The sequence below is a fragment of the Rattus norvegicus genome, chromosome 15 (genome assembly GCF_021556685.1).
Source record: "Rattus norvegicus strain SHRSP/BbbUtx chromosome 15, alternate assembly SHRSP_T2T, whole genome shotgun sequence".
Lineage (NCBI taxonomy): Eukaryota > Metazoa > Chordata > Mammalia > Rodentia > Muridae > Rattus > Rattus norvegicus.
This window is the reverse complement of record NC_141548.1, coordinates 30771634-30843722: the sequence shown is the minus strand read 5'-3', so window position 1 is coordinate 30843722 and position 72089 is coordinate 30771634. Positions and strand designations below refer to the sequence as shown.

The 72089-nt window shown below is 41.7% G+C and overlaps 2 long non-coding RNA genes and 1 pseudogene across 2 annotated transcripts; 2 read left to right on the top strand and 1 right to left on the bottom strand.

Annotated features, from left to right (window-relative positions):
* The first annotated feature begins 25832 nt into the window (after window positions 1–25832).
* LOC103693549 (uncharacterized) lies at window positions 25833–61710 on the top strand. The gene is made up of 5 exons (XR_015638770.1): window positions 25833–25985; window positions 32236–32399; window positions 46534–47385; window positions 47775–48332; window positions 58686–61710. It is a non-coding gene; the product is annotated as an uncharacterized LOC103693549 (long non-coding RNA).
* LOC120096971 (developmental pluripotency-associated protein 3-like) lies at window positions 39154–39695 on the top strand (annotated as a pseudogene).
* On the bottom strand, window positions 44636–48404 carry LOC148000942 (uncharacterized). Its single transcript, XR_015638780.1, has 3 exons — window positions 48251–48404; window positions 47818–48068; window positions 44636–45781 (listed from the first exon to the last, which is right to left on the bottom strand). It is a non-coding gene; the product is annotated as an uncharacterized LOC148000942 (long non-coding RNA).
* Window positions 61711–72089: the final 10379 nt, after the last annotated feature.

Genomic DNA, 72089 nt, shown 5'->3' with positions numbered 1-72089 from the left:
ATTTAAAACAAAAACGAAACCAGTAACATGACTTGGTATGTCAGCCACTGCAGAAACGCTCAGTGTCACATTAGCAAGATCTTAGGAACAAGCGTTGATTTATTGTTTTTGCTATATTAATTTTGGGTCAGTTAAGTCCTGCTTCCTGAGACTCTGCTCCTGGCCTATAGATCGGCTGCCCACAACAGGCTAAAATCTAAATGAATATTAACTGGTATGTGCAGGACCAAATCATGTGACTATATTTATTTTCTGCTTCGGTGGATACTCCCCAGTTACTCATAGCATTGCTCAAAGTTAGTACTGTGGCCAAGTAGAGGGACAGGGAAGAAAAAGAAAGTGTATTTGGACTGAAGTGTGGCTGTTAACAAATGATGTCTCAGCTGTTACTCTACTTGGTGCTGTGCTTAAAGTGGCTTTATTGAGGCGAGTGGCTACATTAAGATGCTTCTAAAATATGTGAGAAGAGCCATGATAGAGGTCAGGAAAAAAATCAAGGATATTTTGTCTTCTCTCTTTGCTCTCTCTTTCTTTTTGTACATAGGGCATGTCCTCAATAAACTAGCTATCTACACCAACAATACCCTTTAAACAATGCCCTATTTTATCAGAGTGGATGGCTGTGTTCTAGTGGTGGTGGACACATGTCTCTTTAATATTCTGCTCCATACCAGAAAGCTTTGAAAACAAGGCACATAAGATTTTCCCTAATGGGTTTCTGTTTTGCATTGTTATCACCTCTATGTGACTTCAGAATAAACAGAACTAAGTGGATCTAACCCATGGTTTATATGTTAGGTTACATGACATAACAGTTAAAATTCAGAAGTGAAATTTTCCAGAATAGCAAAAACTAGGAACCTTCTATTGTTGTTTAGCAGATACAGAATCTTGCTGTGCAGTCACTGTACTCAGGATTTGACATTATCCCACAGGCATTATAACAAGCCCAAACAAGATGGATTTGGCATGGCTTGGGTTGTATCAGGATGACTGAGTTGTCTGAGTTGTACTGACTGCATCACCATTTCCTTAGGAGAGACCACATTCCTGTGTCAGCTCCCAATACATGGAAACACATTCTATTAGGAATCCCCAATGACCACACCTATGAGGATACCAGAAGAATTACCTACCAGATAATACAGGGTCACCACGGTCTCCTAAAGATCAGAGGAAACAGAAACCAAGGAACAAAACCCCCACTCAACAAAGACCACAACAAATATTAGTACCTAGAATTACATTCTTACCAAATTCAGAGGAGCCTGTCATGGGTACCGGAAATTGAACTTTGTCCTTCAGAAAGAACAGCTAATGCTTTTACCAGTGAGCCATCACCTCTTCAGCTCCTTGTACATTATGTTTGTCATCTCTTCTGCAATGTTCCCTGAGCCTTGGAGAGGGTGATATTGATGTCCATCTATGACTAATGGTTGAGCCACTATGACTTAGCAACAGTTGCCTGTTCTCAGGAAAGTCAGCTACAGTTGGACTCTAAGATAAACTATCCTTTGCAAAACATCTGTTTCCATTTCTGACTAAAGCTGATAGCAACACCGGTCTATGGGCATAAGCACAAATGTTTAGAAGGCAGTTCGATAGGCTTAGCAAAATTCAACGAAACGAAAACCAGTGGCTTGCCTACTGAGGACTTTGATTTCCCCAGGCACAGACTGTTGCTCTGGCTTATAGTGCCAGGCATGAATTTTGCCATGCAGTGCAGGCCTTAAATCTAACAGAAAAAGTGTTGGTTGCAGCTATAATAGTCATGCCACTATTGCACCAGTGGGAGTGCCTTGCATAGTATGTTGGCACTATAGCATATAGGGTCTGTAGCTGACCAGAAATGTTGGAGACAATTCTCCCCTGGCAGCTTGCATGATGCCTTCTGTCCCATGAAGCCTGCAGGGAGGAAGCTTCTAATTATATCTTAGCTTGGTTTTTTTTCCATGTTCCACAGCCAACATGAGTGGGATCTTTAGCAATAGAAACTTATCACTTAGTTTTGGCACACAACCAATAGCAGTGTTAAGAGGCTTTAGGGTTTGTAGAGCTTCAAGAGTATCCCTGGTTGATGACTCACAGGAAGGTAACATGGCCTTGTGCTGTGAACCAGGCTGATCCAAGGCTTTCTTAGAGGCCCTGAGGAAAATACAAAGACACTAGTTCTGTGTCTTTTCCCAGGAGCAGATTTGGAAAAGTCTGGTCTTAAATGGTGGTGGTTTGGGGAGGTTGGGGGAGGCAGAGCATCAAATGAATAAAAGTTTTTAACTTTTGAAGAGATTGAACTTACCAGCCCCACTGCTGCTGCGTTCTAGGTGACCTTGAGATGTTCTGTGTTACCCTCATATAAGAGAGTTCCATTAGCTTTATGCTGACTTCATCCTATGTCTCCACTAAGAATTGTATATAAGATGCTGTATTTCTTAAATTTACTCGATACGGCTTGTGAGAGACCCCCTGATCACAAAATTTTCTATTTTCTGATCTCCTGGTCCTCTCTCTCTCTTGGGACCCCATCACTGAAGAATTACATGCTGCTCCAGGTCAGCCCTGGTACTGCTATTTCCATCCACTAGCCTACTAGCTCCTGGGAACATCCTTTCTTACTTATGCAGGGTATTTTACTTTGTGCTCTTCAATCACTTTCTTTTCTGTCTTTCCAGATGCTTGTACAAATCAGAAGACAATTAAGGGTTAACAGCATGTAAACAAAACTTGTTTTACAGAAAGCGGATAGTATTGCCGAAGACCCATAATTATCTGCTGCAAGTAAGAGTTAGTTTGGAGTTGCTAAGTGTAGGAAAGAAGCAGCTTTGCTAAGCACTTTAGAAAGGTCAGATGCAATATGAAAGATCTTGTCATCTCTATTAATTGTTTAGTCAAAAGATCAATGCTGGCTATGGCAGCTGGATGAAGGATCACAACCCATCTGGCTCTCTATAATCCCGAGTCGCTTCCTCTGAGTCACTTGGCTTCAACATTTTAAGGTGTTGATTCTGTATTAAGACTACTATGTATGTCTTTACCACCAAAAACCGTGGGAAGACTGGCTTGTTCAGTTTAGCCTTGTTCAGGTCCAAGTAGAACCAAGGCCATACTCTTGCTTGCTGGCCAATTACAGTCCACTCCATGGTTCTGCCAAACTCTGGGTCAACACTATGGGCTGTACCTTTCCATCAGCCACAGACCTGAGGCTGGGAAAGCCATATTGCTTCCCAGTGTAGTCTACATTGCATACTGTAGGAAGATAACTGTCCCACTGCTAGGTCAAGCTTAATCAGATTCATTGGTACTGCTTGATTATGTCAATCTTTAAACTGCTGCTCAATCTTTAAAGCCTTCCAGATGCTCGTCCGCACATCATTTGAGTCCGTTGTTAGTTTTATCCCTAAGGATTTTAGTTTGATACAAATCTTCTCTTGTTTGCTTTTAAGTGGCCCAGGGCAACTCCTTTGTATGTCTCACAATTCTTTTATTCTCTTTTGATTGTGGTTATGTTTCATGAACTACAGTGCTACATTTTCTGAAAATACCCCGTGCATTCAAAGAGACCGAAGTTTTCCAGACTTTCCTACAAAGCTAAATGCTTTGCCTTCAGATTATTTAGGACTGTGTTTTTTTAACCTGCTGCCCTATTTTACCAGCCTGTTGAGGGTTTGGTTTTCTCATGCAGCTTACATTTATAAATAAACGAAAGCATCGCTTCAATCTTACGTTATGCACTCTCTGCCTTCTGTTTTCTCAGACTAAAAGTCATCCCCTGTAAGAGACAATTTCTAAAGCTAGTATATTAAAGAGATTCAAGCTAATTGTAAAGCGAACATGGGAGAGGTAATACTGTTAGTGAAAATGGCCGTCCAAGGTGGAGGAAGCAGATTAGAATAGGCCTTTGTAAGGATGGGGCTGGGAGGAGAGGAAAGAGGCAGGGCTGTGATCAGGATGTACAGTGAATAAATAAATTCATGAAAAACAGAGAAAGAGGCAGCCCTTTGTACATTGAACAAGAAAAAAGGGGTGGGGTCAAATATGGGCCCTGGGTCATTCCCCTATTTCTTGGATACTATATTAATCATCCCCCATTACACCAAATTCCTTGAAAATAGCAGCGGTCAGGGCGTTTGACTCCCATACACCAGTTGCTTTCCATTCTGAGTTGTGCCAGAGCTCTAGAGCTGGTAAAGGGTGAGGAGTGGTGTAAAAAGCTATCGTGCTGTGCAAGCCTCCCCTGAGCACTGCAAACCCATCTGCAGATGCCAGGTCTCATCAGAACAGACAAATTTTGAAGATAAAACATTTGAGATCTGAAAGTTTTCCGAAGTACTTCTAACAGTTAGAAGTTTTGATGAAGCAATGATAATGGCTGTCTTACTGATTTGTTGGTGCAGTCGAGAAAATTTAGACTGAAAATCTATGACTGACACTTGCCAGCCAGTTCAAATTAAATAACTCACTTATATAACGCTTTCATGTGCTGGGATCAAAGGCGCGCACCATGCCTGGCTTATCTTATAGTGTTTGAGATCACTACAGTGTAAAAAGCTAGAGCTCAGTTTTGGGAACATGAGTTTAAATTTCTTGGACATTAACAAGCACAAGAATTTAATTAGTTGGCCTATGGGCCTGGTAAATTTAATCAAACAACTCTCTTTGCTCTCTCTATAGGAATAGTTATGTATTTAATAGGACAAACATGAGAATAACATGGTATGAAATACATCTCAAAATACCTATATTTTGATTCATTTATATATGAGCCTTACCATAACTTGTATAATTCTTTATGAATCTTGACATGTCTATCTTAAAATATAACTTACAATAATTGTTGAATGTAAAAATGTAGTTCCATATGGTAAAAGAGAATGCCTATTGCAGCTAACAGAACATACGTGGACTGACCATTAGAGATTACTTTCCCTTTGCTTTAGACTCTCAAGAAACCATAGAGAGGTGGGAAAGGGAAATAGTGAGAAAGGACAAAAAATGAAATATGTGTCATGCTGATAATGGTTGTTTCTGCCCAGCAATTATTGAAGTCAATGGAGGCACTATCATTAATTGATAGTATAATATCTATGTAGTATAAATATTAAAAAGAGGGGTTGCTCATATGTACAGTCATACTCAAGAAATATAAAATTTATATCCAGCATCTTCCATACTAAGATTTATAGTTATTTTCTGAAATATACACTTATGTCTACTACATCCAAGTCCCACATGAACATAGCTAATACTTTAACTAAAAGGTAGGAATGGTTTAAAAGACATAAAAACATCAAAGAAAGAGAACAAGATTTATAAATCGCATCACAGTAACCCAAGAAAGATGAAAAATCAAGATGACGTAACTTCACAAGATGACGTAACTTCACAAGATGTCGTAACTTCACAAGATGACGTAACTTCACAAGATGACGTAACTTCTCATGAAAATCACTAATCCTACAGTACAGGCAGCCAGAGCCAGATGCGACCTCAGGCAGAACTCAGCAATAGTGTGCTGAAAGAAATCAAGGAAGAAACAAGCTGCTGGTAGAGAACACAAACACGTCAACGAAGTAAAGAAGGTGATGCAAGATTTGAAAGAGGAGTTCAATAAAGGGAAAGCAATACTGAAGAAAACCAATCTGAAACGCTAGGCAAAAAGAAACCAAACAAACCCACAGCTCTAAGTGTCAGCAGCAGAATGGATCAGGGAGAGGGGCTGTGCAGACTTGAAGACAAGGTGGAGGAACCAGAGCCGTCAACAAAGACAAAGAAAGGTACCAGTGGGAACTGCAAGATATACGTGACACTCTGAAAGGAGAGAATTTAGAGTTTGTAGGCTCTGAAGAAGAATATGGTTCCAAAGGCACAGTCGATGTTTTTAGAAGAATAAATGAAGTATCAGAGGTAGGAGAAGAGATTCCAGTCTAGATCCTAATTTAGGATTCCAAATAAGTAGAATCAGAAAAAATTTCCTCTTGTCATATTGTAACTAAAACACTATATACACAACACAAAGAAAGCTTGTCGAAAACAGCCAGAGAGAAACACCGAGTCCCATATAAATGCAGGACCATCAGGATGCCAGCAGTTCATTCAACTGAGACTTTAAAGGCCAGAAGGGTCTAGACAGATCTATTTAAAGCTCTGGGAGACAAAAGCTACAGACCCAAGCCACTCTACTCAGCAAAGCTGTATGTCAAAATTGAAGGCAAATAAAACTTCCCATGATAAAAATAGGCTAAAGGAATTCAGTAACACTAAGACAGCTTTACAAAAACAAAAACAAAATTGGACAGACAGAACATTTCTGATTAAATATAAAAACCCACTCAAAACTTTTAATAATAATTCCAAATATTAGTAGTCTTAATTCACTAATCAGTCAAACAAACAAACAAAAACAAAAACCACAGACTAGTAGATTGGATACAAAACCAAGAATCTTCCATTTTTTTGCCTCCAAGATATTCGCCCAACCACAAAAGACAGACACTGCCTTATACTGAAAGAATAAAAAAGGTATTCCAAGCAAATGGACCCAGGAAGCAAGCAGGTGCTGCTGTTCTAATATTTGATTAAACATACTTCAAAACCACTGAGCAAAGATAAAGATAGCCACTTCATATTGATTAAGGTAACAATCCATCAAGAGGACATGCCAATTATGAACATATGGTGCAAACACAGATGCACTCAATTTTATAAAGCAAAGTTGTTAGATTACAGCAGCTCACAGTTAAGACACTCTGGGCTTTCAAAGTGATGGAACTTTTAAGAATTTGTGGAACTTTGGAATTGAATTGTGTTTTATATTATGAAAAAATCAGAACTATGAGACACTTGGGATAAGTGGTGGAAGGTTATAATTTAAAAGTGACATGTCAGGTTAAGTAGGGCTGGTGTTGTGACAGCTCTAGCTGTTAATTTTATATAATACACAGTAACTCAGGAAAAGACCCCAAGAAAAAGGAACCACAGGAAAAGACTGTGTAGATCATGTAGACCTGTGTGCATGTGTGTGGGGGCCTTGTCTCCATTGCATATTGCTTGATGGTTGAAGTCTCAACTCGCGAGCAGCGTCATTCCCTGGTCTAGAGGCATAGAATAAAGAGAGGTGAGTACCAAACACCCATGTACGCAGTCTCTCTGCTCTTGACTGTGGATATGGCTACCTGTTCGAGACCCTTCCACTATGACTGCACTGATAGGATAGACTGACCTGAGACAGTAAGCCAAATAATTCTTTCTAAGATTTTTGCATTTTATTACCTTTCTAGAAAGAAATTATAACTATATAACTATATAACTATATAACTATATATAACTATAACTATATAACTATATATATATGTATATATATATATATACATATATATATATATATATGAAAATAGGTAGTCTGAACACAGGTACCATACATGGGTAGAAAATGCTTCCTCCAGAAGATACAGGTTATTAAATGAAAACTGCGACACCCGCGGATCCCGGCCCGAAGCAGCTCTCTGCTCCCAAACCCCGTGGGAGAGAGACCTCACCGCCTGATCAGGTGGGCACTCCTGAGGCTGCAGAGCGGAGGAGACCACCAACACTGCCCACCCCTGCCCACATCCCTGGCCCAAGAGGCAACTGTATAAGGCCTCTGGGTTCCCGTAGGGGAGGGCCCAGGAGCGGCAGGATCCCTGCGCCTGAGACACCGCCAGAACCTGAAGGAAACAGACCGGATAAACAGTTCTCTGCACCCAAATCCCGTGGGAGGGAGAGCTAAACCTTCAGAGAGGCGGACACGCCTGAGAAACCAGAAGAGACTGCACTCTGTGCACATCCAGACGCCAGAGGAAAACACCAAACGCCATCTGGAACCCTGGTGCACGGAGGCTCCCGGAAAGAGCAGCGCAGATCTTCCCGGTTGCTGCCGCCGCGGAGAGGACTTAGGCAGTACCCCACGAGCAAACTTGAGCCTTGGAACCACAGGTAGGACCAACTTTTCCCCTGCAAGAAACCTGCCTGGTGAACTCAAGACACAGGCCCACAGGAACAGCTGAAGACCTGTAGAGAGGAAAAACTACACGCCCGAAAGCAGAACACTCTGTCCCCATAACTGGCTGAAAGAAAACAGGAAAACAGGTCTACAGCACTCCTGACACACAGGCTTATAGGACAGTCTAGCCACGGTCAGAAATAGCAGAACAAAGTAACACTAGAGATAATCTGATGGCGAGAGGCAAGCGCAGGAACCCAAGCAACAGAAACCAAGACTACATGGCATCATCGGAGCCCAATTCTCCCACCAAAGCAAACACTGAATATCCAAACACACCAGAAAAGCAAGATCTAGTTTCAAAATCATATTTGATCATGATGCTGGAGGACTTCAAGAAAGACATAAAGAACTCCCTTAGAGAACAAGTAGAAGCCTACAGAGAGGAATCGCAAAAATCCCTGAAAGAATTCCAGGAAAACACAATCAAACAGTTGAAGGAATTAAAAATGGAAATAGAAGCAATCAAGAAAGAACACATGGAAATAACCCTGGACATAGAAAATCAAAAGAAAAGACAAGGAGCTGTAGATACAAGCTTCACCAACAGAATACAAGAGATGGAAGAGAGAATCTCGGGAGCAGAAGATTCCATAGAAATCATTGACTCAACTGTCAAAGATAATGTAAAGCGGAAAAAGCTACTGGTCCAAAACATACAGGAAATCCAGGACTCAATGAGAAGATCAAACCTAAGGATAATAGGTATAGAAGAGAGTGAAGACTCCCAGCTCAAAGGACCAGTAAATATCTTCAACAAAATCATAGAAGAAAACTTCCCTAACCTAAAAAAAGAGATACCCATAGGCATACAAGAAGCCTACAGAACTCCAAATAGATTGGACCAGAAAAGAAACACCTCCCGTCACATAATTGTCAAAACACCAAACGCACAAAATAAAGAAAGAATATTAAAAGCAGTAAGGGAAAAAGGTCAAGTAACATATAAAGGCAGACCTATCAGAATCACACCAGACTTTTCGCCAGAAACTATGAAGGCCAGAAGATCCTGGACAGATGTCATACAGACCCTAAGAGAACACAAATGCCAGCCCAGGTTACTGTATCCTGCAAAACTCTCAATTAACATAGATGGAGAAACCAAGATATTCCATGACAAAACCAAATTTACACAATATCTTTCTACAAATCCAGCACTACAAAGGATAATAAAGGGTAAAGCCCAACATAAGGAGGCAAGCTATACCCTAGAAGAAGCAAGAAACTAATCGTCTTGGCAACAAAACAAGGAGAATGAAAGCACACAAACATAACCTCACATCCAAATATGAATATAACAGGAAGCAATAATCACTATTCCTTAATATCTCTCAATATCAATGGCCTCAACTCCCCAATAAAAAGACATAGATTAACAAACTGGATACGCAACGAGGACCCTGCATTCTGCTGCCTACAGGAAACACACCTCAGAGACAAAGACAGACACTACCTCAGAGTGAAAGGCTGGAAAACAACTTTCCAAGCAAATGGTCAGAAGAAGCAAGCTGGAGTAGCCATTCTAATATCAAATAAAATCAATTTTCAATTAAAAGTCATCAAAAAAGATAAGGAAGGACACTTCATATTCATCAAAGGAAAAATCCACCAAGATGAACTCTCAATCCTCATCTTCGGTTGGTTTATATACAAGTGTGCAATTTCTAGGCTTGAAAGTAAAATGATGCTATCTGGTGCTGGATAGAGGAGCCTTATTTTTTATTATGGCAGCTTGCTATTTTTGTAATATGGTGATTTGGTTGAACACATTAAAGTACAGTAGTAACTGATCTCCCCCTCTTCCTGGATGAGTGAGGAGATGATTAAATGTTGATGTCAGCATCCATGAGCATATTCAGATGAGCTTCTGCTTCTGTTGAAAAGGATGCTGTGTTTGATTGTGGTCCGAAGCTTTGAAGCACTACTTGGCATCTCCTTCCTTGGAGGTCTCACTGTTTAAACATAACAGATTTGATAGCTTGTTGGTAAGGTGAGGTCCAGCTTGTCTCCACTAGGTCATCTTCATGTGAATCCGGTGGTTATACGGTTTTGTTCTAGGGATATTTCATTTTTTTAATAACGGTTTTAGCTGACATTCATGGAGAGAATGAATCCTTAGAAGTGTGCCACTAGTGAAAGGAAATCCTGTCTAGAGTATGTTTCTTTACAAAGCTGTGTCACACCATCCTTTGGGCCCTCTGCTGGAAAAGTAGAATCAAGTCTCAAATAATGCCTTTTAAATTGTATCCTCTAGTATTATAGATGTAGGACAGTACTGTATCATACCTCTGTGGATGTAAAATAGCTTGTACCTGCTTTATGATACGTAGTAGTGACCGTGCTTTATCAGAGCTGTTTTTAATGATGTTGCTCAGAATGTTTTCTTTCCAGATGATGATTGAGAAGCTAATTTTAAAAAAAATGGTGCCAGGTACCACAAGAGTAACAGAACTGTGCTGTTTTCTCGGGTTTTGTTTTTTTACTTTTTTTTTTTTAATGGAGTGTGCTGGATGTCTCTACAGTTTTGTTCAGATGACTGCAGAACCTGGAAAAGCTGTTGCTGCTGTTGATGCATAACACACTGCTATTATTGGTCTTTTTATATAAATATAAATATATATATACAGATATATAATTTGAATTTTTTGAAACTTTACCTGTGCTGTCAACTTTGGAAAAAAGTATCCCCGTTTACTGTGTTGAGTTGGCACTGTACAGAAATTAACAGCCATATTGGTCTAGAAATGTTGAACTTAAGTTTTTTCCATTTGTACAGGGGTAACACACTGTATTAAATATGTAAGGTCTTATATACGTGGGTTTGATTACAAAAACTAATAAAGTATTCTCTAAATAAAAAAAAATGAAAAAGAAAAAAAAAAGAAAAAAAAATGAAAACTGCAGAGGTAAGGTAGGATACTTCCCTATTGGTCAGGGAAGGCATCCTCCCAGAACATGGGCTGTAGCATTTGCTCTTGCTTTTCTACCAGAATTAGTTCTAACACACTTTCATAGTGCCAAAGGCGCTATGCAGACTACTTGTGAAAACCACTGTCAATGGCATTACCCTATGATGAAGCCTGAATGCTACAATACCAAACTGCCAGGGTAGACATATTTACCGGTACAGTAGTGGCATGGTTGTTACAGGGTTGTCAACTGCCTTCTGATTGAACTTGAGGTCTGCACCACATGAAAGAAGTCATACTTTGTACTGTAAACTTGGTCAAAATCCAGTGGCAAAGGTGGTCCATAGGCTGCATGGTGGCGGTGTGGGTAGTGGCCATTGTGGTGATGTTACTATTGTTTTGCTAAATGGATGTTTCAAATTAACTTCTATATGTATATGTTTTTGCCTATAGTTTTGTACCTTAGCAAGAAAACTCTCCTTTTACAATGGGGTACAGTTAATATAGTAACTCCTAATTGGTCAAAGTGCTGAGAAAAAGTGACCGTGATTCTTTATCTGTAGATGCAACACCTGTGTCAACATGCCTAAGCCTCAGTTGAAAAGGTAGAAGGACAAATATAGGAGCCAAGGCATGGAGAGGAAGGCCGTGAAATGCTGTCTTTGGACATGGTGTGCCTATGAAGTCACTGCAACTAGGGTGACCTGCATAAGAGCTCCATGATGTCATGTCAATAAGATTTAGATATTCCCTCACGTAGCATTAATTCTACTCAAGGGTTACAAAGAACAAGGAACAACAGAGTGAGAGAGAGAGAGAGAGAGAGAGAGAGAGAGAGAGAGAGAGAGAGGTCTTAGTGACATTTTAATTACTGTGATAAGGTACCATGACCTAAGCAACTTACAAAAGACTTTATTTGGAGCTTACAGTTTCAGACTGTTAGTTAGAGTCCAAGACCATCATGGCAGGGAGCATGGCAGCAGGTGGGCCAGCATGGTGTTGGAGAAGTCGCTGAAGAGCCACAGCTTGACCCACAAGTGTGAGGCAGAGAGGACTAACTGAGAATGGCTTGGGCTTCAAAGTCTGCCCCGAATGATGCTCCTTTTCCAACAAGGCACCATCTCCTAATCCTTCCTAAACAGTTCCACTAATTAGGGACCACGTACTCAAACGCTGAGCCTAGAGAGAGATTCTCATTCAAACCAACACAGAAGAATGTGTTTTAGGAGGATATTTGGGGTGACAGGGAAGGATTTGGAAGTAAATATGATCAAGATACATTGTATGCCTGTGTGAAATTGTCAATAAATAAATAAAATATACTAAAAAAGTCCTTTAGAAGCTATACCTTGCTTAATAAAAGTCCAGTGCCAGGAATAAAATCAAGTTGCCAGAGATTTTCCAAACAATATAGGATCTTGGTTGCCTACTAGAATTTGATGGTAAGACCCTATTATAGAAGAGATCACAGAGCTTAGTCAGATGACATGAAAGCTAGAAAGCTTTCTCCCCACTGGTTAGCTCTCATGGTACTGGAAAGGACTATGCAGGTTACTAGTAGAGAAAAGTCATTGAACTTAGTACTATTATCTTAACAAACTGGATAGAATATCGAACTGCCTTCTAAACACTTATTCCAATACCTATGCATTCTCAGTCCTCCTCACAAAACTTTTTTCTTTTTGGTATAAGAAATAGTGATTAACGCAGAAACTCACAACTAGTCTAAATGCTATAAATGAGATACACATATCATCCTTCCTACCCCAACTCAGGGGACATCACAGAAGTGGGGGACAGAAAGACTGTACGAGCCATAGTTTGGGGAAGACCAGAGTGAGACAGTGTTTTTTGCACAGGACAGGACCAGGAACTCAGAGCAGCTGAATTGATTGCACAAGATCGAGTCAGAGGGCATTCCACCATGGAGGCCAGAAGGGCTACAAGCCTCTACTTTTACCTGAGGATTTATTGAAAATTGATGGCTCCTAAGGAGGGGAAAGTCAGTTTGCTTTAAGGGTGTGGCTCCAAGCCTGATATAGCTGTCTCCTGAGAGGCTCTGCCAGAGTCTGACAAATACAGAGACGGATGCTGGCAGCCAACCATTGGACTAAGAACGGGGTCCCCAATAGACCAGCTAGAGAAAGGACTAAAGGAACTGAAGGGATTTGCAACCCCATAGGAAGAACAATATCAACCAACCAGACATCCCAGAGGTCCCAGGGACTAAACCAACAACCAAAGAGTACACATGGAGAGACCCATGGCTCCAGCCACATATGTAGCAAAGGATGGCCTTGTCTGGCATCAATACGAAGAAAGACCCTTGGTCCTGTGAAGGCTGGATGCCCCAGTTTAGGGGAATGCCAGGACAGGGAGGTGGGAGGGAGTGGGTGGCTGGGTGGGAGAGCACCCTCATAGAATCAGTGGGAGGGAGGATGGAATAGGGGATTTCTGGAGAAGAAACCAGGAAAGGAGATAACATTTGAAATGTAAATGAAGAAAATATCCAATAAAAAGGGTGTTGTTCCTAATAGGTTGACCATGCTCCTGTTGATGGCCTCAATTTATAAGTATGTGAGAATCACAAACTAGAGTGGGTAATGAAAGAAAAGAAGACATTAATTTAGGAGAGGACCTAGGGGAGTGGATCCTAGATGAGATAGAAAGAGGAATGGGGGATGAATATAATTCAAATACATCAGATGCATAATTCTCATATAATTAATAAGATATATTTAAAAATTAAAAAATTAGTATTCACTGGTAGTACTTATTCAGACTTAAGTCTAAGTGTGTATGAATGTACAGAACGCTCAGATGTTCAATAGCCTGTCCTATGCTCTTGTATACAAGTCAATAAATTGTCGTTACGGTTTCTTCTTAGAGGGAATTCATTTATGCCTAAACCATCCAGTTGACAGTGTTGTGCTTATGATTCTTAGCACTCTGGCTTTGAGAAGATACTCTTGTATATTCTTTCGCTGTCTTCCCAGCTCTCCATCCATTTTTATCATGAGGGCATTACAGAGAGACAGCCTCATTCATCACTCTGTGCCTCCCAGAGCACAGTCATACATGGCTGCATCTCTCTCTGGCTCACCTGAGGCAGGCTCTGCTTCTTGGACTTTGTGCCTGGAATAACTGAAAAGCTGTACATATAATTTGTCCCAGGACTCTTGTCTCCTTGACTTGGAAAATCTCATCTCTTAAAATTCTTTATGTATTTTGACAAGCTCATACTTATATTCAACATATTGTAATCGGACTCACCTGCTTGTATCATTTATCCCCTCTCATTCCTACTGATCCCCACGCCTTCCCAAATAGCTCCCCTCCTACCTCTCTCTATATATCTTCTCTGATCCATTGATTTTTATCTTAGTTGTTTGCATGAGTGTGTAAGGATGTTATTTATTATAGTATGGACAACTTACTAGTGGCTAAGCCACTTAAGAAAATGGCACCTTCCCCTCCCCAGGCAACTGTCATCTACCAATAGTTTCTAGGGAAAGGATAGGACCTCATGCATTCCTTCCAGATCCATGATGGAGTGTTGAAAAGCCCAATCTCTTTCTTAAAGGTTTGCACAAGTAGCCGCAGCTGTGTAGGTAATTTCAGGGAAGGACCATGCAAAGAACAGAGTGTGGATGTGCAGACCCAGGGGAGGAGCACAGTAGGCCTGCCTGCATTGGAGCGTTGACACGTGTCCTCTATGGAAATATGATCTTTGGTGATATATAGCCTAAACTCTGACATGTTAAGGGAAGGATAAAGTGAGAAGGGACATCTGCACTCAAGACAGACGTGTTCCAGGGAGTCACTTTTGCATAAAGGGACATCTGAAAGAAGCAAGTTCCCATTGTCTCCAGCACCCCATACATGTCTTTGCACACTTCACATTATACCCTGCAGTCATAGAGCTTTGCCTAGAAACAGGGCATTTCCAAGCCAATCTAGTTTCTGTTACCCTTTCTTGACTGCTATCATCCCCTAAGTGAGCTCAAATTCCATTCTGAATTTCTATTCTCTCACCGAGTTTTCTTTAAAAATTCTTTTTTGCCTGGCCCTATAAATATGTCTTTGATAACATGTGGCATACACCCCTTGTTTTCTATTTCTGACATTACAATTCACTCAGAGATGAGCCTGCTGCTATAGAAAGTGACCATTGGTGAGATAAGTCCCCAGAAACTGTTCAGGCAGAGGTTTGAATGAATGAAAACTCAAGAGTACAGGAATAAACTGCCAGTGTCTCCTTTCGTTTATATAGAGGCTCGCCTGGTGAATAATGGGCACGTTTAGTAACTACCCTCCTCTCCTCTCATACCAGTTGGCTTGAATGCTTTCTTAAGAATAAAGAGGAAATCACACCAAGATTGTACAGAAGCGAAGATGTGACTGCCGTTTAAGATGAGAGATGTGTCAGGACAGAAGAAAAATGATTTCCTCTTTCATCAGCCTGAGGAGCAACAGCTATAAAGCACATGACTTTTACAACCTTGCGGATCGAAGTGGACTAGGTCTGAGGAACAAATCAATCAAAGGTTAGAAAGTACTGTTCCAGGCTCCCCTCTATCAGATTTGCAGCTCAGCCTCCACAGATGTCAGGAAATGTATCTAGCCAAGTAATTGAACACCTGAGATAATATGTGTTCTGTAGCTTTACAATGCTCCCCAGGTTCTTCTTTCCATGAGCCAGTCTTCCATTTTGCCCATCCTTCACTCCCAGCAGGTGTGTGAAAGACAAACATCTCAGTGACATAATAAATAGAAAACACTGGGATTAAACTGTTTGCCCATGATGAGAAAACTCTGCTCTTTCCTCATAAGGTGCTGGGTGTGTGACCGCATGGGATTCTGCTTCTTTTTTAAAAAATTAAGTTATTTATTCTAATATATTACATCCTGAGTACAGTTTTTCCTTTTAGGCCCTACCCTATCCCCAGATTCACTCCTCCTCCATTTTCCTTCAGAAAAGAGCAGTCTTCTCTGAATTTATTAGATGTTTACATTAATCTAGATCAGAAAATAGGCACTCTGATCATAATTCCATGCTAGATCATTGAAACAACTCTTACCGAGTAGAGTCATAACAAATGGTCTCCAGTACAAGAATGAAATTCCAAGATTTAAAATATTCTCTGACTTCTACTGTAATTCAATTTACAGGACTGAGAGTTGGACATACTGTGTATCCAGTATATAAACATGTTCTCGTAGGTGAATTATAGCACTTTATTTATGAGGAGTTCCTTCTCCTTTCCATGGAATAACTACATAATATTGCACATGTGAAAAGTATTTCATAATACATGATTCACAGTATATGCATGGCAAGAACATAGTATACACAAAAAGTGAGAGAGTTCAGGAAAGCAAGAAACTATGAGAGATGGTTGAAGTAAATAATTTTTAGTTCAGATGCACTCCCTCCCTATGCAAACACAATTGATGTTTACACCCAAATCAAACAAAATACAAAGAAGCTGAGCACCTTGCTGTCACACCATTAATGTTTCTGGAAGTTAACAAAGATGTCAGCATGTCGATATAGTGTCACATTGGAGTACTATAAGGTTAAGAGAAAGATGGGAACATCAAGATGGGAAGGGCTACATCCCCCTCACACGCTTTCCTTTTGCTTCTTCAGACTCATCCACAGTCTGGCTCCTATTGTGGCTCACTCAAACTTGCCATTTGTTCTTAGGCTTGACCCATGGCGTAGTTGAGTAGTCCTGAGCTTACTCATTCGGTAGCCTTGAAAATGTAGTGGAATAGCTCCAGTCACAATTAGTAAGGCTACACCTTATGTGAGAACATTTGGATGTACTGTGACGTACTTTTCGTTGTCCTCAGCCTAGTCTAAATCAGCACGTATATAAAAGCATGAGATTGCAGCAGATTGTTGACATAATTGATAGTTTAAAACAGAATAGGCTTATTGGGGCACCAGTGGAAGGGAAAGCCCTTGGTCTTGCCAAGGTTGGACCCCTCAGTTCAGGGGAATATGGGGCAGGGCAATAAGGGGGATATATAGGGAGAATACCCATATGGGGGAGGGGGAGGGGAAGGAATGGGGGCTTATGGACAGGAAACCGGAAAGGGGAATAACCTTTGAAATGTAAGTAAAGAAATATATAATACAAAATTTAAAAAATGAAACAATCCTAACACACACACACACACACACACACACACACACACACACACAATTGAAACAGAAGACAAAGCAAAGTGCTGCCATATTCTTTCAGAGTTCACTACAGTATAACAGAGCCCACGGACTGCTCTAGAATTGTAGACTTACTGAACTTGTTAATGTTATTGATTTGCATCTATAATTTTATTACCCCCTTTCTGTTTTTAAGCTATCATTTTAGTTCCTAGTACTGCATTAACATTCATACACTTACTTTTTTCTCTTTACTTATTATTCATCCACCTCCTCCTTCCCATCCTCCAGACATACAATAGCATAGGATATGGCATTCCCATTCCTAAAGAGAAGAATGAGAGCACAGAGAAGACTGGACCAAAGCAAGACAGAAAACCAACAGGGAAAGCCCCTAGCCTGTAGCTCCATGTTTGACGTTAGAAGGCTCAGATAACTGCTTGTCCAGCTTGGCCTCCTCTTCAGCTCTTCTCCTCCTTATATGCAGTGCCCCTCGACAGATCTTGCCTGTTACTGGATGTGCAACATCTTGGGGTCTCCAAAGCAATGCATACTTCACTTTTACTCTTACCCTCTCAGGACCTTCATGCATGGATTGTCATACCATGCCTTGCCTGGCCTCAGTGGCTCCTCTTAACCATGTATTCCTTGCGACTCTAAAGCCAGCACCATGTATACGACATTTCCAAGACTGGCTATGAACTTGGGATAAACCATAACTCCTCTGAATTGCATTTGCAGCCTCTTTGACTTGTGGCTATTTAAGAGCAGAAAATTCCCTTGACCCTTTTCCTTTCACAAATTGGGAGCTGATCTGGGTAGAATCCTGCCCTGAGGGTACCACTTCCCTTATGGCAGTGTAGATCAGGCCTCTCCTTAAACTCCTTAATCTCTCTCAGCATCAGAATTCGATTTCCCTGTTCACTTTTTCCTCTTCAAACTGTACATTTGTATTTCCTTTTGCCCCACTTGCTCTTTTTCATTGTAGCTATACATGAGTTACTACCTAGTGACAGACAATATTCATCTGTCTTCAAACCTTCTCCTTCAAAGAAATAAGTGCATTACTTTTTAATGTAGCCTTAGGCAAGATCTCTTAAAATGAGAGTAGAAAGTATCCACATTCTAGAATATGACAGGCCAAAATATCACAAGAAAGGCCTCCAGCTTCTAATACTGCTCTCTTTAGAAACCTGTTGAGTTGGGCCCCTAACATCCGTGCTATTAGTGTTACTGTCTTCCAAGCTCCCACAGCTGTGCCCCATCACGCTCTGCTTAGAATGTTCAGCTGTTTTTCTAGTTCCAAGTCTCAAAGTCTTCCATGTTTCTCCACAAACAAGAATTTTTGTTTCAAGTGAAACAGGGATTTGCTTCCACTCTTCTATGTGTAGGTATCCACTATTCTCAGCCACTGAGAAACCGTTGAAGAAATTGCTGTTTCCCCAATATATGATTTTGGCACTTTCAAATACCAGATTGGTATCTATGTGGGTTTACATCTGGGTCACCTATTATAGTCTTTTATTTTTGCATCAATATGGGTGCGATTTACTATGTTGTTTTCATGTCTATGGCTTTGTAGTGCAATGTGACATCAATTACTGTGACACCTCCAGCCTTGTTTTGCTCAGGATTTTTTGTTTTCCAAAATGCACTTCAAGGCTTGTCTCTTTGTATTTATGTGAAGAATTTGACTGCGTGGACTCTGTGAGTCACTGTTGACCATATAAACATATTTACATATCAGTTCTGTTACCATGAGAATGGGAGAGCTTTCTCTCTTCTATTGTCTTCCCCAATTATTTCTTAGCTGTTTTAAATTTTTCACTGTGGTTATTCTTCTCTTTGCTGGTACATTTATTCCTATTTATTTATTTTTAAACCATTTCAAAAGGGACAGTTTTCTTGACTTCTTAGCATTTTCATTATTGGTGCATAGAAAAACACTGGTCTCTGTATGTCAATTTTGTATCCGCTTGCTTTGCTGAAATTATCAGTTATAAGAGTTTTCTGGTGGGGTTTTCAGGATCTCTTATGTATGCTATCATATTGTATGCAAATAAGGATACTTTGAGTCTCCTTTTCTTCTGGTGTGTAACTGTTCTTTCTCCTATTGCTCTAGCTGGCTTTTTTGTTTGTTTTGTTTGTCTTTGACCAAGAGCAGAGCAAGAAGGCATTTTTGCCTTGCTCTTGAGTTTAGTTCCAATGTTTCCAGTTTCACCACTCAGGGTGACACTGGATTTAGGTCTGTCACGTGTGGTTCTTATTATGTGAAGGAAGCTCCCATTCCTTGTTCTTTAGTCATGAAAGGATGTTTGGTTTGTTAAATGTCTTTGTATACGGAGATGGTTGTATGATTTCTATCCTTAATTAAAGTGACAGGTTATTGTATAGTCATGGTTATTTAGAGAAACAGTACAGCTAAAATAAATCTATATCTATTGAAAGATTTATCAGAGTGGTTTACAGGCTATGACGCAGTTACTCCAACAATGGCTGCCTCATGATAAAAATTCCAACAATCCAGTAGTTATTCATTCAGTCTGTGAGTCTGGATGTCTCAGCTTTTTTTCAGTATTCACCGGACTTCCAAAGAAGCAGGCTCTAATATCATTTAAGGGATGCCTTATAGGCAAGATGGATGAACTTTGCAGAGAAAACAAAGTTGAACAGGGAAAGGCAAAATACTTCCTTCTTCCATATTTTATATAGGCTGCCACCAGAGAATATGGGTCTTCTAACCTCAAAGGATCCAATCAAGAAAAATTCTTCACAGCTGATCATCTATTTGGGTTTTAGTTGATTTCAGATATAGTCAAGTTGATAACTAAGATTAGCTGTCACATTACATTTACTAACTTACCTACATTGAATCATACTTTAATTCCTGGAATAAAACTCACATTGTCAGGCTGAATGATCTTTTTGATAGGTAAGTGAATTTGGTTAGCAAATATATCTTCTACATTTATTTTATTTTATTTATTTTGAGTACTTCATGAGTTAGTACTATATTTACATAATTTCCAACATACTTTCTCCCTCCAGCTCTTCCCATGTCTCCTCTCTACTTCCTTTCAATTTCATGATGTCTTCACCTTTAATTTTTATTGTTTTACATGTAATATTTACAATATATTTAATATATAAATACACACACACAAAGAGAGAGAGAGAGAGAGAGAGAGAGAGAGAGAGAGAGAATATTCTGAGACCATTTAGTGTTGCTTGTCTGTGTCTCTTGTAATTCCCCTATCTGCAACTCAAAGGGGAGTGGTCTCAATCTTGGCAGTGAAGTTTTTGTTAGTCTATGTCACTTGTGAGGGAACATTGTCACCTCAAGTAGCTTAACTTCTTTTAAATTATATATATGCACATGTATATATATTATATATTTTAAGTACATATATTGTACATAATTTTAAGTAAAATAAAATAATATTTCCCTATGGCTTTTTCAACCATCCCTTAGTGTTCTTTATTCCCCCTGCCTTCCCCTATCTCTGTACTGTCCTCTCTTCTTCATCCTCAGATGAACTCCTTCCCATTTTCCTCTTTCCTTTTTCATAGTACGTGTGTCCTACTATACTGTCTAGGGTTCCTCTTACCCCTTCCGATGGCCCCTTTGTACTTTCCTGCTTTCTGCATTTACTTCATGCTAGAAATATTTCACTGAGAACTTTTACGTTTATATTTGTCAGGAGCCAGCCCTGGTGGCCTTCTTTCTTGTTCTGTTTTTTCTTGAGGTAGCAGAGGGGGAAGTGTCTGTGGGTCAGACTTGGTCTTATGGTTAAGTTTAGGGTTGTTGAATAATAAAGTGTTTTCCTGTCTCAATTCTAAGTCACTTTGCTTGAGTAGCTGACCTGCCTTCTGAGTTTCTCTGAGGTAAGAAACATTTGGCACTTCATCCTAAAACAGCAGGAGATTATGTAAAGTAGCTTTATTCTATCTCTGCATGAATTGTATGGCTCTAAGTTGTAAAAAGTTTTTATGAAAGCTCTCTAAGAAAAAGGGGGAAAGGACTTGTTAAAAAGGGGGGATAAGCAGAATCTAAGAAACCTGGTTAAGGAGAATGTTAAGAAAAGGGGGATAAGGAGAGAGAGAGTGCCCTCCTCTCTTTGTCCTTAACATTTATACATCTTTCAGAATACATGATCACATGGTAAAAGGTTTATTACAAGTTTACACATAAATTCAAGTTATAAATTGCATAAGTTTACAACAGAGAATGTTTACATGCATATCCTCTAGGAGTAATTATCTGGCTAAATGTTCATCATCTGTTGCAGTTCCACAGGTTCATGGAGAGTTAAATATTAGTGAACCTAAGTATTACTGAAGTTTTGTTTAGATAAACCCGGTCAATATTTTAACCTAGTTTAGCACCTAGAGTTAATCATTAGTTCCCTTTTTATGACCTTTGGTTAATGATTTTACCACCTCTAAGTTGTAAATGTGCTTTAAGTTGTAGTATGCCTTTTTACTATCTCAGAAGCAATTAACTAGTGACACTAAAGACTGGCTGATTTCTCATTGCTATTTTGACTATCAGAAAGGATTTAATAGCACTGTTATTAAAAGAGCTTTATAATTACTATAAATTTAGGGATTCTTATATAATCATCATTAAGGATTAAGAAATCATCTACTTGTCACTACAAGTAGCATCACTACAAGACAGTACATCTTCCTTGTTCTGCAAAGATCTGCTCAAAAAGGTGGGCTAATATTAATGGTTGTTATATATATTTTTACCAATACCAGGAAAAGTATATTTATAGCAGGAATCTTGTCTAAAATGAATTTCTTCTGAGCCATGCCTATTGGAGCTCTACAGTAGTGTTTTAAACCAAGGCAGAGTCATCTCAGGAAGATCACCTGCTCATTATTAGCTTGTCTTATGGTGGCTCCTGACACATATCCATCAAGAAACTGAGCTATACTTTTCTTGTGACCCTAAGTGATATAGGTATCAGGGTAAAATTAGTTTAATGCAGCTCATTCCCCCTCCAGCTTACAGAATAATTTTAGAAACACTGATGTTATTTTTTCATTAAAATTTGGTAGAATTCAGCAGTGAATCCACTGGGGCTTGGGCTTCTTTTTTGTTTGTTTGTTTGTTCGGAGACCTTTTGTTAGTGTTTGAGCCTCGTTGTGGTAGAATACAGTGTGATGATTCACACACGTACACAATAGTGATCAGAGGGTGATTGACATATCCATCACTCCAGGCATACATAACATTTTTTGCACTGGAAATATAAAAGCCCCCTTTCCTAACTGTTTTAATTGTGGTCAACCTGGTTGTCTCTTGTGCTTTAGAATATAAGAAGTTATTATTCATGTCCAACTTTACCTTATGCCTGTCATCCATACTTCTCTGCTCATACCTTCCTGGTGGTTTCTGGTTCTTAGTATTTTTTTTATTTGGAGCAAGGGGAGTTGCAGCAAACTTTATTGATGATATTCAAGAGAGTAGGGAGGGCTCCCTAGGTCTCTATTATTATGGGGGCCTGGGATGGAATTGTGAGGGAGATGCTCAGTGTGGGGGGCTGAGTTGGGACGGGGACCCCTCAGCAACTGAGGGCCTCTCTCTTGCTCCAGTGTCCTTACTGGGTTGGGGTGGTCCAGAGTTTCTTATTCTTTGGAGGCCATGTAGGCTATGAGGTCCTATCAGCTGGTTCTGGTTGGTCTTTGACTCATGAAGATTCAGCAGAGGCTTGGCTGTTTCTGCTGGATCATGCCACTGCTGCCGATTCATATTTGGTATCCTGACACTACTTAACTGGACTGCTGGTATCCTGACAAACAGATCCGAATAGCTCAAAAGAACTATTTCTAAACAGGTCCACATCCCTTTGTCCTATTTACTATCTTTTCTCCCCTACCTTTAGATGGTGGGCTAGAAGGGGGTGGTCGAATTTGAGAGCTTTTACTAAAGTAGGGTTTTAAAAATCTAAGCCTACAGCTCTATTTTTTACTTTTTGAGGAACACTCATGTTGTCTATAGCAACTACACCATGTTACATTCTCAACAACAGTGTGCAAGAGTTGAGGCTTTGCCACAGCCTTGCTGTTTGTGATGTGATATACCACTGTAATTTAGTCTTGTGTTTTCTTATTGCTTATCTGTACTGAACACCTCTTTGTACAACTGTTGCCTATTCACATGTTTTCTTTCTTTTTTTTTTAAAGGAGATTCTGCAATTCTTTTTTTTAAACTTTATTTACTTATTATATATAGATACACTGTTGCTGTCTTCAGACACACCAGAAGAGGGCATCAGATCCCATTACAGATGGTTGTGAGCCACCATGTGGTTGCTGGGAATTGAACTCAGGACCTCTGGAAGAGCAGTCAGTGCTCTTAACCACTGAGCCATCTCTCCAGCCCTCACATTTTTTTTTTTATGTGAGGCTTCTTTCTACAACCTTCAGCATTTAAAACCAGGCTGCCTTATAGTGCTTTGTTATAGAGCTCCTTGTATCTACTGGGCACCATTCTCTTGAAAGATAGGCAGCTTGCATATAATTTTCTTGTTGCATATGCTTTCTCGTCTGTGGTTTGGAGGCTATCTTAGTCAGGGTTTTATTGCTGTGAAGAGACACCATGACGAAGGTAACTCTTATAATGCAAACATTCAGTTAGGGCTGGGTTACAGTTTCAGAGGTGCAGTCCATTATCATCATCATGGTAGGAAGCATGGCAGCCTGCAGGCAGACATGGTGCTGGAGAAGGAGCTGAGAGCTCTATGACTTGATCTTGGTAGCCAGAAGGAGAGTGTCTTCTGCAGGCAGCCAGGAAAGGACTGTCATCCCTCACTGGGCAGAGCCTGAGCATAGGAGCCCTCAAAGCCCACTTACACAGTGACACACCCACTCCAACAAGGCCACACCCACACCCACACCAACAAGGCCACACCCACTCCAACAAGGCCACACCCACTCCAACAAGGCCACACCCACTCCAATAAGGCCACACCTCCAAATAGTGCCACTCACTATGGCCAAACACTCAAACACACGAATCTATGGGGGGCGAACCTATTCAAACCACCACAGAGGCGTTTACGTTTTACGCAATTGTACTCGGCCAACTTTGCTGTTCTTGCTTGTGCTTTTGACACAAAAGTCATTTCCAAAATCAACGCAATGAAGCTTTTCCTTCATATCTTCTTCAGTGGTTTTAGAGTTGTGGGTCTTAGGTTCAAGTCTAAATCATTTGAGCTTTCATTTTCAGAACACAATATCAGGTTCTGTGCTTCATTATCTAAAATATGGCCGAGAAATAGAAGCAATCTGAACAAGCTGAAAGTCCATTGACGAATGAACGAACAGAATGTGGCGCTGACACAATGGGGTGCTGTTTAGCCTTGAGAATGAAGGGCATTCTGGTATTTGTGATGAAGTGGATGAAAATAGATGGATGACATTATAGTAAATGAAATAAGTCAGTCACAGAAGGGCAAACACTCGCTGAATCCATCGACACGAGTATCTAAGAATAGTCAGCTTCACAGACACAAAATAGAATGGCATTTTCCAGGGAGAAGAAGAGAGGAGTTACCATCCAGTGATTGTAGCGTTTCAGTCATGCAAAAGTCAGCTTTAGAGACTGCGCAGCCAAAAGCAGAGTCAACAACATACCAATGTGAGCTGGAGACCAAGAGGACAGGCCGCGTGTGAGATATTTAGAAATAGCAATGATGTCAACAAAGGAATGTTCACAGGAGGAACTGTGACGGTGGGCTCAAGGGTGTCCAAACTTATCACATTGTGTATTAAATACGGGCAGCTTACATATATCGCTTTATCTTAATATGCCTACTTTAAAAAGAGAAGATTTGTTTCTTCTATTTGCTGTAGATGCACTGTTTCTGCCACTCTCCTTTCCTTTTTGAGGTCTCAATCTTCTTGGAGAGCCTCTCCCTCCAGTATGAGGAGATGCCCTCTTGATTTCCTTTTTTAAAATTATGGTATTAGTTTTTATTTTGTTTTGTTTATAGATAGGATAGAGGACAATGAATTACGCTATGTATACTATGGCATTTTCAAATACACACATCATTGTATTTTGTTCTCATTCCCACTCTTCCTCCATTGCCTTCTCCACTTGCCTTCTCTTGCTGGCCCCCTTCCTCACCCCTGATAATCATTATACTAAGAACAAGCCAAATTGAGAGAGATAAACACTCTGGGTTTTCCCTCATACGTAGAATAGATGTGTGTGCTTATGAATGTCTGTGTGTGTGTGTGTGTAAGAGACAAATGCATGCATGCACGTGTGTACACACACACACACACACACACACACACACACACACAGAGGGGGTGGTGGTGACCATGTCAGGGGAGGAAGAAATCATGGGGAAGAGGGAGGAAGAAAAAGACACAGTAGAGTGTTTGTGACATAAAAATGTTTTCTTTTTAGAAGTCTGAGGATGAATTCTCACAGTTGTTTTTATTTCAAGATATTCCTATCTTACTACAGTTTCTACAGGATATTTTCATTCATCTTTAGAAGTCAGGATTGACATTTTTTTTTAAAGGAGCCTTTAAAATACAGGGGCCATGGCGTTGTCTGTTGCAGGGACTACAGTAGGCTACCGTGAGGACCTTTGACTTTACTCTGGGTTAAATAGGACACTGGATCTGAGCAAGGATCTGAGCCAAGTAGGACACATCTTGTGTTAGGCACCTCATTGGTTGTTGTATTCAGAGCAGACGGGCATAGATCACGAAGCAAGGTGTTTGGAGGTCCATCCCAGCTTAGACAAGGAGGCAGCAGTAGCTAGAGGGAGATCAGTTTCTAAAGTGGAGTAAACTACTCTAGTAAACTGATTTCGTAATGAATTATGTGTGAGAGGTGAGTGCAAAATCTTTAACTACTCATGTTATAGCCAGAAACGCCATTGTTAGTGCTCCTGAAACACTGTTTGTCATCTAGGGAGCATTTGGGTGGCTGGGGGAGAATTGGGAGATCGCATTTGGTCATGGTATGCTATAGTCCTGAGTTCGGTGTCTCTAAAGCGTAGTGCCTCCTCTACCTGAGGATCTCACTTAAATTAATCCCGACATGATGCCATGGAAAAATGAGAAATATGCTAAATTTCTGTTTCTTTTTAGGAGCCAAACGTTCTCCATGTTCTTGCTCCTCTGCTTTGCTCACTTTCATGACTAGCGACCTTGCTATGAATCATTATCGGTGTGCCCTTGAGCACAGAAAATCTCAGGAGGTTTGCGCCGTGCTCCCCCTGCAGCCTCATGCACTGTGCCTCTCAGCGCGCAGTAGTACTTGGCTGAGTCTCTCCAATGGGCTGACGATTTCTTCAGGTTGAAGGAAGAGTTACTCTTCCTAAACTCAGCCTCAAAGCCGTTGGTGCTTTTGACAATGGTGTCTCCTGTGATGTATTTGAGGAGAAGCTGGAGGCTCTGGCCAGGATACTGGACGTACCAGAAGAGGGAAGGTGTTGCACTGTATGAATAACTGCATCTGAGCTCTAGTGAGGCTCCTTCAGAGACGGTGATGTGAGCATCAGGCTGGTCCACGGACTGGGCACTGTTTCCTCCTGTAATGCTAACGTAGCGTCAGTGAGACCAGCATAGACCTACCTGTAATGATACTATGTCCCCTGTGTAGATTCTGACTAGGAACATGTTCTGTCTGTGGAAACAAAAGCAAGGACTGAAATAATACTCACTCAATGAGAAGAACACGCTGAGCAGCAGAATGGTCACTGGGAACATGGCTAGGCAGTGATAAGGCCGAGAGATGTATTCAGGGAAATCTCCCTGTGGACAAGGCTTGGAGACTATTAACTGAGAGATGCTCCCTTGGCATTGACTGCTCTGCCGCCCTTTCTACTTAGAACTGCACTTCTGAGAGCTACGAGGTAAAAGGGCTCTCTGGAGTGACAGGATTTTCTGTACAGACATTCAGTCTATGCAACAGTGCCCCCTGGCGGTCACAGGTGGAAAATACGCGTTAAATGTTTTTTTGTTAGGTCTATTAAAAGCCATAAAACCTGGTGAGAGTGCGTCTTAAGCAGATGATTTAATTTTATGAATTAAGTAGTACCATTTAATCTTATGAGCCAGAAAAGGCTACCGTCCTCATTTTATAAACTAGGAAGTTGGAGAATGGAAGAGTGTGTGTGTGTGTGTGTGTGTGTGTGTGTGTGTGTGTGTGAGAGCAAGTGACAAGCCTGGAATTCCTCTCATTACCATGATCAGAAGGCCCATCAGCAATGACTAATGACTACGCACGTTTATTACAACAGCTTTTCACAGTGTCCGCTGTCTGTATATAATGAACGGGAAAGCAAGCCTTCCTTTATAGAGCTAACTAGGTTTCATAAGTACACAGGGGGCGTTCCTGCTTCCTTTCTACTGAAAGTTCAGTACTTTCCCCTCACCGTGCTATCAGGATGTTGCCGTAAATATTAAAACATGCGGGACCTTTTAACCCGCTCTAGTGCTGGCACCCTTAGGGCCACATGGCACTGCGGGGTACGCCTGTCTCAGCGGCCCCATGCTGCCCCCACGTACTCTCAGACCCAGGCGATCCGCGAGCCGTTCCAGCGTGGCCACCTAGAGTTAGTTCCAGCCTCCGTGGGGCCATATGGAACTAACCATGATTTATCTCTGGTTAATATCTCTCCTGGCGGCTCTCTACTAGCTGCGAACTCTCTGGTTCCAGCTACCCGGTAAAATCATGACTCAGTAAATTGTAACTCAATGATCAGATTTATATGTTAAATTCTCAATCCACAATACATCACACAATAAACTCACAACCAATTGATGAAGATATAAACTGCCCACCTAGATAAGGTAAATTGACCGATACAAATCCATCCCTTAAGAAATATTCATAACGACTTGTATTTATATAGAGATGCGGGGTGAGGATTGTTTACGTCTCCCTCCATGTTGCTTCTCCCTCCTTTCTGCTTCTCCCTCTCCTTCTAAAACCTCAGTTCCTGCCTCCCTTCCTTCTTGTCCAATGACAGGCCTCGTTTTACCTTGTGTCTGCCTTCACCTGCATAATGATATCAACCTACATCACGATACAGACCTCCCCCAACAAAACCATGCTCTGTTTCACAAGTGTGAGAGCTCAGAGCAAAGTGCAGGAGGCATCCATGTCTTTCTCAGCACTTGACATGGACAGATTTCAGGTTTCGGCCCTTCTTGTAGGGAAAGCTGCTTAAATGATTGAGATCTTGTCTGTCTTCCCTTTATAAATGGGAAATTCTATTCATTTTGTGAAATGACACTTTTATTTTTTTATTGTACATCTTATGAGTGAGGGGGGAAAGAAATGTCAACAGTGATGTCAGTCTTGTGGAGAGAGTGGGAGAATCGCTCTGCACAGGAGGGGCATGCTCATGGGGCCAACAAAGGAGATAGCACCATGGACGAATGTGTAAAGTCCTAAGTAAATTCTTAAACAGCAGTTGGACGGGGTGGTTCTGACACGTGTCTCCAAACAAAGATCTTTGGGAGGACAGAACCACTAGGACCAGCGTTACGGAGGGACACAGAAACACAAATACTGGAGTCAAGGCAAAACTGTCAGCCAAAGCTGTTTTCAGTAGACAGTGTCTCCTCAGGAGAAAATGATAGTCAGAGGATGAGAGGACATCATTGTCTTTAGTTAAAAGATACCCTGATGGTTGGCTAAGAAAATACTGAAGAAAGAACAGAATAACTGTTGAAAGACGATAAAACATCAGGCAAATTCGTTTAGATTTGAGGAGAAGATACTGATATTTTTTTCTCAAAAGTTTTCTTTTTTTCTTTTTTTCTTTTTTTCTTTTTTTGCAATTGTTTTGGGGAGTGGAATGATTTCCTTCCCTGGATATAGAAGCAATTCTTTGACCTACCAGTATTATTTGTAAAGCTGTTTAGAACTCAATGTGGCATAGCGATCCCCCATAATCCTGGAACCAACTTGTCTTAGTTACGATTTCTATTGCTGCAATGAAGTACTGAGGCCAAAATGCAAGCAGGGGAGGGGAGAGTTAATGTAGTCCAATCAAGGAAGGAAGCCAGAACTGGAAATCGAACAGGACAGGAACCTGGAGGCAGGAGCTAGTACAGAGGCCAAGGAGGGGTACTGCTTGTTGCCTTACGCTTCATGGCTTGATCTGTCTCCTTCTTACAGAATCCAGATCCACCATCCCAGGGATGGTACCCCCTACAATGGGCTGGACCCTTCCCCATCAATCACTAATGAAGAAAATGCCCTACAGGATTACTTCAGCCTAATCACATAGGGGGCACCTTTTAATTGATGTTCCCTCCTCTCAGAATTGTTCCATCCCTGTTAGGTGGGCTTAGGGAAGGCAGCTGCAGCTGAAAGAACAGAGAGGAGATGGCATCTGAGCCTTCTGGGGGCACTTCCCAGGATTCTTAGCCCTTGTTTACAAAGGGCATTGTACTGGCTGGTTTGTGTGTCAACTTGACACAGTTGGAGTTATCACAGAAAAGGAGCCTCAGTGGTGGAAATGCCTTCATGAGACCCAGCTGTAAGGCATTTTCTCAACTGGTAATCAAGGTGGGAGGACCCAGCCCATTGTGGGTAGTGCCATCCCTGGGCTGGTGGTCTTGGGTTCTATAAGAGAGCAAGCTGAGCAAGCCAAGGGAAGCAAGTCAGTAAGAAACATCCCTCCATGGCCTGTGCATCAGCTCCTGCTTCCTGACCTGCTTGAGTTCCAGTCCTGACTTCCTTTGGTGATGAAACAGTAATGCAGAAGTGCAAGCTGAATAAACCCTTTCCTCCTCAACTTGCTTCTTGGTCATGATGTTTGTGCAGGAATAGAAACCCTGACTAAGACAGACATCATTCTCTGTGACCTCTTTAGTGGTCACTAACTCATGGGTGATCATTTTATTGCTTGGTATCATCCTGCACTGATGGAGATTAGTTTTGCAGAAGTGGGTTTTTGTTTTTGTTTTTTACATTTTTTTGGGAAAGATTCTGATACACTTTTCAATTTTGAACACATTTTAAAACACCTAATTTTCAAATCTTTCATAGTGGCATTGGGCTAAGATCTTCACCCTCTAGAAAACCACGACCAGATAGGCTTTATTTCAAATAGGCGCATCTTAATCCCTCAAATGCATTGATTAGGGCTAATTGACATTCCTTGTATGACAGAAAAACTAGTGGCCAAGGTTTGGGGAACACAGCTGTTAAACTCTTCCACACCTTAGTGAGTCTGCATACATTTCCACCCCATGAAGGGCAGTCGCGCTGATTCTAGGCAGGGAGTGTGAGACTTCAGTTCTCTCTCCCTCACAGCTTTCACGGACAGAGAAAAGCTGCATCAGAAGCCTGAGGGCAAGGCTTGAGGACAGGAAACAAGTATTTGGCTCACAATATCATGCAGCAGAAACAGGTTCCATAACTAGAACTTAGGTAGCCCTCATGTGCACAGAGTTGACTTCCCTTGTTTCTCCAAATTGATTTGTCACGTAGTTCTGTTGCTCAATTTCATCAAGCCTGTCTGGTGGAAATGGCTTCCCTGGACCTCTGATTGCTTTACTAAGTTTTGAGAGTGCTTGAAGAATTGCAGCATGTAGGATGATGTCATTATGCAGGTGAAGGCAGGTACAGGAGAGAACAAGGCCGGGACGGGAAGGAAGGATGGGCGGGAGAAAAGTTTTAGAGAGGCAGAGGAGAAGGGAGCAGAGAGAACATGGCAGCAGATGTTAAGATTCCCCTCTGCACATATTACAGATTGTTATGACTATTCTTAAGGGATGGATGTGTACAGGATTTTGTGTTGTCTACATGAGCAAATTATGTCTTATTGATTGGATCAGAGGATATTGTGTGATGTGTTCTTTCAAGTGTAGAATTAATTGAGTTCAAGAGAGTGTATGGTGGCCGGATACACTGGGCTGCCATGGAATTGGGGTGTTTATGCCTGGCGTGGTAGAGACCAGCCAAGAGAGCCGTGAGTGAGGGTGGGGCAGCCTGACAGGGTGCCGTGTTGGAATGGCTTATGGACAGCAGGTCAGAAAGTAGATGGGGGCAGTGCAGAGCCTCTGAGACAAATTAGCACTAGTTCCAATGGTCTGCCGGAGCGAGCGAGAGCGAGAGCGAGAGCGAGAGCGAGAGCGAGAGAGAGAGCGAGAGCGAGAGAGAGAGAGAAGAGAGAGAAACTACCAGGGTATGCTGGGGAACTGGTTCCTCCTCCTGTTTATTTTTACCATTCAGCATCATGTCCTAGAATCCTAATATCACATGTCATATTGTTGTGGGGGACATGGTTCTAAGTTAATAGAAAATCTTTATTAGCTGACCAGTGACTAGAATGGGTATTCAGGATCAAGTGTAGCAGCGAGCCTTTCTTGAGTGAGCCTCTGAGCACAAATCCATATCCTGGGTTGACACACTTCAGTTAACAACAACAGTTAGTTAGCCAGAAGCAGAACTACAGAAGCCAAAGGCAAAGTTAGTCCATTTAGAGACCCCCATAACGCTGGGCCTTGATAGATTAGGTCTTTGTTTTCATTTCGGCAGGTGGTGCTGTCTACGTGCTGAGTTTTATGGACTGAATGGTACGTCCATCATGGCGTCAGTTGTGCTAAGGTCTAGGCGTGCCTGTTACAAAGCGTGTATTGTACAATGTTCCTTGCAGTTGCTTATCTTTGTCCATCAGTTACTCCTGCTCCCGTTTATCAGGATATTTTTAAATATAGAAAGGGAAGAGCAACAAAGAAGGGGGCGGGAGACAGGGAGGAAGGGAGTAATAGAAGACGGGAGGGGAAAAGGGAGAAAACAAGCTCAAACATTCTCTTTGCCTTGTGTAATCATGCCAAGACTTATCTACAATACATGTCATTACTTCCCACCCCCAGTAAGCCATGTAACAGGTCGTTATATTAGCAGCCAGCCAGTCCTTCCGAGCCCTCCCACCTTACAGCAGCAGGGGAAGGCTGCATTTCCCCCAAAGACAGCTGTGACACCAGGCTTCAAAACAGTTTAAGCTATGAACACTAGAGGGCAGCAAAGCCAGCGTAAAGTCACGAAAGATGTTAGTTGGCACATCAGGTTGATGGTCCTTCAGGAAAGAGCTAACTCACTTCATTTTCCCTAGGAAGGAGGAAAGCAGATAAAAATGTCACATCTGAGTAAAGTTACAGAGACAAGGAACACAAACCCTGATCGGGAGCTGCGCTCCTAACCTGCCCCTTGTCGTCTTTGTACTTCAGAGCACAGGGACGCAGGTGTGACACCGCAGACACTCAGCTCTGGTAACAGGTGAGCTCATTAACTTTTTGTTTTGCTTCAAATCTGTTGATAGTTGGACAGTTTGTACTTAGGTTTGGAATTGTCTTCTCCAAGTCCCTTTAAAAGCCATTTGAAACAGTTGTGGCACCGTCACGGAGGATCCCGTCGCACTGCTCCTTTACAGGAAGAAGTGATCATTTTCTCTCAGCTCTTACGTCATTTCCTCATGCTCAGGGTGCGGACAGCAGTAGAGAGGGAGCCAATCAGAAGTTTGTTCTTATTTGTCTAGTGAGTAATGGCACTAGGTGCCTCGAGTAACTGGATAGTCCTATGAAATAGCTGTGTTTTGATTATTTTCATTAATTTTATTGACTCGAGCAAGTTTTTTTCATACATTGTGTTTTTTGAGTCTTCTTTCAAAACTATGCATTGTAAATATCGTTTTCCAGATTATCCTTTGACTTTTTATCTTTTCCTTTTCAATTCCACCTCCTTTTTAAATATTAGGTTTTATTTGCTGAATGTATGTTCTTTTTAAAAAGATTTGTTTGTTTTATTTTATGTGTACAAAGCTGAGTGTTTGTCTGTATGTTTGTATGTGTGCCACGCGCATGCCTGGTGCCCACAGAGGCCCTAAGAGGGCATCGGATCTCCTGAGACTGGAGTTAGGGAAGATTGTTAGCCACCATGTGGGTGCTGCCAAACGAACGGGTCTTCTGCAAGAGTAACACATTCTTCTAACTGCCAAGTCACCTCTCCAGTCCCAACTTCCCCCTTCTTAGTTGCAATTTTTTTAAAAAATAAATACAACTAAAGATATGTTTATATACAACTTGCTTGAAAGTTTCCTTTATTCCCTTTAAGACCTATTAGAATGGTTTCTCTCAAATAACTTCTATTGCTTCATATAATAGGTCTTTTTTTTGTTGTTGTTCTTTTTTTTTTTTGGAGCTGGGGACCGAACCCAGGGCCTTGCGCTTCCTAGGCAAGCGCTCTACCACTGAGCTAAATCCCCAACCCTATAATAGGTCTTTCTTAAGGACATTTCCCAGACCACACAATGGCTTTCCCTGGCTATTAACAAGTATGCTTTGTGGGGAGGAAGGAGGGAGGGCGTTACTTGGAAGAACTACACCTGAACTAACACTGAAGACTGATTTTCCTTCATGTCTGTCACACTTTTTGATTAAATCACAGTGGCCAGCTTGAGGAACGCCTCATCAAATCTATGATCTCCTGATCAAGGGCACTCTTTTATTAAAGAATAAATCCAGTGCTATGGGGGTGACTATGGGTTCAGTTAAAAGAAGGGAAAGCTATGTGTAAAGTCCAGGTATAGACATTTGAGAATTCATAGGAACAAAGACCATGATCATTATGAAACTGCTTCTGATTTAAACTCAGTGCAAGTGAATTTATGGAAATACTAAGCTGTTTTCCTAACCGTCCACTAGTTTGCATGTCTTAACAGAAGATAATGCTACTGAAAGTTAACATTTGCATCTTACTAGAGTTCAGTAGTGGAGACATAGAGCATTAGCAGGAAACGGGAATTTGCCAGAAGACTAAGGATCCTCCACAGACATGAACGTCATGTCTCCTCTTCGAGGAGAGTCATGTCATAAACAGGAAGCCAAAGCTTCTATTTTCTTCATTTGAACTGTGTTGTTGAAGGAGGTGCATGACGGTGCCAAGTTCAGCAGTGGGCACTGTGGTGGATTTGCATTGTTTCTACCACCTGGCGATACTTCCCCGAAGTTGCCCCCTTGCACGTTAGGACTGGACAGGAGATAAATTGTGCAGGATAGAAGGTGGGTGTGGGACAGCAGCCATCTTGTATTGTCTCTGCAGGTTGGCCTGTGGTTCAGGTACCCCTGTATGTGCTTATCAACTTATCAGCTTCTCTTTTATTATCTGGTTGTTTGTTTGTTTGTTTATCTTTCTTTTCATCCCTCAGAGATGCAGACCACTCGAGGCCTTGTGCATGTTAAGAGAACACTAGCTCTCAGCTACATGCTTAGCCCACCAGCTCTCTTATTGCACCTCCCCCACTTCCCACAAGCCTCCTCCTTGAGCTTCTTTTGGTCTTAGCCCATGTACAGACGTACAGTGGTGCAGAGTCATGGCTTCCCAAGGTCACCCTCCAAACAGTATTGAAGGAAGTTCGTCCTCATTACGTCCCTGTGGGTCACAGTTCAGCCAAGTGTTTGTCGTCATCCAGCTTTCCTTCCCATGTGTTAGTCCAACATCTCTGTAAATTCAGGCAGGGGAAAACAGCTTTGCACAGAGTTCTCACTCACTCTAGACATCATGTGACTTATAACTGTTCTAATTAATCTCTAATTCTTGTTACTCATTGTGGTCCTACATCTTTGCTTGTACAAAGTTCAAACAACGCCTAGTGGGAAGAGGGCAAGGACATGAGGTCAACTGTTCATCCCAACAGCCACACCCAGATCTATGTTGTGAAACTTTAATGAAACTGACATTTTATTATGGGATAGTTTTTTTTTTTTTTACCTTTACCAATCTTTACACACATTCTGTGTGATCTACTTATGATTCAAGAATTCAAGACAAAATGTATTAGAGGAAAGTTACTCCTGACAACTGTTTCATTTGTCAGCATCCTCTGACCCAGACCACAGAGAAAGCAGCTATGGTGCTGCCCTCTTGCTGGAGTCTGCAGGTGTGCCTCTCAGGTGGGATCCTTCAGCAGAGGCTAGCTCAAGTGAGCTCCTGGGCTTTTGTCCAGGGTTTTCTATCACTTCAAACACTGTGGGGGCCTGGAGAGCACAGAAATAGTTCACCGAGTTTTCCAGATGTAAAATGACGAGGCTAAAGGAGTTAGCTGGTTTCTGGAGGAAGACAGAACAGAGACTGCCCTTGCACTCTCATTGAAAGAACTCTGGCAGATTAGGAAAGTGACTTCTCACCTGGAAATTTGTTTGTGCCAAGAGCAGGGTGAGGACTTCTTTACTGTCTGAATGTGTCTGAAGGGCCTTGAGGTGCTTTCTAGATCTTGTGGGAACAATCAGAAAACTGATGATGGTTTGGTGCTGTGCATAAGATACTGTGAGAAACAGACTGATATAGAAATAGCAGACATACCTGACAGAAGACACAGTCTGCTTGCTTTTCTCCAATCCCTGTTGCCTCACTAGGTCTGAAGATCATGTGCCTGGGAGCAACGTTTCATTGTTAATATCACTACCAGAGTGTGAACCTTCTATTCCAGAGATATACAAACACTAACGCACAGCAGGCAAGAGAGCAGTGTGTGACACATGACCCTCTGCCTAATCATGTCTTTTCTGTCTTGGCTCAGAGTTCTGACCACACATGAATTACCTCAATTCTTATGCTATACCCCAACCAGGAAATGGATCACCCTCCCTAGGTTCACAGGCCACAGGGTTGAACACAGACAGAAAAGGCATGACTCACCACAAACCGTTGCTTCTTATCTCTCTGACTTTCCCTGGTAATTAAGTCAGGCAGTAACTGAAAACAGAGAGCTGGGAAAGCCAGTAGCTTTGAGGGCTGGAGCTGGAAACAGACAGCTACACAGCTGGTGTGCTTCAGCGCGATTCAGTGGAACAACTTGGGAGATACATTTAAAGTATAATTCATCATGAATAAGGGATTCTCCTTGTCATCGAGCTGCAGGTCACCAACAGAACATAGAGGTTTTCATTGTAAAAAATCAGATAGCTTTATGAGAAGTGAAAACTCATAGGTCTTTGTCTTAAGAAAGTCAATTATATCCAAAATAAGGACAGCATCTTGCTTTCCTTCTTGACTCCGGAGCCTATTTAAAATCTGCAGCTAATAAAGCAACTTCTAAAAGTCAAGCTTTTTATTGTCTGTGTTTTGTGGACTTGTAACAGGAATTAAAATATTTTCCTTTGAAAACCCAACATTGAGGTTTATTTACTAGGTATTAAAATGATGGAGACATTCGATCATGTTGCCTTTGCACGAAGACTCGTGCTTAGGAGATTGTGTGCCAGGGTTGCTCTGATACTAGACTTTCCACCCTTCTGATGCGAGGTATTTGGTTCTAATTCTAAGAGGCTATATTTTTAAATTTGGAAAATCATCTCAGAATGAGCACACCAAGCATGTCTGTGATACAGTGCTAGAAATTGTCACTGTAAAATGTGACACATACATACACATATTCATGAATGCATGTGTACATCAAGAATGTTCCTGGAATATATACATCAAACATGCCCTTATGTGTGTTGAAGGGTGTGTGTGTGTGTGTGTGTGTGTGTGTGTGTGTGTAGTGCACGCGCACTACAAACCTTTAGTAGATATTAACACCACCAAACTTGGTGACTGAATTTTTGTAGTCTGCTATTACAGTGTTAAAACTGTCTAGACTCTTCCATTTGATTTAATGATTTTAATGAGGGAATTACCACAAAAAGGCCAAAAGGGAAAATGAAAAGAACGTACAGAGAAGGTCCCTGAGAGGTACCTGCTGTTTGATGAGGATTTAAACAACGGAGCACTGAGTGCCACGTGGGCGAGTTTGAATCGTTTGAAGTCTGTTCTTTGCTTTTCAGCTCCAGTATTGACAGGAAACCATCATTCTGGTTTTGTTTCTGTAGCCAAGCATGTCCACGGAGACCTGGGGACATCATCATGGCAGAGTGTCCTTTCATCAGTATGGCCCTGCTTGGTGTTATTGACAGAGCTGTGCAGGCTCCCTTGTCAGTGGATAGTAGCTGCCCCTGAAATGTGATCATTTTGGGAGGGAAAGGTCAAGTTGAAGAATGCTACAATATCTAGATTGGGCGTCTATTGCATTTTAAACACTGCTTTGCCGCTCCATGTGGTGTATTTGACAAGTGGATAATATCTGATAAAAGATAGAGTTTGGTCTCTTCGGAAGTACTCAACAAGATCCATATGGAAATGTGTTAAGTTTAGCAAATCAATCTGTGATGAGACATGAGACCTTAAGCAGAACGCTGGGAATTGTGTCTGTGATCCAGTGTATACACGTCACGAGTCTGGGATTGCCAGTATTCTCTCAGCTTTGACTGCTCTCCTGCCTTCAGGCTGATTGTACAGTGAACAATGCTCAGTGGCCCATGGCATCCCTGAGGAGGCAAAGCAGGAGCTCATGTTCCTCCCTTTCCTCTCGTTCCAAGCCTTGGATAGGCAGCACAGCCTCTGCTCGCACTGGGATTCCACGGTCTCTGGTACTCATTCACTCTACACCCTTCTTGCTGCCCTTCTCCAGTCACTCTCTCCCACAATCCTTCCCCCAATCCCCCTCTCCTCTGAGCAGGTAGAGCCCTCCTGGGTATCTCCCCACCTCCCACCATGGCACTTCCACTAAGGCCAGACAAGGCAGGCCAGATAGTGGAACTCATCTCATGTACAGGCGACATCTTTTGGGACAGCCCCCATTCTAGTTGTTTAGGACCCACATGAAGACCAAGCTGCACATCTGCTAAATATGTCCAGGGAGGTCTAGGTGCAGCTTATGAATGTTCTTTGGGTGGTGGTTCAGACGTTGAGAGCCCCAAGGACCCAAATTAGATGACTCTGCTGGTCTTCCTGTGGAGTTCCTATCACCTTTGGGACTGCAATCCTTTTCCCTATTCTTCCATTAACAGTCCCAAAGCTCTATCCACACTTTGGCTGTGGGTGTCTGTATCTGTCTGAGTCAACTGCTGGGTGAAGCTTCTCAGAGGACAGCATGCTTCTGTTTGTATAGTTACTGGCTGAAGGCATGTATGTCAAACCCCCAAATTTCAAAAGGATATTTTTGTTTCGCCATTCTATGGAGCAACTCTAAAGTAAATGATGCTTAGTATCTCTCTGATTCCTTTGTAAAAAATATGAGAAGCTCATATTGGAATTAAGTTCAAATTCCATTATCAACCCAAACTAGAGGTTTGGTCACAGCCACCATCATCCTTTTGGGGTCTGCAGGTGTGCATCTCATCTGGACTCCTACAGAAGGACACTTTCTCTTAGGCAGCTCCTGATGGTTTTCTAGCCTACACTGTAAGCTAAACTCTATGAGTCAGTTCCAAAAGAGTGTCGGAGTATTTCCTGAACCTTGCAGGCGCAGGGCTGAAATGGTGAGGCTGATAGTTTTAGTTGCTTCCTGGAAGAACACTGAGGAATGACTATTCTATTGTCCTGGTCATAAGAACTCCATCAAATATGGAAACTCATTTCTCCACTGGCAAGAGGCTTGTACCAGGATTATTATATGGGTGCTGATTCATTTAGTTTCAGATGAACAATCCAGGATCACGTATCCCCTTCTTGCCTGGATGTGTCTGGTGAGACCTGAGCTACTTTCTGGACCACACTGCATCCTGTGGGAATAAAGAGAAAACACAGATGATTTTCTGATATAAAGAATAAAATTCTGTAAGAATTAAGCCAATTTAAGTCCTAAAACATAGAAATCAAACAGGATCTATTTCTTTGCTTTCTCTGGTTGCTTTTCCTGCAGGGTCCCTATGAAGTCTTGAATGCCCATGTGAGACTCCCCTTTAACATCCATGTCTCCTCTGACCACATTTGAGCCATCCCTATCTTCTCTAACCATGAACAAGCAACCCAAGTCTTCTCTAACCTCACTTGAGTCACAGATGTCTAAACTCAACATTTTACACTTAAGTTTCTTTTCTAAGAAAATACATTCAGGGCTTCAGTCTCTGCTGTGTGGGGCCAGAGTTTAGGTCTTTCCAAAGATTAGCTAGCAATTTTGTTCGGAGCTAGCTTTTGAGTTCTGCCCACCGCCATGGATGAGCCATCCGAGAAAGTCGACCCAGTTGTGAACCCAGAAACTCAGATGAATGATGGATCTCAGAGGAAAGATGAAGGGGACTCACCAGATGATTCAGAAATCCTACAACCAGAAACACTAGTAAAGGTCATGAAAAAGCTAACCCTGAACCCCAGTGCCAAGCGGCCAAAATATCATCGTCGTCAAAGGGTTCGTCTCCAGATTAAGAGCCAGCCTGTGGAGAACAGAAGTGAAAGAATCATGAGGGGAGTTCAAAGCGCCTTTCCCAAGAGAAGGGTCCGCACACTGTTGTCGGTGCTGAAAGACCCCATAGCAAGGATGAGAAGATTTGTTCGGATTGAGCAGAGACAAAGACAGCTTGAAGGAAATGAGAGAAGAGTTGAGCCATTCAGATGTCTCTGTACTTTCTGCCATTATCAGAGATGGGATCCTTCTGAGAATGCTAAAATTGGGCAGAACCAGAAGAATTAGGGCAGTTTGAATCATACACTGTCCTTGCCGTTAACGGTGCCATGCAGCAGATGTGAAAGCTGTTTTTTTGTTTAAGATTAAACTTTTCTTGGTGCTGGGGAAATCTCTACTTGCTAACCTTTAAATTATATAGGATGTGTGACATTTGGATTCATGGGAATGACAGATTTACCCAAGAATTGAGCATGAGTCAAAGCCCGGTAGTTTGATTTAGAAGGTAATTGGAATAGATCTTTTATTTTAGATTTTCTAGTTTGCAGAGAAATTTGTAATAGAGGCAAATTTGTTATCTTTAATAAATACACAGAACAGATTAGAACGAGCCATTGGAGATGGGGACTCGTTTTTTACAGATGCATGTGTGGGTGTGTGCACACTCGTGATGTTCAGAGTTCAATGTGTGCTACCCTGTTTATTTCTGCTTGAGGCAAGGTCTCCATGCATGAGGCCTAGCTCGTCTAACTCCTGGTCCTGCCTCTTGTTTTCCCCTGAGTTTTGACACCATAGGCTTGTCAGCAAGATGTTTGTGTTTGTTCGTGCTGTGTAATAAACAATTGGTTGACATATCCCACATTTTTTTGCTTGCAACAGTTACTTTATTTTTATTGCACAAATAAGCTGCTGTCTTTACATTCCACTGAAACACTACAGTTACAACATTTAAACAACACTGAAGTGAACTGCATGGTCATGGTGTCTCTTCATAGCAACAGAGCCCTGACTAAGAAAGCTGCCTCCAGGAAATATGTGCTCACTAATTTATCAATTTATGGGGGTTACTAATTTCTCTCTTGATTGGATTCAAAGGTTGCTACGCAGGACAGAATTAATGCCTGGTACTGTAATCATGTTCAGAAGCCATGGCTGGGGAGGTCATGGGCACAGAGGAAAACTTATTAATTTAACATTTTGCTAAATGTTCTGGTTATCAAATGGTCACCTAAATTTTAATATTTATGACCACAGATTTTTGCTGCTCCCAACTCAAATGCTTTCTCAGCATCTAATGAAATGATCATGTGGTTTTGTTCTTTCAGTTTGTTTATATAATGGATCACGTTGATGGTTTTCCGTATATTAAACCATCCCTGCATGCCTGGGATGAAGCCTACTTGATCATGGTGGATGATTGTTTTGATGTGCTCTTGGATTCGGTTTGCCAGAATTTTATTGAGTATTTTTGTGTCGATATTCATAGGGGAAATTGGTCTGAAGTTCTCTTTCTTTGTTGTGTCTTTGTGTGGTTTAGGTATAAGAGTAATTGTGGCTTCATAGAAGGAATTCGGTAGTGCTCCATCTGTTTCAATTTTGTGGAATAGTTTGGATAATATTGGTATGAGGTCTTCTATGAAGGTCTGATAGAATTCTGCACTAAACCCGTCTGGACCTGGGCTCTTTTTGGTTGGGAGACCTTTAATGACTGCTTCTATTTCCTTAGGAGTTATGGGGTTGTTTAACTGGTTTATCTGTTCCTGATTTAACTTCGGTACCTGGTATCTGTCTAGGAAATTGTCCATTTCCTGTACATTTTCAAGTTTTGTTGAATATAGGCTTTTATAGTAAGATCTGATGATTTTTTGAATTTCCTCTGAATCTGTAGTTATGTCTCCCTTTTCATTTCTGATTGTGTTAATTTGGACGCACTCTCTGTGTCCTCTCGTTAGTCTGGCTAAGGGTTTATCTATCTTGTTGATTTTCTCAAAGAACCAACTTTTGGTTCTGTTGATTCTTTCTATGGTCCTTTTTGTTTCTACTTGGTTGATTTCAGCTCTGAGTTTGATTATTTCCTGCCTTCTACTCCTCCTGGGTGTATTTGCTTCTTTTTGTTCTAGAGCTTTTAGGTGTGCTGTCAAGCTGCTGAGATATGCTCTTTCCTGTTTCTTTCTGCAGGCACTCAGCGCTATGAGTTTTCCTCTTAGTACAGCTTTCATTGTGTCCCATAAGTTTGGGTATGTTGTACCTTCATTTTCATTAAATTCTAAAAAGTTTTTAATTTCTTTCTTTATTTCTTCCTTGACCAGGTTATCATTGAGTAGAGCATTGTTCAATTTCCACGTATATGTGGGCATTCTTCCCTCATTGTTATTGAAGACCAGTTTTAGGCCATGGTGGTCCGATAGCACGCATGTGATTATTTCTATCTTTCTGTACCTGTTGAGGCCCGTTTTTTGACCAATTATATGGTCAATTTTGGAGAAAGTACCATGAGGAGCTGAGAAGAACGTATATCCTTTTGCTTTAGGATAGAATGTTCTATAAATATCTGTTAAGTCCATTTGGCTCATGACTTCTCTTAGTCTGTCTACATCTCTGTTTAATTTCTGTTTCCATGATCTGTCCATTGATGAGAGTGGGCTGTTGAAATCTCCTACTATTATTGTGTGAGGTGCAATGTGTGTTTTGAGCTTTAGTAAGGTTTCTTTTACGTACGTAGGTGCCCTTGTATTTGGGGCAGAGATATTTAGGATTGAGAGTTCATCTTGGTGAATTTTTCCTTTGATGAATATGAAGTGTCCTTCCTTATCTTTTTTGATGACTTTTAGTTGAAAATTGATTTTATTTGATATTAGAATGGCTACTCCAGCTTGCTTCTTCTGACCATTTGCTTGGAAAATTGTTTTCCAGCCTTTCACTCTGAGGTAGTGTCTGTCTTTGTCTCTGAGGTGCCTTTCCTGTAGGCAGCAGAATGCAGGGTCCTTGTTGCGTATCCAGTTTTTTTAATCTATGTCTTTTTCTTGGGGAGTTGAGGCCATTGATGTTGAGAGATATTAAGGAATAGTGATTATTGCTTCCTGTTATATTCATATTTGGATGTGAGGTTATGTTTGTGTGCTTTTCTTCTCATTGTTTTGTTGCCAAGACGATTAGTTTCTTGCTTCTTCTAGGGTATAGCTTGCCTCCTTATGTTGGGCTTTACCATTTATTATCCTTTGTAGCGCTGGATTTGTAGAAAGATATTGTGTAAATTTGGTTTTGTCATGGAATATCTTGGTTTCTCCATCTATGTTAATTGAGAGTTTTGCAGGATACAGTAACCTGGGCTGGCATTTGTGTTCTCTTAGGGTCTGTATGACATCAGTCCAGGATCTTCTGGCCTTCATAGTCTCTGGCAAAAAGTCTGGTGTGATTCTGATAGGTCTGCCTTTATATGTTACTTGACCTCTTTCCCTTACTGCTTTTAATATTCTTTCTTTATTTTGTGTGTTTGGTGTTTTGACTATTATGTGATGGGAGGTGTTTCTTTTCTGGTCCAATCTATTTGGAGTTCTGTAGGCTTCTTGTATGCCTATGGGTATATCTTTTTTTAGGTTAGGGAAGTTTTCTTCTATGATTTTGTTGAAGATATTTACTGGTCCTTTGAGCTGGGAGTCTTCACTCTCTTCTATACCTATTATCCTTAGGTTTGATCTTCTCATTGAGTCCTGGATTTCCTGTATGTTTTGGACCAGTAGCTTTTTCCGCTTTACATTATCTTTGACAGTTGAGTCAATGGAATCTTCTGCTCCTGAGATTCTCTCTTCCATCTCTTGTATTCTGTTGGTGAAGCTTGTATCTACAGCTCCTTGTCTGTTCTTTTGGTTTTTTATATCCAGGGTTGTTTCCATGTGTTCTTTCTTGATTGCTTCTATTTCCATTTTTAATTCCTTCAACTGTTTGATTGTATTTTCCTGGAATTCTTTCAGGGATTTTGTGACTCCTCTCTATGGGCTTCTACTTGTTTATTTATGATTTCCTGGAATTCTTTTAGGGATTTTTGTGATTCCTCTCTGTAGGCTTCTACTTGTTTATTAATGTTTTCCTGTGTTTCTCTAAGGGAGTTCTTCATGTCTTTCTTGAAGTCCTCCAGCATCATGATCAAATATGATTTTGAAACTAGATCTTGCTTTTCTGGTGTGTTTGGATATTCCATGTTTGTTTTGATGAGAGAATTGGGCTCCGATGGTGCCATGTAGTTTTGCTTTCTGTTGCTTGGGTTCGTGAGCTTGCCTCTCGCCATCAGATTATCTCTAGTGTTACTTTGTTCTGCTATTTCTGACAGTGGCTAGACTGTCCTATAAGCCTGTGTGTCAGGAGTGTTGTAGACCTGTTTTCCTGTTTTCTTTCAGCCTGTTATGGGGACAGAGTGTTCTGCTTTCGGGCGTGTAGTTTTTCCTCTCTACAGGTCTTCAACTGTTCCTGTGGGCCTGTGTCTTGAATTCACCAGGCAGGTCACTTGCACCAGAAAAGTTGGTCTTACCTGTGGTCCCAAGGCTCAAGTTTGCTCTCGGGGTGCTGCCCACGAGCTCTCTGCGTCGGCTGCAACCAGGAAGATCTGCGCTGCCGTTTCCGGGAGCTTCAGTGCACCAGGGTTCCAGATGGCGTTTGGTGTTTTCCTCTGGAATCAGTAATGTGTGCAGAGTGCAGTCTCTTCTGGTTTCCCAGGCGTGTCTGCCTCTCTGAAGGTTTAGCTCTCCCTCCCACGGGATTTGGGTGCAGAGAACTGTTCATCCGGTCTGTTCCTTCAGGTTCCGGCGGTGTCTCCGTGTGACTGTCTTTGAGTACAATTATAGAGGTCTGCCAGTGATTTTCAGTGAGTCCGTACAACTTTGTATTTTATCACTGATTTATAAATGCAGCTGTCCACAGCATAATTGAACATATATGGAAATGTTTGGGGAAGAGTTCATTCATTGAACTAAGCTCCTTTTATTCACTTTATTAACCACACTAGTGAGTTCGTATACTTCAGTATATGTTTGTGCCAATGAAAACTCCTCCACACCTCTGCCAGGCTCAATCCCACAACAGAGTTTTGCTCTCCAGCCTTAGCAGTCCATGCCCAAACCTACACCTAAATCTTCAGAAAACATTTCAAGGGGGCAGGAGGATCAGCTTCAAGAAGTTCTGCCTGTTATTCAGGTCTATCTGGTAAAGACACTTCATAGGTCTTCCTTCCCAATGTGGCTACCGTCTATCAGTGCTTTGGGAATATACACAAGGGCTTTAGAAAGGGACAAAGATTTTTGAGAAAGGTGATGTTTTATTTACTGATAAATTTACAAATTACTGATCCCCTTATACATGAACTTGTTTCAATGGATTTGTATTTGAATGGGAGGAAGAAACACAAAATCAAACAGGGTTTTGGCATCATGAACTCTGTGCATCTTTCTGTGACAGTCACCCTAGCAAGTTACCTCAAGACACCTCAGACAATCAACCTCTAATAGAGCAAGCTTATTTTGGTTCATAGTTTAAGAAGCTTGGGTCTATGACTGATTAGTCTTATTGCTGTTGGTCTTGGGTAAGACAGTGCAACGTGTCAAGGACACAAGGCAGAAGACCTGCTCATCTCATGACAGCCAAGCAGCAGAGGAAGAGGCTGGTAGGCTGGTGTTGGGCAATTCCCCACCACCCTGTGTGTTTGCATGTGTGCCTGTGCCTATCTCTGTGTACATATGGAGGCCAGAGGTCAGCATTGGATGTTTCCTGTGGTTCCTTTTCACCTTGCCTTTTCACACAGGGTTTCTCACTGAACTTGGAGTCTGCCATTTTGGCTTGCTTGGCCGTCCAGCAAGCCTTTGAGATATGCCTGCACCTACCCTTTCCTCCCCTTACTGGTTCCAGGCGTGTACCACATGAGCAGCTTGTACATGGATGCCGGAGATTCGTGAAGTGGATACTTACAGGTTCTTTGGAAAATAAGTTGGATGGTGTTTTGCTGAGGCAAACACATAAAGGAACGTTTAGCTGAAGTGGACAGTTGTGAAGGAATGTTTTGTTGAAGCAGACACAGGAGAAAGGATGTTCTGCTAAAGCAAGCGTGTGAAGGGACACGTGGTGAAGGATTCTTTGTTAATGGTAGGCATGTATTGGTTCACCTTACATTGCGTAGCTGAGCTCAATTTGTCAGGACTCCACAGAGAGAAATGTACTCAAAACGTCTGGTGATGTGTTGCAGTTTCTTACGGCTTCCACAGATTCGGGCTGATAGGCATCGTGATGTGAGCTTAGACAGATGCAAGATTGACTCATGGAGGACATGTGATGGTTGAAGAGACTATTAATAGAACTCAATGGACAGTGGAAGATACTGAGCTTGGCTGGCTTGCACAGCTAAACGCTTGTTGGTCTTGCATCTTTACTGATCTTCATTTCCCTGGGAGAAGCACTGAAAAAATAAAGTTCCACAGATGTGAAAAGCAAAGCTGTGAAAAGAAGGTTTTGAGAAACACATCTGGTGGTCAGGATGCCTATGACAAACTCGTGACCTTTCTGAGATACATCTGACGTCAGGATGCCCAGTGATATGATAAAGTTTTACTGATCAAGATATTGAGGCAATTCTGACTAAGCTAGTTAAGAGAAAACAATAACAACTGTTCTCCCTATCCCTCCCTGTGGTGAATTCTGAGAACAACTGCAAGATGTCATCCTGACCCTGCCTGACCACCCAGTTCACACCTCCCCTAAGGGATGTGCCAACTTAGCCCTTTCCCAGTGATTCTTCAAGGCCAGGTGTAGGGCTGGAGGGGTAAAGTGACTAATTGAGCTAAGAACAGCCCCTTGAGCAAGACAGCCAACACCTGACCGGATCCTTTGTTCTGTGTACCACCAATGAGAATAAGCCAGCTAACCCCGTTGCTGAAGTCTGTCCTCTGTAATGAATAAAAGCTGTGTGCTTTTTGGGCTCTGGGTTGCCTCTCCCTGTGTGGATGAGCAACCCCACTTATGTGAATTAAAAAACTTTATACTCTCTTGCTATTGCAGCGGTCACTTTGTCAATGTGTGCTCTGTGGGTGGCGTTCCTGAGGTAGGGCCACTTTGGGGTCTTACAACAACACAGCTGAGAATTTGTCCTGGCATTCCCCTGGTCCCTCCTGCTGACTAGCACTGAGGCTGAGTCCTGGCTGTTTCTTCTAGGTCATGTCATCACTGCTGCTATCCCTACTCTACTGAACTGGACTGCTGATATATCTGTGAAGTGTTTTGCAAGTGGATTGAGCTGCCTCTGCTGGCCTGTGAACTAAATTTCTGATTTCCAGACAACACAGATGGGATTTTTTTTCAAGGAACCATTTCTAAACAGATCCACATCCCCCAAATTCTTTCTTTTTCCCTACCTCTGGTGAATGGTGGGCTAAAAGGGAGGTTAAAGCATTTAAAAACAATCATTAAAAGTAGACTTTGAAAAAAAATTAAAGGTACAGATCTGGATCCAGGTCTTAATGTTTGCACAGCAAGCATTTTATGCCCCGAGCCTTCTTCCCAGCCCATCATGAACTGTTTGTTTCAAGTAATTTCAGATACATTGTTATTCCACGCCTTTTTTCATTGGGCAAGATGTACTTTAAATAAAAATGTTGGTACAAACAATAGGGATTCTTTAATACTAGAGAAAAAGTGGTAATAATTCCCTAGTTAATTAGGGAATTATTAAAATTATAGACGTATATGCAACTAATAACAAACCCAAAGGCATAATGAAGCCAAAGATGATTGAATTCTGTAGAAGAATATCCAGTTTGCCTTCAATCACAACTTGACAGAATAATAAGGAAACCTGGGGTGAGCAGCACTACAAGCAACTACATCTCACAGACCCATGTAGCAACGGAGCATGTTTCTAAAGCATGCACAAGTGCATGGTCCAGGATAGAGCAGCACGTGCAATGGCTCAAGAGCATGATGGGACCTGGATGGAATGCACATGTTAAGTCTACACCCTGCTGATTTGTCACATGTGAGAATTTGGTGACTTTTCCTTCTGCAATGGTAGGTATGGCCACACATGTGGGGTTGACCCTTACTCAAGGGGATGCTTCTGATGAGGCAGACTCCCAAGTAAGGTCAATCAACTGCTTTGCCTTTCATTCCTTTTGTGTTTGCCTCCTGGTTAGCCAGGTCATTGCCATTGAATATTTATTTCACTAAAGTCCTCCTGTCTTGTCTGTTCCTCTGATCACTCTAAGATACAAATCTGTAGTGCACAGGCAGCAGAAATTCCAGGAGGGAAAACAAAAACCAAAATCCCAAACTCACAAGGTAAAAAATATCTGTGGATAAAAGTGGCAATAGGAAAGGAATGTTAAATTATGCAAATATTGTCTTGTGACCGGGAAGGGACACACCCACCCCACTGAAGGTTTTTGTTCGGGCTGCAGATGCCTGGGAAGCACCGTGTCATCACAACACAGAAATAAGTACCAGAGTCTGTGGTCTGGGAGGAGGAAATAGTCAAAGAGCTGCGATGTTCCTTAGAGACTGTGGTGAACATCAGTCTTCCATACCGCTTCATTCCGGGATTGAAGAAGAGGCTGACGAGGCTTCCCCCAGGACTCTGGTAAAACCACTGCGTTTGGTTTGTGGAGGTGGAAAAGTTGCACTGCAGCTCTGCGTTCTCTCCCTCCTGCAGAACCAAGGACGCAGGACTCTGCTGCACTTGCTGCCCTTTTACCCTTGATTAGAAACAGAGAAAGAGACACTGATGACTGTCATTGCAGTGTTCACAGAGCCCTGAGCACACCCATGACCTCTGAGAAGGTGGGAGCTCTGCAGGACTCCTAAGCTGCTCTCCCCACCCCTCCATGTGCTGAGCCAGAGCCTCTCAGGTGCCCTGAATGCTGACAGCCAGACTCACAGCAAACCTGGATGCACAGAAGCCCCAGCAGAGAGCACAGCAGCCTCTTCATGGTGCTGGTGTGGCTGCTGGAGACAAGCAAGTAAGTAATCCCTGGGCTGTGGTGTCAGGGTGGCTGTTGAAGTGTCCCCTCCTCCTGCAACTAGTCAACTCCACCTAGGAACCCTGCCTGGCCACACCCTGCTGAGTTCCCTCCCAGCCTTCAGAGCCTGAAGCTCCTCCTAAACCAGCCAGATCTGGCTGACAGTGGGGGAAGATGGACATTTTGAGATGACCTCGGGGTTGTATGGAGTGTGAGAGCCCCTGGGGAGAAGGGACATTCAGTGACTATACTAACTAGAACCACAGACAGAACAGCTACATGTTTAAATCAAGAAACAGGCATGTGTCCTGAATAAAGTCCTTACAGGCCTTTACATTAATTTAGTGAAACTTATTCCAGACACACAAGATAACTAGATCGGAAATGTTACAAGGTATATATTTAACAAGCCTTTATGTTTTGCCAATGAAAGATGTGTAGACTGGGAGATTCTTGGAGTAACATTCTTTCTGTTAAACGTTGCTTTTTGTAGATAGGAGCCCGCTGAAGACAAAGGGCCTCTCAGTGCTACTTTGCTACACTGAAAGTGTGGCTTCCAAGTCTGTTCCTCAGTGGAGTGACCATAGCTAACAGGAAAAGTGTGGTTTCTGAGTTGCTCTGTTCCTCAGCAGAGTGACCATAGCTAACAATATGTACTGCAAGTTTCCAGAGCTATAAGAAAACATTTTACATTTTCAACCTAAAAATAAAGAGTGTTAACATACAGGCGATTTTGCTGGCCTGCCCTCAGTGATCTAGCATTGCTTACGTCATCAGCTGCCAACCCCAGGTGCAGGTGGCAGGATGTAAGCAGCTGCTGCCACCCTAAGTCCTCTCTGTGTGGTTCCTCTCTCTCTCTCTCTCTCTCTCTCTCTCTCTCTCTCTCTCTCTCTCTCCCCCTCCCTGTCCTTCTTCCTCCCTAGACCTAGAGGAATACAAAATGAATTGAACATCATTGCCCTCCATCATAGAGTTTGCAATGTTGTATGTGGAAGAGAGTAATATAGCACATGTTATAATAAGCGTGTGCCATAAACAGCACATGAGCACCAAGATAGAGACATCACTTGGGGTTTATTCACAGGACATGCACACAACTCGGTCATCAGTGGACATTATAATGCTGTGCACCGTTCCTGGAAATGATAAGGAGGCAGAGAAAAAAAGCCACAGAAACAGCATTTGAGCCTTTATTTAATACAATGAACAGAAGCTAAGCAATATATAGTCTTAGATGATGATAAGAAAACTTGCCCCACCCCCACACAGCTTCTCTACAGACACCAAAGTAGCTGTCAGGTTCAAAGAAAGTGCTCCTCCACACACCAAGATACTTAAAATTGAATTTGCACATAAGGAATCTTTGCCTGTTGTTCTGGTGTCTTAGTCAGGGTTTCTATTACTGAGATAAAACACCAGGACCAAAACCAAATAGAGGAGGAAAGCATTTATTTATCTCACAACTTGTTTTTCATCATCTAGGAAAGTCAGGACAGGAAACTCAGCGTAGAAAGCTGGAAGCAGGAGTGCAGAGGCCATAGAGGGGGCTTCCCATGGCCTGCTCAGCCTGATTTCTTATATTCCGCATGAACCAAGTCCAAGGGTGGCCCTGTGGGTGGACCCACCCACACCAATCACGAGATAAGAAAATACACCACAGGCCAATCTGGTAGGAGCATTTTCTCAAATGAGGTTTCATCTAACAAATCACTATAGTTTGTGTCAAGTTGACATAAAACTAGCCAGCAACCTGGAAACTCTGGTTTTGAATTTGAGTGAATTTTAGGGAAGAGAAAAAAACTTGATGGTCCAACCTTTGCCGTCTGGTGAAATTTGCACTGCAGAATCTTGCAGCCATTTTCTTGTGTCTCTGAATATCTAACTTCTTGCTTGTCATCTGCGTATATTTATAGCACAGAAAGGTGATCACAAGTCAGGACACTATTCGTAACAGTTGCTTAAGATTGCTTTTATACATTGACTAACCCGCATAAAGAATGATAATATTGAGAAGCAGAGACAAGAGAACTGCAGCACGTTAAGGCCAGGCCAGGCTTCACTAGAGTGAATTCAAGATCAGCCCCAGCTACTTATGGAAACTCTGAATCGGAAAAACTTACCTTGATGATTCATTTCAGTGTCCTAGAATTGAGTATTTTGAATATGCATTTTCAATTTTCATTAGATTTCATTTAAAACGCGAATGCTTTGGATTTTGCAATTTTTCTTTTTGCTTTAGTAGGTAACATTAAATATTTTGAAAGAAATGAAATGCTGACTTGGGAAGTTTACATGGAAATAATTCTAGGGGTTGGGGAGATGGATGGCCCAATAAAGGCGCTGGCTCTCTTTAGCGGGGATGCCTACAGAGTTGTCGTTTACACATTGTGAGGACAAGGACAGCCGTCACCAAGTCCTCCAGCCTCCTGCACTTCGTGAGAGAGCTGGAATCCTTCTTTATCAGGAGATTCAGATCACTGACGTCAAGAGATAAGGCAGAATATGATGAAGATAATGCAGTTTGAAAAATCAGATGATTTTTAAATTGTTCTGGGATTCTTTATTGGATGAAGGATAAGATTAATAATGTAAAGCAAACCTCTGATTTGCTTAAAAATAACTCACAGTCAACATCATGCCATCTTGCCCAATCTCTGTCCCAAATGTCCCCTCATTCCCCTCCCGTGTGTGTGTGTGTGCGCACGCACACGCACACACACACACACAAACACACTCACACACACACAAACACACACACTAGCGTCTCCCTCTATCACTCTTTTTTTTTCCTTTCTTTTTTTCTTTCCTTTGAGACAGGGTCTCTGAACTTTAAACTTGATGTTTGGGCTAATTTGTCAGTGAGTGTCAGTGATCACCTGCCTCTGTTCCCCACTTGGACAATGGGTGCCTGTCATGTTAATACCACCCTCTGAGGGCCAAATAGAAAATTAAGGACATGTTCCTGATTATAAGGAATGTTCAACCGTCCTCTATCCTTCCCAGGCTTGAATTTAACAGCTTTATGATCATGTACTGGGAGGATTTGTGTTTTGTAAATCTTTCGGGTTATAATACTCTTAAATGAAAGAAGTACCCTAATTACAGATTACAACAGGCACACAGAAACTTTCAGAAAAATTCATAACAATGACAAACTAAAAAGGACAACTCAACAAACAGAATTCAAAAAGTTGTGCAATGTTATTATTTATTTTATTGGCATAATTTAATACTACTTTTTGTGAGAACATATAGTATTTTCAATGGAGAGAAAAGAAAGCTAACACAATCTTTCTACCTAGCATGATTAATTTTGGGGGGGGGGTGGGCAAAATTGCTTTTAATAATATTCTTTCTGCTCAGTGTAGTTATAAATATAATTTTAATTTGTCAGCGATATTAAAAAGTATTACTACAAAATTGATCACTTTTGTACTATCTTCAAAATTCAATTCAAACATTCCTCTTAGAGCCCATCTCAGTCAAATTTAACAATTTAGCTCCTCCCTTGAGCCGACCCTTTTCAAGAGCCTAATAGGTGCTTTTGACTACTGGCTGCTATATTGGCCGTCAAGTTCTAAATAGTGTTTGTTTAAGGGAGACACTGTTCACATTCCACCTTTGAGTAGAGAGAATTTCCATTCCACTGTTGGAGTCAGCGATTGGAAGACATCATAACATGACTATTTTTCCTACTTCAATTAATATACAGAGAAAATCCCCATGCTGAGTTCACATTTGTTACATTAATCAATTAATTGCTTTTTAACTTATTCCCTTTACAGGCCGTTCACTCTCACCCTCCCACAATCCTTCCCCCTTCCCCTCCCCCTTTCCTCTGAGCAGGTGGGGGCTCCCTTGGGTATGCTCCCAACACTGTCACTTCAAGACTCTGCAAGGCTAAGCGATTCCTCCCCCATGGAGGCCAGACAGGGCAGCCCAGCTAGAAGAACATATTGAGGTTGCAATCCTTCTATTCTTCCTTATGAGTTATCAAACTCCATTGACTGTTTGGCTGTGGGTGTCTGTATCTGTCTGAGTCAGTTGCTGGGTGGAGCCTTCAAAGGACAGCCATGCTAGACTCCTGACTGCGTGGTTCAGGCTCAGCATGTCTGATAAAGGTGGGAGAAGTGGCAGGGAGATCTCCCTGGAATCCAGGCCGTTCTGCATGATTAGTTTGTTATTCATGTTGCATTATGATAACATGTATAGTTTTAGAGATATAGTTACATTTGGGGGAAATGTGTATAAAACATTTTATTACATTTCAAGTATTTGAATGCTGTAATCAGCCATAGGTGTCATGGACACTCATTCATCACTTCATTAACTCTGTGTATTTCCCACTGTTGTGTAACACATCCCCATGAATTTAGGAACTTAAAAAATCATCTGTTTATTGCACTGCAGTTCTGTAGGTCAGAAGTGTGGTGGAAGCTGAACTAGGTCTCGCAAAGCTGCAGCGTTTCTCAAGACTGGCAAATTACTGGACATAGTGTTGGACCACCACACAGGGTGCTCGACTCTGGGGAAGATGGATTCTCGCTTTCCCAGCAGTCACGAATTGCCTTTAGCCATGAGCGTTATCCCATCTATGCTGGTCAATGGCTGTCATTTTTCAAGCTTAGTTTAGTCAACCATATTGTTGAGAAATCATGGATGAAGGTTTGTTATTGTACATAGATGATATAATCTCTCAGCAGATGATCTGTTACACGTGCTTTTGCCATCATCCCAGGCCCTTTCCCGTGATGTTCCTTGAATGCTAGATAGAGGTTTTGTGCTGTAGATTCATCAACTGAGTTGGGCAGTTGTTCTTTTTATTTTGTCCACGTGTGGATTTCTGTGATGGTCGCCATCATTTGCAAAATGAAGCTTCTTTGATGAGAGGTGAGAGATACACTTATCTGTGGGCATAAGGACAAATATTAAGAATGCAATTAGAGATTAAACTGGTTTTGCTCTTCTAGGCTTTATGTACCTTCCTAACCACTGGCAGTTGCTAGACTTACAGTTCTGAGTATGAATTCCCTCTCATTGAGTGAGTTATAAACCCAACTGGATAGCTGTGATGTTGGTTCCTGGCCAGGTGTTAAGTGGCACTATTGCACTTTGGGGGATATTTTGCCTTGCTGGTCACTGGTTTGTAGGCTTCACATCAGGATAGAACTGTTGATTACTTTTCTCCATTGGCAGCTTGAGAAGCACCTTACTATAAAAGTCCTCAGGGAGAAGGTTTCTAGGCCATGTCCAAGTTGAGTCCTTCAAGTCCTGTGTTTAAAGTGAATGGTGTCTTCAGTAATAGGGACCTACCTTCAAATAGCTTATATTGTTTCAGATTCTCTTATCTACTACTTGGAAGGGGGTTTCTTATACCTAGTACTTGGAATTTTGGTAGATAGTATATGACTTTTGGAGGTAGAATTATCACCCTGAGTGGCATAACTTCATTTAAATTATAAATGCATGCACACACATATACATATGTTATTTTAGATATATGCAAAATAACATGATTACTTGTTTTGTTTTTGCAAACACACATAAGTTAATAAACATAACAAATCATATAAGTGGACTTAAAGACAAAAACTGCACGATCATCTCAATACATGTAGAGAAAGCTTTTGAAAAAAAAATCCAACATGCCTTTATAATAGAAGTCAGAGGAGAAGACTGGAAGGGACATACCCCCAATATAGTAAATGCTCATCGTTAGTAACTGTCCTCTGAGATAATCAACTGACACTTTGGGGCATTTTACTGTGTTTTCTTGTACAATCCCAGCTGTATTCATTGACTTTTTAATAATCTTCACATATGGGACAGAATAGAGCACAAGATCTTTGCTTCCCTGTCCAGCTGCTTCCTGCCACATGGCAACTTAACACATGGCATAGGGGAGGAGCTAGAGTATGTGTAGGTCAGGGAAGAGGACTACCTAGAGCAGGGGCTCAATCTGTGTGGCTATGGGGAATCCCTCATACCTGCTCAGAAAATGCTTGCCAAAGACATCTTATTTGAAGGAGGAACATGCACATTACTGTATATAACCTCCCACCCATGCTCTGAAAGGAAGCCCAATAAACTCATTGGTTCCTCAGAGTAAACTTTGGTGGAATCTTGCCTCAGTTTGTTGTTGAGGTCTGAAAGGAAAGATAGAGGTTACTATCCAGGAGAAAGAATTTTAGCAACAAGGATGTATATTGAGAATCAGGAATGAGACAAGGCTGTTCCATAATCCCTGCTTCTTTCAATATAGTGCTTGAAGCACTAGCCAGCAAAATAAGACGAGACGGAAATTAAATGGATACAAATAGGAAAAGGAGGTCAAGTTATCTCTATGCACAGGTGATACGATATAATATGTAAGATATCCTAAAAATTCTACCAGAAAACTTCTAGAAACAATCAACAATTTTGGTATGTGACAGCTTACACAATCATCTTACAAAAATCAGTAGTCTTTCTGTACAACACACACACACACACACACACACACACACACACACACACACACGCGCGCGCGCGCGCGCACGGGGGGAGAGAGAGAGAGAGAGAGAGAGAGAGAGAGAGAGAGAGAGAGAGAGAGAGAGAATAGGATCATAATCATGACAAGCACAGTAGCCTCAAATAAAATAAACTATATGGAAATAAGCCAAATCCTGGAGATTAAAGACTTTGCAATTTAACCTTTAAATTCATGAAGAAAGAGGTTGAAGAAGGAATTAGAAAATGTAAAAAACAAACAAACAAACAACAAAAAAAACCCTCATGCTCATAGATTGGGAGAATCAAAATTGTCAATTTCAACCAAAAGTAATTTACAGATTCAATTTACAGATCCTCATATAAGCAGGAGAACAGGGATGGGATAGAGGGTTTGTGGAGGGGAAATTGGGAAAGAGGATAACATTTGAAACTCACATAAATAAACTATCCAATACAAAAGAAGTCCTCATCATGGTCTTCATAAGAATAGAAAAAAAAAACTTTTCAAACTCATATGGCTCCACAAAAGTCCTTGGATAGCCAAAGAAATTCCGAGAAACAAAGAAACACATTGCTTAAAAGATTACCAGTACAGATTTCAAAATACACTACAGAGGCACAAGAGTAAAAACAGTATGATGCAGAAAAGAGTTTTGATAAAACCCAACACCTTTTTATGATGCATGTCTTGGAGAGACTAGAGGTGGAGGAGGATGTGGGAAGACTGGAAGAGGGTTTGTGCCTAGTTTTATTGTAACTTATTATGCTGTCTTAGATTGCTATCTCTGGGATACCTACATGTAAATTAAGGGAAATTGAGAAGTGAATTGGTGGGAGAGAGGAGATGTGGGGGCAATTGAGAGGAGTGGAGGGAGGGAAACGGCAGTCAGGATGTAATATATCAGAGAAGAATAAACAAAAAACTAAAAGCACCACAGATGTTAAAAATGAGGAAAGGGAAAATAATAATAATAATAATAATAATAATAATAATAATAATGATAGTCATTGGTGAATTAGGTCAAATCACATTATATGATGATATGGAGCATCATAATGAAAGTCCTTACTTTCTATTTTAATATGTGTTAATAAAACAATATATGTTAATTAAACAAAATATATATTACCTTATAAAGATTTAAAACTTCAAATTTCAGGTGAACCCACCTGTAATAAAAATCAACAGTGTTTATGTTCCTTGGAATTTATTAACAGTGTTAGTACTTGACACAAAGCAGAGCTGTAATAATTGAGTTTGGGATATGCATTAGGTATGCATTAGTGTCAAAATATTTAGGTGATGAATTATGATTATAGTTATTAATATAACTCATAGTCTTTATATATACATATAAGTTTGTACATGTGTATATGCATGCATATATGTGAAGGCGTACATACATGTATGTTTTGCATGTGAATTGTGGATCACAGTAGAAGATATTACAAACATCTACTACCAATCACAGTCTTTTTTTATATGAGTTCAAACTCAGATGCTCATGCTTACTGACTGAGAACCCTAGTTTCAGAGTTTATACTATTTGTTTTTCTTTGACAGGGTCTCACTATGTGGCTCTGGCTGGTCTAGAACTCGCTACATAGCCCAGGCTGGCCATCCTCCTGCCTGTACCTTCCAAACGCTGAGATCCAAGATATGTGTCATGATGCCTGACACAGTGGGTGATGTTTAGGGCTAGAGTTAATGATGATAAGATGAGGGACAGATGGGGGTTTCTCTTATGGGATGGATTCTCACAATAGGATGTCATAATGGTTAACCTTATATCAACTCAACTAGACTTAAGATTTCTAAATCATTGTAAAAAGGTTGTTTTAGATTGTGTCTGCGAGACTGTTTCTGGAAGAATTTAGCACACGAATCAATGAATTGGACAACGCAGGTAGACGTTATATAAGCTACAGAGGGCTGAATAGAACAAAATTATAAGGGAAAAAGATGAATACATCTGGTAGATATGGGTTATCAGTCATTCATACTGTCATTGAATGTAAGTGCTCTGGGCTTCTGGGTCTTTCGATGGCAACTTATCCTATCAGCTTTCCTGGGTGACCAGCTTGTGGCTGGTTTATTATGAGACTTCAGCTTCTAAAATCTTATGAGCCAAATCTACCTATGTATTATTAATGTAGCCCTATGGCTCTGTGCTTATGATTAACTCTAGATAACAGTATTTTTTTAATGCATGAAATTCTTAGCTTATCAAGGAAAAAAATTTGCCCAAGAATTTTATAGTTATTCACAGACCTAAGAAGCATGTTTGTCCATATTTTGAACAATTGTTTTGAATGTACTTGTATAAGTATACTCCAAATATCATGAGAATACACAGTATATACTCTTCCATATTTGTGTAAGTACACTTATGCAATACACTTTGATGACCCTGAAGGTTATATTTTATGTTAGAATTGTATACTATTTGTAAACACATCCATTTATTATATATTATTATCTAAATAAAAATTAACAATATATTACATATGTGTATGCATTTATGCATAGTAAACACATATGAAAAATAACATTGGAAAATGACAATAAACTATTCACTTCCTGAAATTCAAAAAAGAGAATAGAATTTGTCACTATCAGAAGAAAAGAACAATGAAGAGAAGACATACTGATTTAGATACACCACGGTTTGTAATGCAGGTTATGAAAGTCCATGAAAGCTACAGAGTAGATGTGGATGAGTCAAGAATTTATAGAATTGCATAGCATTGGAATTTGGAATCACAGTAGAAGACATCTGGACAAGTGAGTCAGAACATTAAAAGTTTGAATCATGACAGAAGCCAAAGCAAGTGCAACAGTCTTCCTAATTGTGTGACTCATAGTTTATATAAGTAACAGGTTGAGAGACCATGTGTGAGCTGCAGCAGGACTCCACCCGCTCCTCCAGTTCCTGGTATATTTCTGAGCAGAGGAGGAATGCACATATGGTCATAGAAAATAACTCAGTAAGGAAGCTGTATTTGGGCAGGGAGTGGGATTCAGGGACTCAGGATATGGTGCCAGAAAATGCAGGTACTACTGTCTAATACACACACACACACGCACACACACACACACACGCACACACACACACACACACACACACACACACACACACACACATACACCCACCATTTTACCATTCAGTCAGAGGGAGCAAAAGGTGGAGATAAGATGGCGAGGGTGCTGGGACTGTGGGAAAAGAGCTTCTCACGTGCTCTTTAGTTGAGAGGGAGGTCACCAATATCAGTGTCACCAGAGCTAATTACCAGGGGAGCGAGAAACGCCCAGCTTCCCCTCCAGTTCACTGTTCTCCTCAGTTTCTGTGCAGACTCTGACTCTAGTAAGAACATGAAAAGGATAGACCTAAATGATCCAGGTCACAGGCGTTGGACTACTGTAGCGGCAGGGTGGCACGTTAAGGAGGAAGCATGAAGTTTGGGAAAAAGAATAAAACCCCAAATAACCAGTGAAGGAGGAAGGAAGTAGGGTTAAATTCTGAATATCCTCATTGCTCCCAGGAAGTTTCTCAGTGCATCGCTCAGCTCAACTCATGAGGCCAGTGATAAGAACACAGCTAGTAAGATAAGTTAATATCGACTGTCGACTCAGAAACGTTGCAATCGCTGTTCCATTTGGCTCCCTCAGTATATGACTCAGAATTTATCTTACTGCTCTGTGCACATATGTGGACAATCTTTTTCTCTTCCGAGAGGCATCCGTATCTTTATACTGTATTTCCTGTACAATAGAATATTGATATGTTCTAGCTTAATTTTATGTTAAAATCTGGGGTGCGTCAAGTCCTGATCTCTTTCTTTCTTGTTCAAAATTATCAGATAATCCAAGTATAACTCAAGGTGAGAGACTACAGCAGACACATCCTTGGGTTCAAGGTCAGATGATGGCAGAGGAGAATTGCTGCAAAGAAGAAGGACTTTTAGACACGGGATCTCCTAACTATACTGCCCCTCATGTGGCAACAGTGAGAACATGGCAGGGTTGACTCTCTGGACCTCACTGAGAGCCTTCTGACATCTCAGCCTCTTAAGAGCCTCACGAAGTGAAGGTTGGTGGGAGTTAGGCTGAGCACTGCAACAGGAACCAAGGAAGTGCAGAGTCTCAGTCGTAAAGGCTGAAGTGGACTCATAAAGAAAAGATTATGTCTTTATTGGGGTCACAGCTGAGTGCAAGAGGAACACAAAATTTGTGGAAGTTTTCAGAGCTAGTTTTGTTACTATGTCTTGGTGAAGATTAATTGCAAACAGGCTTTCCCTGGACATGCTTGCTGTGAGATGTCCTGATGATCAGCTTTCCTGGCTGAGCACTGAGTTTGTGGATTTCAGTGCTGGCTTCTCTCAAACACTGTGTTCCACCTTATGCTGCTTCGAAGTCATTAACTCATGACCTTCCCAGTGTTGGAATTTAACCTGAGATTTGGTGCTGTTCTTGGGAAAGCCAAGGCAATCATACTGAGAGAAGACACGCACAACCTTTTCACAGGGCAACTTCCACCAGCCCTCCTGCAGCTGTGGCTTATGCTAGCTTCCCCTGCCGTCTCCCTCACTGTGTCTCCACAGCACAGTAGTACAGGGCAGAGTCTGACAGCTGTGCTGAGGGCTTCTGCAGACGGAAGGAGCGGCTGCTCTTATGGAGAGCGGTGTGGAACCCTTCGTGCTCGGTCCTCTTGTCTGTAGAGCTCCTCAGGAGTAGCTGAGCATCCAAATAAGGAGTCTTATAAGGGTGGTTCAGGGTCAGAGGTGCCCCTACTGTGAGGGTTGTGGAATTTCCATTGCTTGACTCTAGAAATAAATAAGATTGGTTTATTATAGGGGAAGATGAATGAAGGTCATTAAGAAAACGTTACTTAGGGGTTGGGGATTTAGCTCAGCGGTAGAGCGCTTGCCTAGCGAGCACAAGGCCCTGGGTTCGGTCCCCAGCTCCAGAAAAAGAGAAAAGAAAAAGAAAAGAAAGAAAACGTTACTTACTGAACATTAAGAGGATCACAATACCGGAGCAAATGACTGAAAGCATGCCCAGTGGAAGAAACTGATGCTTGCAATACACTCAATCTTACAGGGTTAGGGTCCAAAAATATTTTCTAGAAACTACTCTTTCATAGGCAAGAGACATATTCTGTACAACAGCTTCTCTCTCTCTGTCTCTCTGTCTCTCTGTCTCTCTCTGTCTCTCTGTCTCTCTCTGTCTCTGTCTCTGTCTCTCTCTCTCTCTCTCTCTCTCTCTCTCTCTCTCTGTCTGTCTAAAAGGAAATATGTGTGTTCAACCTAGGATGCTCCAAATGCAAATGAAACCACATCTAGAACAGCAGTGATCTCTGGTGGTTTCCATGTCAACTGCACCAAACTCTAGTTTATCATTGTCCTTAATTCTACAGAAGATGCTGTCAAAAGGCTACTGGTATGTCTCAAAACTCCTAATGGATGGCTGAAACCAAACTTAGTATATGCTATTTTTATAAACACACACACACACACACACACACCCACACACACACACACACACACACACACACACACAGAGAGAGAATCATATCTTATCTATATGATAGGATTAGAAGACACTTTAATTTCACACTTTATATTTTATTTCTTTTACCTCCTATTTTCTAAAAGAAACAATAAATAGTTATAAAAAATTAAGAGCTGTTCCATCAACATGAGTAAAGCATTCTCTGTTAGTGATACTGTGTTCCTTTGGTGGAGGAATTGACTCTAAATGGATCCTGAACTTTGATTCTAGACCCTCTATACCTAAGAATTCACTTTCACCAATAATCTAAAGTGTTCTAAAACTCACTGTAGCCTTTGGAAACAGAATTTCAGGATGTTTAAAAATGTCCCACTGTTAATACAATACAGAAATATCTTCACCTTAAAGGTTGGAAAGTATGTCTTTTGGGGCTCAGGTTTGTGCGCGGGCAGCAGGTGCCTGGGGAGCACTGTGCACTAACTGCACAGAAGTACATGGCTGAGTCCCCAAGATGGGCAGCTGTGATGTTCAGAGATAAATGTTTGTCTTTCTTGTTCAGTAGGACAATGAGTCCTTGTCCTTCTTTTCTGTCCACACTTGAAAGAACACTCATAAGCAACTGGAGACCTGCCCCCAGCTCTTTCTTGTACCAGTAGAAGTAATAATTGTTAGGGTCTGTGTAGGTGCAGATGATAATGGCACTGTCTCCCTCCCGGACACTCAGGTGAGACGGGTGCTGCTCCACCTGCTCTCCTCTGCTCACACCTGTGCAAAAGGAAAGAGCAGGAGACCATCAGGCTGCCATTCTCCAGACATTGCTTTCCTTCCTCCAGTGATTTCAGAAAATCTGGAAAAGGCCAGTCTGCTCCACAGACTGATAATGAACACTGACAAACATCTTGTTCCCCCAAAGCTCTCACTCACAGTTCAGCTGCAGCCAGAAGAACAGGAACAAAGACCCAGTCAGTGTCTTCATTGCTCTCCCTCTGGACTGTGGCCTCCAGCCAGACAGGATGCTTCTGTGATCAGCTCACTTCCTCTGTCCTCCACAGCACTGAGGCTTCTTCAGCGGTCTGCACAGAAGGCTGCTGACTGACTGCAGGCTGCTCTTACAGAAGGCAACCAAAAAGTCCATTGTGAGTTCGCAGGAGCGGAGATGCCCTGCCACCTTGTGGACAGCTCCTTCCTGCTGCACCTTAGGCTCAGTCTTCTTTGTATTAATACGTTTTTTTCATGTATTTATGTAAAACCCTTAGTCGATATAACCCTTTGGAAATCAGAATGTGGAATTGAGAACTGCTCAAGTACTATCTACCTATAACTCACAGTTCCATAGATTTGCTATAATCTTACGATAAATATTTCTGGAACATTCCTGACATCTTATCCATTCTGTAGGCTATTCAGTACTGAAGAGAATTAGAAAACACGGAGATGGATTCCCCCAGTAACAGATTTACACGTTCTCCCGCCTCCCCAACACCCCTGCATGCTCAGAAGACAATGCCTCATATGGACATTAGCCACCCAAGGGGGGAAAATTGGAAAGTTTCAGGAGAGTTAACCTGCCTGGAAAACTACCACAAAAACTAAGTTATCTCAGCCATTTCCAGGTACGTAAAGAAGGAAGTCCCCTAAGGATAAATACGTTTTCCTGCATAATACTTGGGGACTTCAACGCTCACTCTTCTTTTGAAGGTAGCTATGATCACCAGGCTACCCAAGCCCCACTCTTTTCTGTGCATACCACCAATGCAAAAAGTAAAAAGAAAGAGTGAAATTTAAGAACTAAGAACTTACAAATTTAAGAATTTAAGCACCATGTGTCACATGAGCTTGACAGGCGTTTGCAGAACACTCTGCCCTAGGGCGGTCAAGTATGCAGCCTCCTCAACAGCACATTGAACTTTTCTCAAAAACTGATTACATTATTTAAGCACAAACGAATATGAAATAATTGAAATATTTTATAACTTATTAGATATTGGCTGAATACATTTAGAGATCTATAGCAAGCAAAACTGTAGACACTGCACCATTACACGGATATGGGGAAAATGCCAATGAGTCATTCTTTGAAAAGGAAGAAGGGAGAACTCTGAAACTTCATAGAACTAAGTGATAAAATGAAAGCATGCGTTGTCATCACCTTCAAGATACAGCGAAAGCTGTTCTCACATGACAAGTGGGGTCAGTGGATCAAGGCCCTGGTTGCCATGCTTGACAGAGTGGGGGCACTGTGATTCTAAGTAAAAATAGGAAGGCAGGAGGTATCGCAATATCTGATCTCAAAGTAGATTACAGAGGCACAGGAACGAGAGCAGCATTTTAGTGACACGAAAGAGACACGTGGACAAGTTAAACAGAATTGAGAACACAGAAAGTAGGCAACAGAACTACAGCTCCATAACTGGGCAGAGGTTTCACAAACACATTGATGGAATGACGCCTCAATAATGGTGCTAAGAAAAACAGATGCCCGTATGTAAAAGAATAAAACTAGGTCTACTATCTAGTGCAAACTTAATTCAAACTGGATGGAACATCTCAACGTAAGACTAGAAGCTCTGAGTAAAATTGTTAGAGAAGATACAGAGAAACCATTTCAAGAATAGGCACAGGCAAGAACTTTCTGAACACCCCAGTCATTGAGAAAATAATTTCAAGAATTGACAAGAATGGGAGATTGTCCAGGTGCCTTGGCCAGTAAAGGCTCCTGCGGCATGAGTCTGGTGACAAAGTTTGATCTTTACAACCCAATTAGATGGGAAGGGGAGAAATGGAGCCATATGATTGTGCGCTGTCCATGTGAGCATGTGCACGGTCTCATGTATACCCCTCTCCTCATTTACGATCTCAGCAGATATTACTATATAAGAATGAGGAAGCGAAGTGAGAACATTTGAAGCAGTCTGCCAAAATCCCCTCAGCTAATGAGTGGAAGGTCCGGAACTTCAACCCATGAACTAGTTTCCAGAATGCTGCTCTACTGTTCCAGGAGGGAAGACTCAGTAACTTTGACATGGCCACTGAGTACTAAACAAACAAACAAACAAACAAACAAACAAACAAACAACAAACCCACACGGAAATCATACAGCACAGTAGCTCCTCTAACTCACTTATTTTTTGAATGAACAAACAATTCTCATTTTTTTTATTTTTTAAAGCAAATGACAAAGACCCAAATTACTAGTTTTCTAACTTAAGTTTAACATTTCATATTTAAAGAACTTTTCAGAATGGGTGAAGTTGCGAGCATCCACACGCATCTAGAAAACAACCTTAATTTACACTAAACCAGAAATGTATTGATGTAGTAATAGCTTTCATCAGTAACTGCTGAAAATAAAGCTGAGATATTTCTGTAGAAGGCTCATTTGGCAATTTAACTTCACAGCAGGCAATCTCTACTCACTCGCATTTCAGCACAACTGCAGCTCAGCAGGGACAGCTGCTGTTGCAACTAGGTGTTCTTGCAATGTAACCCATGAGATTAGAGGACAGCAAGGAACTCAGTGCTTTAGATAGCCATCAGGTGGCAGAGGTCCAGCCATGAACTGCTTCTGTTTCAGTCTCAGAAAGACAAATATTGCACGTTTTCTTTCATATGTTGATCCTAGACTTGTGTGTGCGTGTGCCTGTGCGTGTGTGTGTGTGTGTGTGTGTGTGTGTGTGTGTTTACAAAAAGCTGATGGATGTACCCTCTAAACTCTGAGCTCCTTTGCCTTCCCTTCTGAGGAGGCCTGCCAGACCCCAGGAACATTCAGGCCTGTTGAGCCCCAGGAACACCCAGGTTAGACCCCGCCTCACCTATCCCAGCCTGCAGGGTCTCCTTGGGGTACAGCTAGCAGAGGTGAGCTAAGCTCTTTCCCATATATATATACATATACATATATATACACACATACAAAATATATATGTGACTTTAATTTTTAACCATATTTTTAATGTTTTTTCTTTTGGTTATTTTATTTGTTTACATTTAAAATGTTGTCCCCCTTCCTGGTTTTCCCTCTGCAAGTCCCCTATCCCATCTTGCCTCCCCCTGCCTCTATGAGGGTGCTCCTTGACCCACCCATTCCCACCTCACAACCCTAGCATTCCCCTATGCTGGGGCATCAAGCCTCCACAGGACCAAGGGTCTCCCCTCCCACTGATGCCAGATAAAGCAGTCCTCTGCTACATCTGTGACTGGAGCCATTGGGTCTCTCCATGTGTATTCTTTGGCGGTTTACTTCCTGGGAGCTCTGGGGGGGGATGTCTGGTTAGTTGATATTATTGTTCTTCCTATGGGGTTACAAACCCCTTCAGCTCCCTCAATCCTTCCCCAAACTCTTCCCCTTTGGTCCCTTTGCTCACTCCAATGGTTGGCTGTGAGCATCCACCTCTGTATTGGTCAGGCTCTGGCAGAGCCTTCTGTGGGACTACTATACCAGGCTCCTGTCAGCAAGTGTTTCTTGGCATCCACAATAGTGTCTGGGTTTGGTGACTGCATGTGGGATGGATCCCCAGGTAGGTCAGTCTCCTTCCTTCGGTCTCTGCTCTACTTTTATCCTCTGTATTTACTTTAGACAGGAACAAATCGAATAACCCCATTAAAAATGGGGTACAGAGTAAACAAAAAATTCTCAACTGAGAAATCTTGAATGGCTGAAAAACACGTAAAGAAATGTTCCACATCCTTAGTCATCAGGGAAATGCAAATCAAAATGACCCTGAGATTCCACCTCACACCAGCCAGAATGGCTAAGGTAAAAACTCAGGTGCCAGCAGATGCTAGCGAGAATGTCTGGAGAAAGAGGAACACTCCTCCATTGCTGGTGGGATTGCAAGCTGGTACAACCACTCTGGAAATCAGTCTGGAGGTTCCTCAGAAAATTGGACATAGTGCTACCTGAGAACACAGCTATACCAATCCTGGGCATATACCCAAAAGATGCTCCAACATACAACAAGGACACATGCTCCACTATGTTTATAGCAGCCTGATTTATAATAGCCAGAAGCTGGAAAGAACCCAGATGTCCTTCAACTGAGAAATAGAAGTAGAAAATGTGGTACATCTACACAATGGAGTGCTACACAGCTACTAAACACGACTTCATGAAATTCTTAGGCAAATGGATGGAACTAGAAAATATCCTGAGTGAGATAATTCAGTCACAAAAGAACACACATGGTATAACTCACTGATAAGTGGATATTAGGAAAAAGCTCAGAATATCCACTATAGAACTTACAGACTATATGAAGCTCAAGAAGAAGGAAGACCAAAGTGTGGTTGCTTCAGTTCTACTTAGAAAGGGGAACTAAAGGAGGGAGGAATCTGGGAAGGTGAAAGGAGGGGGAGGATAAAAGGGGAGCAGGATCAGGTGTGGGAGGAGATTAGGGGAGAACTACAGAGGGTCAGGAATCTGAATGGAGGTATATAGCAGTGGGAGATGGGAGGTAGCCACTAGAAAGTCCCAGATGCCAGGGAAGCAAGAGGATCCCAGAACCCCACAGAGCCAAAGTATCCAACACAGGGGAGATAGAACCTGTAAAGACTATATTCAGTGGATAGGCACATCTCCTGGTTGAGGGATGGGGCCACCTACCCATCTTAAACATTTAATGATGGTTCTTAAGTGCTTTAACGTTCCTTGTAGCCCACCACCTACCAAGTGTAGGTAGACCTGTCTAGAAAGGGTCTCTGGAGCAACTCTGTGTTGTCTGGAAATTGGCAGTTTAGTTCGCAGGTTAGCAGCAGCTTGATCCACTCTCAAATACACCAGCAGTCCAGTTCTTATACCATCCAAACACCACTTGTCCTTCTTGTGCCTTGCCTCAGCACAGGTCTTGCCTCACCACGTGTCTTGCCACAGCATGTGTATCTAATTAGCCTGTGTCTGTGGAGTCCAAACAAATTCCGCTAACTATGCAATGCAAGGCAGGCTAATACATCCTGTTGTTAGCAAAGAATCCGTCATCACGTGTCCTTTCAGGTGTCTGCTTTAGCAGAACGTCCTCTCTCCTGTGTCTGCTTCAGTGAAACATTCCTGCACGAGTCTGCCTTAGTCTTTCACCTGTCTCCACTTTAGGAAAACACTCCTTCACGTGTTTGCCACAGCAAAACACCCTCCAACACAACTGGTTCTCCAAAGAACCCTTAAGTTTCTACTGTGTGTTTGTGTGTGTGTGTTGTGTGTGTGTGATGTGTGTGTGTGTGTGTGATGTGTGTGTGAGTGATGTGTATGTGTGTGTGTGGTGTGTATGATGTGTGTGTGATATGTGTGTGTGATATGTATGTGTGATATGATATGTATGTGTGATATGTGTGTGATATGTGTGTGTGATATGTGTGTGTGATGTGTGTGTTGTGTGTGTGTTGTGTGTGATGTGTGTGTGTATGTTGTGTGTGTGTGATGTGTGTATGTGAGATATGTGTGTGTGTGTGTTGTGTGTGTGATGTGTGTATGTGAGATATGTGTGTGTGTGTTGTGTGTGTGTTGTGTGTGATGTGTGTGTGTGATGTGTGTGTGTTGTGTGTGATGTGTGTGTGTTGTGTGTGTGTGATGTGTGTGTGTGTGATGTGTGTGTGTGAGTGATGTGTATGTGTGTGTGGTGTGTATGATGTGTGTGTGATATGTGTGTATGATATGTATGTGTGATATGATATGTATGTGTGATATGTGTGTGTGATATGTGTGTGTGATGTGTGTATGGTGTGTGTGTGGTGTGTATGTGTGTGTGAGATATGCATGTGTGTGATGTGTGTATGTGAGATATGTGTGTGTGTGATGTGTGTGTGTGTGGTATATGTGTGGTGTGTGTGATGTGTGTGTGTTGTGTGTGTGTGATGTGTGTGTGTGATGTGTGTGTGAGTGATGTGTATGTGTGTGTGGTGTGTATGATGTGTGTGTGATATGTGTGTGTGATATGTATGTGTGATATGATATGTATGTGTGATATGTATGTGTGATATGTGTGTGTGATATGTGTGTGTGATGTGTGTGTGGTGTGTGATATGTGTGTGTGATGTGTGTGTGGTGTGTGTGATGTGTGTGTGGTGTGTGTGTGTGAGATATGCATGTGTGTGATGTGTGTATGTGAGATATGTGTGTGTGATGTGTGTGTGTTTTGTGTGTGGTGCGTATGTGTGTGAGATATGTGTGTGTGTGATGTGTGTGTGGTGTGTGTGTGTGATGTGTGGGTGTGTATGTGATGTGTGTATGTGTGTGTGTGTAAAATTTTTTTGTAGGTGGTTTAGGCCATGAAACTAGAAAAGAAAGGATCATTTGAGAAAAAATTCTTAAAGGGTGGTTGGGAAATGTAAAAGCAAAGCAGAAAATAATAGAGTACCAGAATACAATGACATGAATACAGACAGGGACTTGTTGGGGGGGCAGCGGGAATCATGGAGCCAAGAGGAGTGCAGGAGATGGGAAAGGAGGAGTGCAAAACCATCAACAGAGTCAGTGAAAAACTCATGACAAGTCCATTACGCTGGGCATTGGTTTTTAAAACTAAAGTATTCAAGTTATAAATAAAACTTGGAAAATACTTTTCTCACCCACAGTTGGAGTACCCTAGAGCCTGATTTTCAGGGAAGGAAAATGGAAAGAGTTAGACAAGTCTTCCCAGGTATTTGAGTTAAAGACTCACAGGAAGTGCAGTTTGTCACCATGCTGGGATTTGATGGGACAGCACTATGGGCAGGCAAGTCAGAGGCAAGGGACAGGGCACAGGTCCTAGGGCACAGGTCCTGGTAGGGAAATGTGCCTGTGTGTTTGTTTCCCTCTGGCTCTCACACTTCACACACAGCACAACTGCAGAAGAGGATTTCTGAGACGATCAGCGCTGTAACAGGTGAGTTAATGATTTTTAGATTTGTTGACTTCCGCTTCGTCCAGGTCAGTTACAAGCAACAATGTTATCATCACTGGCACGCCTGACACCTCTGCTTTGGGCCATTGTTTCCCATGGTAAAATCCCTACTCTTTAGGAGTTCTTGGTACTACACTCCATTGACAAGCATACTCAGAAATGCTATTTGAAATTAGAGAAATCTGTGTCCCCATCTTTAGCATCAAATATGAGAAAAGTAAGGACTGTCTTACAGAGATCTGGGCATCTGAATTAGATAGATTCTGAAATAGGAATTGTAGTCTCTCATGCATATTGATAGTAACTAAAATATATGTTGTTTTTCTCAGTAAAACATTTACTTCCTTCGATGACCAGGTTCACGGTTCATTTCTGCTTAATCTTCTCTCTAGATGGGTTTGATGATGAAGAGTCATCATCTTCCCTTATCTTCCTTAGGGTCATTTCTTTCTGGCTACAGTAATGCACTTGTGATGCTCAGAACGGAAATGGCATGTAAACGTGGAGCTTGATTTTCCTCCCCTGATGAAAAACTGTGCTGAGTGTTTTTATAGGCTTATCGCATATCATGTGTGAAGTAGCTAAGGTTTATCATGGTTATTTCTCTTTTTGCTGACTTTGTAAAAAACTTTTGTATTACTTATTTGAATTCTTTTCAGATATATTGTAGAGACAGGCACAGTGGCTCTTGCCAATAGTGTTTGGGAAGCTGAGGAGAGAGGACCATTTGAGAGAGCAATAGAGGGCAGACGGGGCAGCACGATAAAACGATCCCTAAAAGTATACTAAAGAACTATGCATTGCAAAACATAGTTTTTCAGGGCATGAGAATGAACTTTTCTCCTTTTAAGTTGTTTGTTTTTAAGGTGGCATACAGCTATTACTCAGAGCAGAGTCAAACTGGCAATCCTCTGCCTCAGCCTCACAAGTCATTAAAAACTACAGGAAGGGTGAACTCAGGACACACAGAGGCAAAATTCCTCTAGGACCAGACACTTCCGGTTTTTAGCGGGATTCCCAAACCCGCGGATCCCTGCCCCCCAGCAGCTCACTGCACCCAAACTCCTTGGGAGAGAGACCTCACTGCCTGGACAGGTGGGCACTCCTGAGACTGCAGAGAGAAAGAGACCACCAACACTGCCCACCCCTGCCCACATCCCTGGCCCAAGAGGAAACTGTATACGGCCTCTGGGTTCCCTTGGATAAGGGCACAGCAGCAGCAGGTCCCCTGCGTCTGAGACACCGCCGGAACCTGAAGGGACCGACCAGATAAACAGTTCTCTGCACCCAAATCCCGCGGGAGGGAGAGCTAAACCTTCAGAGAGGCAGACACGCCTGGGAAACCAGAAGAGACTACACTCTGCGCACATTACTGATTCCAGAGGAAAACACCAAATGCCATCTAGAACCCTGGTGCACGGTAGCTCCCGGAAAGGGCGGCACAGATCTTCCTGGTTGCTGCCCTCTCAGAGAGCTCATAGGCAGCACCCCACGAGCAAACTTGAGCCTGGGGATGACAGGTAAGACAAACCTTCCCACTCCAAGCGACCTGCCTAGTGAACTCAGGACACAGGCCCACAGGAACAGCTGAAGACCTGTAGATAGGAAAAACTACACGCCCGAAAGCAGAACACTCTGTTCCCATAACTGGCTGAAAGAAAACAGGAAAACAGGTCTACAGCACCCCTGACACACAGGCTTATAGGGCAGTCTAGCCACTGTCAGAAATAGCAGAACAAAGTAACACTAGTGATAATCTGATGGCGAGAGGCAAACGCAGGAATCCAATCAACAGAAACCAAGACTACATGGCATCATTGGAGCCCAATTCTCCCACTAAAGCAAACATGGGATATCCAAACACACCAGAAAAGCAAGATCTAGTTTCAAAATCATATTTGATCATGATGCTGGAGGACTTCAAGAAAGACGTGAAGAACTCCCTTAGAGAAACGCAGGAAAACATAAATAAACAAGTAGAAGCCTACAGAGAGGAATCACAAAAATCCCTGAAAGAATTCCAGGAAAACACAATCAAACAGTTGAAGGAATTAAAAAATGGAAATAGAAGCAATCAAGAAAGAACACATGGAAACAACCCTGGATATAGAAAACCAAAGGAAGAGACAAGGAGCTGTAGATACAAGCTTCACCAACAGAATACAAGAGATAGAAGAGAGAATCTCAGGAGCAGAAGATTCCATAGAAATCATCGACTCAACTGTCAAAGATAATGTAAAGCGGAAAAAGCTACTGTTCCAAAACATACAGGAAATCCAGGACTCAATGAGTAGATCAAACCTAAGGATAATAGATATAGAAGAGAGTGAAGATGCCCAGCTCAAAGGACAAGTAAATATCTTCAACAAAATCATAGAAGAAAACTTCCCTAACCTAAAGAAAGAGATACCCATAAGCATACAAGAAGCCTACAGAACTCCAAATAGATTGGACCAGAAAAGAAACTCCTCCCATCACATAGTAGTCAAAATTACCAAATGCACAAAATAAAGAAGAATATTAAAAGCAGTAAGGGAGAAAGGTCAAGTAACATAGAAAGGCAGACCTATCAGAATCACACCAGACTTTTTGCCAGAGACTATGAAAGCCAGAAGATCCTGGACTGATGTCATACAGACCCTAAGAGAACACAAATGCCAGCCCAGGTTACTGTATCCTGCAAAGCTCTCAATTAACATAGATGGAGAAACCAAGATATTCCATGACAAAACCAAATTTACACAATATCTTTCTACAAATCCAGCGCTACAAAGGATAATAAGTGGTAAAGCCCAACATAAGGAGGCAAGCTATACCCTAGAAGAAGCAAGAAACTAATCGTCTTGGCAACAAAAAAAGAGAAGAAAAGCACACAAACATAACCTCATATCCAAATATGAATATAACAGGAAGCAATAATCACTATTCCTTAATATCTCTCAACATCAATGGCCTCAACTCCCCAATAAAAAGACATAGATTAAAAAAACTGGATACGCAACGAGGACCCTGCATTCTGCTGCCTACAGGAAAGGCACCTCAGAGACAAAGACAGACACTACCTCAGAGTGAAAGGCTGGAAAACAATTTTCCAAGCAAATGGTCAGAAGAAGCAAGCTGGAGTAGCCATTCCAATATCGAATAAAATCAATTTTCAACTAAAAGTCATCAAAAAAGATAAGGAAGAACACTTCATTTTCATCAAAGGAAAAATCCACCAAGATGAACTCTCAATCCTAAATATCTATGCCCCAAATACAAGGGCACCTACATACGTAAAAGAAACCTTACTAAAGCTCAAAACACACATTGCACCTCACACAATAATAGTAGGAGACTTCAACACCCCATTCTCATCAGTGGACAGAAATTAAAGAGACATAGACAGACTAAGAGAAGTCATGAGCCAAATGGACTTAACAGATATTTATAGAACATTCTATCCTAAAGCAAAAGGATATACCTTCTTCTCAGCTCCTCATGGTACTTTCTCCAAAATTGACCATATAATTGGTCAAAAAACGGGCCTCAACAGGTACAGAAAGATAGAAATAATCCCATGCGTGCTATCAGACCACCACAGCCTAAAGCTGGTCTTCAATAACAATAAGGGAAGAACGCCCACATATACGTGGAAGTTGAACAATGCTCTACTCAACGATAACCTGGTCAAGGAAGAAATAAAGAAAGAAATTAAAGACTTCATAGAATTTAATGAAAATGAAGGTACAACATACCCAAACTCATGGGAGACAATGAAAGCTGTGCTAAGAGGAAAACTCATAGCTCTGAGTGCTTGCAGAAAGAAACAGGAGAGAGCATATGTCAGCAGCTTGACAGCACACCTAAAAGCTCTAGAACAAAAAGGAGCAAATACACCCAGG